This window comes from Glycine soja, chromosome 20 (assembly GCF_004193775.1).
Source record: "Glycine soja cultivar W05 chromosome 20, ASM419377v2, whole genome shotgun sequence".
In the NCBI taxonomy this organism is placed as follows: domain Eukaryota; kingdom Viridiplantae; phylum Streptophyta; class Magnoliopsida; order Fabales; family Fabaceae; genus Glycine; species Glycine soja.
This window is the reverse complement of record NC_041021.1, coordinates 46955321-47020370: the sequence shown is the minus strand read 5'-3', so window position 1 is coordinate 47020370 and position 65050 is coordinate 46955321. Positions and strand designations below refer to the sequence as shown.

The 65050-nt window shown below is 29.7% G+C and overlaps 4 protein-coding genes and 2 long non-coding RNA genes across 7 annotated transcripts; 3 read left to right on the top strand and 3 right to left on the bottom strand.

The window, feature by feature from the left end:
• Nucleotides 1-4372: 4372 nt before the first annotated feature.
• Nucleotides 4373-4993, top strand: LOC114402353 (uncharacterized protein At4g14450, chloroplastic-like). Its single transcript, XM_028364887.1, has one exon. It carries the CDS (start codon nt 4426-4428, stop codon nt 4705-4707), a length of 282 nt encoding a protein of 93 aa, XP_028220688.1. The 5' UTR covers nt 4373-4425; the 3' UTR covers nt 4708-4993.
• Nucleotides 4994-14640: 9647 nt separating this feature from the next.
• On the top strand, nt 14641-17098 carry LOC114402503. The gene has a single exon (XM_028365101.1). The coding sequence runs from the start codon at nt 15102-15104 to the stop codon at nt 16872-16874; it is 1773 nt and encodes a 590-aa protein (XP_028220902.1). The 5' UTR covers nt 14641-15101; the 3' UTR covers nt 16875-17098.
• A 621-nt stretch (nt 17099-17719) lies between these two features.
• Nucleotides 17720-19224, bottom strand: LOC114402535. Its single transcript, XR_003664459.1, has 2 exons — nt 18623-19224; nt 17720-18139 (listed from the first exon to the last, which is right to left on the bottom strand). It is a non-coding gene; the product is annotated as an uncharacterized LOC114402535 (long non-coding RNA).
• A 5515-nt stretch (nt 19225-24739) lies between these two features.
• Nucleotides 24740-26944, top strand: LOC114402176 (AT-hook motif nuclear-localized protein 20-like). The gene is made up of 2 exons (XM_028364683.1): nt 24740-24854; nt 25777-26944. The coding sequence occupies exons 1-2, from the start codon at nt 24740-24742 to the stop codon at nt 26634-26636; spliced, it is 975 nt and encodes a 324-aa protein (XP_028220484.1). The 3' UTR covers nt 26637-26944.
• A 9534-nt stretch (nt 26945-36478) lies between these two features.
• Nucleotides 36479-41154, bottom strand: LOC114402980. Its single transcript, XR_003664561.1, has 2 exons — nt 40428-41154; nt 36479-37451 (listed from the first exon to the last, which is right to left on the bottom strand). It is a non-coding gene; the product is annotated as an uncharacterized LOC114402980 (long non-coding RNA).
• A 3539-nt stretch (nt 41155-44693) lies between these two features.
• Nucleotides 44694-49051, bottom strand: LOC114402346 (ethylene receptor 2-like). 2 transcript variants are annotated; one of them, XM_028364875.1, is made up of 4 exons: nt 48398-49051; nt 48005-48091; nt 46057-47915; nt 44694-45502 (listed from the first exon to the last, which is right to left on the bottom strand). In XM_028364875.1, the coding sequence occupies exons 3-4, from the start codon at nt 47800-47802 to the stop codon at nt 44960-44962; spliced, it is 2289 nt and encodes a 762-aa protein (XP_028220676.1). In that variant the 5' UTR covers nt 47803-47915; nt 48005-48091; nt 48398-49051; the 3' UTR covers nt 44694-44959. The 2 variants fall into 2 exon arrangements, with proteins under 2 accessions (XP_028220676.1, XP_028220674.1); XM_028364873.1 differs by lacking the exon at nt 48005-48091 and having other exon boundaries at nt 48398-49050.
• Nucleotides 49052-65050: the final 15999 nt, after the last annotated feature.

The window sequence follows — 65050 nt, the reverse complement described above, 5'->3', positions numbered from 1 at the left end:
AAAAAATAATTAAAATTTTACATGCATGACATTTATAAAAAAAATTGAAGATGGCCATTTAAATTGAAAAATACATGTTATTCAATTGGAAAATTGACCATAAATATATAAAGTACTTAATACATTTTTTATCTTTATACTTTAAAGGTTTAATAGCTAAAAGAAGACAAAATTTAGGAAAATTGAAAAAAAAAAGTCTTTTCGTGCCAACAGTTTTCAATAAGAAAATTGGTTCAGTTTAATACTAATTGAAATGCATTCAGTGTGAGAATTCACATAAAAAATAACAACCATGCAAATATCATGTATTTTAATTTGATCGATTATATATCCTTTAGTAATGAATTTCTAGAAGCCATATGGTGGAATTGTGTAGTTAGTCTGGAAGCAATGATTACAATTCACAATATATATGATGACCAGAGAAAGGAAAAGAATACAGTTCGAAGAATCATCATCAAGATTTGTTATTGCCAATGCTTAATGCATTGTCTAGAACTCTCTGGAACTATTCTTCTTCCCTTGCTCAAAACCCGGTTACGTACCAAAATCAAGTGCCATATAGTGCAGCCGACCACATAATTCATAATAGTTTAAATATTCTAAATTGACTTGGATTGTTCAAATTCAAAGATTGTCCACGTGGTCTTGGTCTTCTCATCTTTGCCAAACAATGCTGATTCCTTTGTTGGCATAAACAGTATTTCCATTTTTTTTATTGTTTTCCTATCAAACAACATGGGTGACCCCCTTTGATTATTCATGTTGCTTTGGTTAACATTGTTCAATCGACAACTACAGTGCTTTCTTTCTCTTGTATGTAGTCAAACATTGTGTATTAGTTTATCTCTTTACTTCATGGGTTTGATCTCTAACACACTACTTGTGGAAGGTCCCACATCTAGAAAAAGGTCCTCTTATTTTTCGATTAAGTTTTCAAAGGTTATCTTAATTTTTCTTGTTATAACTTCAGAGATTATGGGAGGTTACTCTATTTCAAAGTTTAGTGGTACTAGTTTCCACAAGGCTAAAATTTATGAAAATTTCTTCTTGACTTTTTCATACAATTTTAGTTTATGATTTTTCCAGAAGCCTAATTAGATTATGTTGCACACAAATTCAAATTCAACTACTAGTATTATGTAATTCTAGGTGGAGAAAATTCATTAGTACTTATAAATTAAAATACAAAAATATACAATTTGTTATACATTTTAATTATATAAAAATGAACATTTATCTTATGTAACACACATGATAAATACGAGTTTCAATAAAATTGCAAATTTTTTAACGTTTCAAATTAAACAAATTTTATGTAAAATGTAAGGGTTTCAATCCTGTATTAGCTTGATAATTATACTAATAAATATAGTTGATCAATTGCAAAATATTTTACAGAAAATTCTTGGGATTAGCTTTTATTATTGAAAACGAAAAGTAGTATATTTACACTGAAAAATGTAAAGATGGAAAACTAATAACAAACTTTTTTTAAACCACTGAGATAGAGAAATTTAAAATGAATATTATATCAAGGAATCATAAGGTAATTTAGTGATTGAGGAAAGCACAAGGATCGGAGTGATAAGAAGATTATAGGTTTAAATCTTTTCATAATACATGTGTTGTTAGAAAACTAAAATAATTGAAGTCTTGTTTAAGCCAATTGGAGCTTAGGATTTTTGTCTGAAACTATTCAAGAAAGTTTAGGTGAAATGAGTGAAATACGTTTTATCAGAAAAAAAAAAACAAATTTTTGTCCTTGGTGTAATAACTCAATGGTGAGAGTTAGCAAGATACATTCCTTATGTACTATCAAATCATATGTTCTAAATGCTTCCATCACCCTCTTTTCTTTCCTAAGTTATCAACCTTGTAACAAAAAATAAATAAAGAACAAGAAATTTTTATCATATTTGTGGGGGTGGATGATGTTATCGTTCTCTTTACTCGAAGGATGCTAAATAACTTACCTACAAAATAAGGGTTCCATCGTTTTAAAATATAATAAATTTAATTTTGATTTGTTGAATGTAATTAAGATACATTTTAAAACTAATTTTAGTCATAATTTTTTTCAAACATGTGATTTTATTAAAAATGAAACAATTTATTTTATAACACTAATACCATAGATACTAAGTATATGACTGATTTAATTTCTTTCAAATAAAACAAAATTACCGGAAAAAAATTGCTGATAACTTTTTTTTTTTTACTGCAATTGCTGATACATTTTGAAACCAGTATTTTTTTAATCTGAAAACTGGTCATTTGTTTATTTACTTATTTAACTATGATAACCAAATTCAAACCTGTTCAGTGTTACGCTAATTTTCAGATATATAAAATAATGACAGATTAATTAGTATAAGATTGCTAGATTAGTTAAGTGATCGGTTAAAATAACTATGAAAGGGTGAGTGTTTTGGTTTGTGGTCGTGATGTGATGTGACGTAGACTGCAAGGGACCTAATAAGTGGGATTATTGTGTGATTGATGATAACAGAAAACGTCAAAACATAACAAACAAAAAAGACGCATTATCGTCAAATTTTCTCTATCTATCTTCCCCTCTAGGTCTGTCATGTCTTAGATTATAATAATATCATGATATCATTCAACCTTTGACTGTGATCTACTTTTGGTGCCCTTCCCTTGCAAACTGCACCAATCACTCGACCTGGCTTTGGCTTTCCACATGTGATTTATTGAAATAAAAAAAATAACCGTCATCTTTTCTATAAGGGGGTTATTCTAATATTTTTTATTATCAACTTTTTCCTTATTCAAACATTCTGATATTTTATATGGTGAAACTTCACTTAATGTCTCGTTAATCAGAATTTTTTACTGATCAAAATTCTTATAGGTGATCATTTTTAAGATTTTGACAATTTGTTTGGGTTGTTTTCAGAATTAATAACTCATCTCATAAATTAACATAAGTCTTTTTTGTATATTTTATCCTCACTCACATTTTTTTCGTTAAACTTTTCAAAAGGTCACTCATCTCATAGATATTTTAAGTCAAACATGTTTAACTATCAAATTCTTGAGTGATAGACTACCCATAAGTAGTTATATTTTATTAGTATAGATAGTACTAATTAATTCATCATCAACGATATAATCTCATACCTCCAGCATAGCCTTTAGATTCCTCTTGTTTTTTTTGAGTGATTTGATTGCTATTACAATTAGTATTATAGGTTTTGTTGATTTTTTTTCTTTATTAAGGATACAAAGTCATGTTGTGCTTAGAGCAAAGAGTAAAAAAGTTCAAAAAATATAACAAATTTTAATTTATAATTCCAATTTGATGTTTTTATTATTTTATCATGCTATATGTTATAGGTATGAGTTATTTATTTATTTTACTGATTTTTTTTATTAATTTTGTCAAATGACTTAGTCGATCATCATCTTTAATGAAATCTTTCTTATTTTATTTTTTATTTCACAAAACTCTTATTTAAAATATTTATTTAAGATATTCAAATTCAATTTTACCCAAAGTAATATAATACAAGCATTAGTTTGTGTTCATTTATTATAATTTTGTAGTTTAAAAATTAAATCAACATCATTTTATAATTTTAATAAAAAATACATTTATTAAATCATTTAACATTCATTTATTTTTTCTAAATTTCTTTAATAAACACATGAACTTTAGTTACTTTATATTTTTTTCAAAGCATTTCAATTTTCAAATTATATTTTAAAATCGAAAATCGTAAATTCACAATCACCCCAAACAAAATCTCATTAAAACATGCAAAGTAAGTTTCATTTATACCAATATAATATATATTGGTATTCAATCAACTAGTTGGCGCTCATTTATTATAATTTTGTCCAACACATCTCAAATAAATAATTTTATATAGTAAAAATTAAACACAACATTAACTTTTAAAATTTCAATAAGAAAAATAACTAAATTGTCAAATCATTTAACATTTTTTATTTTAATTTTACTTAATAAATCCATGAAATGATTAGGCTAAAATTAGAAAATTAATCAATAATATCCTAATTTAAAAAAAATTAAAGAAAATCCAGAATTATTTGAAAACAAAAGTATTAAATATTTTTTCTTTTATATTTCCAATGCCTTAAAGTGGAAAAAAGAAAGAAAGATGCCATATTAAGTAAAGAGAATATGCCATCCATAATCCATTCATCCAATCCAATGAGTCAAAGCAGCCAGCGAAGCGAAGCCGAGTCACGTCAAGCCGAGCTGTATTGCAGGTAAGCCGAGCCCGCTTTGATGACCCTTTCTTTCACCTTCCCAACCCGAACGTGTACGTGTGCGTGCACCCTCTCTCTCTCTTCTTTCTTTATATATAAAAATTTTCACCACCACTTCCTTTACATCTTTCTTCAACCCCAATCACTCTTCTCATATTCATTCCAATGTCAAATCCTCAAACAAACAATAACCGCCGCCAGCCCAGCCGCCTGCAGCGGCGAGCCCCCTCCTCCCTGCAAATAAACCGCGCCGTCGAGTGGAACGTCGCCATCCCCCTCCTCTCGCCGTTGGCATCATCTCCGACGCCGATCGAGCTAAAACCGCCGCAAGAGCCGCCGCAGAGGGAGCCGGAGAAGGTCACCTTGTCGTTCAAGAAGTGGCAGCATCCTGCGGCTCCCTTCTGTTACGAGCCCGCTCCAATGGTGCCGCCCTTTGTTCCTGTGTAGATGAACGAACGAGAGAGTTTTAGGATGCTATCTAATGGTTCATATTTAGAGAGAATGAAGAAGAAGATATAACGCTGTATTTTTAATTAATTAATTAATATTGTTCCTTTCTTCTTTTTGTTGGGGAGAGGCTTTGCCTTATTTTGCACACGGGGGTATTTATCAATACCTGTGATTGTGAATATACACCCCCTCTGTGTTTCTTTCTCTTTTTTTAGCTTTTCCCCCGTTTTTTTTTATGCCTTTTTATTATGGGGCTTAAATTAAACTACTTCATTGGAACGTCTCTCTTTTCTTCTTCTTCTTAATTTACAGTTTTTGCACAAATTGTTTCTTTTGATTGGATTGTGTACAAAACTACAAATAAGTCCAACAAGGAAAAGTAATAAAAGAAATTTTTTAACATATTCTTAACGTAATTTTAGTAATTTTTTAATAGATTAATCTTGTATGGATTTCTGTGTGTGTGAGTGCGAGGGGCTCAAGGTTCCAAGTTCCAACACAGGGAATCACTCGTGTGCTGGTTGCGACTTGCGATACTCTGTCTTCTGACACCATTTTTTTTTGGCATGGTTCGTAATTAATTGTGTGTGTAAAGTTTATGTTTTAATTTAGTGGGACGAACTATATGTTTTTTGGCGCAATTTCGACCCTGGGGCGTGTGCTTTGGTTGGATGCCCCAAACCCGAAGTGTGCAACAATTTAAAACACAGCTTTGGACACTCAACAATTTTTGTTCAAGGATCTTTGCCAAGTTCCAAGTTTATCTAGTGTTTGTAAAAATTTAAATAATTTCTCTCTTTTCATTCTTGATTTGAAGTTAAGGCCAACATAATGTAGAGAAGAATAGAAGCAAAACAGTTTTGGCAGGATTTGAAATCAGAAATCTACATCAATCAAATCCCAAAAGAAAATAGCTTGAAGCTTATAGAGAGCACTTGAAAATGTTTTTGGTTAACTGCACTTCGAATTATGTGCAAATATATATATATATATATACTGGTAGCCACTATCTCTAATGTGATATTTGAGTCTTTGTCAATAATTGTTTGTGCAGAGATAGAAAATGACCTTTCACAACAATAGACGTAACTAGATTTGCCAGATGCTCTAGCAATGCCAAGAGAGGGCCACTTTTGGTCCATAACAACTCAGCAGCCAGGCATAGGGACACTTAATGTCATATTCACTGTGCAAACAGCACATGTGGTGTGTGTTCGGAACAACTATCCAACCCACATGTGAAGAGGATCGGTGGACACAAAACATGATCATTCTTGCTTCTATCATCACAACTGACCATGATCTTACAGATTGACCTTTTTATTTATTTATCATATGAATTGTCCAATGTTTTTTCATAGACATTATAAATAAATAGGACCATACTAAAGTTAATGACTGTTTTAAAAAAATTGGAAAGATATTTTTTTTTATGACAATGAGAAGACACCACACACGTGAGATGATTCATTCTAATAGTGCAATAGACTACACAACAACAATCTGTGAGAAGAAATATAATGTTCCCAAAACAATATTTATTCATAAAATTCTGCACGACTATATATATGCATCTGATTTAGGATGGTTCAATTCATTTTTTCTTACTAGGTTTTGAGGGGGGAAACTTCGGCAAATGCACTAAGTTGCGCCAAGTAATAAAGAATGCGTGACTATCATGTCTCCAAGGATCACATTTCAATCATCCACTCAAGAAGAGGCTCATACACGATGATTTAGTCATGTCTTATTTTTTCATCAACTTTTCACGTGCCACATGAATTGCTTCTTGTACCTACTTGAATATGCTAGATTGCGTCTCTAATATTTATCCCATTTATTATGTCCACCCACATAATGATCTCGTGTGCCTAAACCATCATAAACCATTCAAATGGCATTTAGCCCTCAATGCGTCCACAATCATGGGTAAAGATGAAATTAAGAATCACTACAACTTTAATAAGAAACTTTACACAAATTCTCAAATACTAAGGCAACTAAGACAATATTACAAAACTCCACATAATTACTTAAAATGTACTTCTAACACAAATACTTGTTAATGTTAAACAAGTATATTCAACTTAGTCTTTTAAATAACACTAGATCTCTCATCATGTATTAAAGTTGAATATGTTTAAATTATTGAAAAATCATTTTAAAAGTTGAAAGACTAATATGAACCTAATTAGCGTCATTTTGCATCACATCAGTTCCATTTGTTCAAATTACAACAATAAACGTCACACTTTCATGCCGTTAAAAATTATTTTAAACTTTTTAAATAGGATAAATGATTAAAGTTTATTTTTTAAAAGGTGAAACATCAAACTGAACAAAATAAACAAGATAAAGAGAAAAAAAAATGACATTTAACCTTTATCTGATTCTATTTTTTATTGTGTTTTATTGTTTATGCTTTTATATATAATGTTTAATAAATCCATAATATAGGCATCAAATTCAACTTTGTATTTTTGTAAGAATTCATTTTACTCACATCTTGAGAATTGGGAAGTACTAATTTCTATTGTTCTGCACCGAATTAAGGTTGTGTTCGGTTTGACAGAGAGAATTAAAAGACGGATGATGGAATGCAGTGGTTGAGTTTGATATAAAAGACTAAAAGAGTAAAGTTACAAGGTGAGCTCATAGCTTAAAATTTTCATCTTTCCCTTTGTAATAAAATCAATTTGTTTAGGAAAAAAATCGATTTTTTATATAAAAATATTATTTCTCTTTTTTTAAAACCAAACAATAAAACATCATTTTATATATACTATATTTCTCATTTTTTAAGTTATTTCTCTTCTATTTTTATGGATCCTATTTCTGTTGTCTAAACCAAACACATCCCTAGCTAGGATCCCATGACAACAAAAGAAATAGGAGCATTGAGGAGGAAAATGTGGAAGCCATGGATTATAAGCAAATTGTTTCCGTTCAGTGAAAGACAAAGGACTTGGCGCCGACATAAGGCACGGGCATGCGGAAAATAATCCCATTTGATTTGAGTGACCAACGCCAAACTCAAAGATGCAAAAAGGAAACGGAAGAAGCAAGGCAATGGGAAAAAGTTATACGGCAAATATAGAAATGTTGGTTGCTGATACGCAAAGCGATATTCTATTCCATGTCTTTCTTTTTCCTTTTGTCCTTTTATACATGTTTGTGTTGCATCCAAAAAAGAGTGGTTTCCAATTTTTTGTCCATCTATCGCTTCATGTATTATCCTAATTTCGTCATGTAATTAACTTCGGTTTGTAGTATTGAACATATAGAACTTCAACCTTTTCATCAAACTATTAGCAGTGTCTAGTTATGCTTTTAGTTGTACATTAAGCGTGTTTAGATAGAAGGTATAACTTGTAACTTCTACAAACTTTTTCAAGAGTTTCAAACATGTATCCAAAGACACGCTAATATAAAATATTCATTAAACTCCAAAGAAGGACAAGAGTACAATTTATCCAGACTGTAACTTAGACTAAATAACATTAACTCACTCCTCATACGAAAATAGTGTACGTGTGTAACATGATTCATTTCATGAAGATCTTCATCACCCAAAAAAGAAAATCTTGAAGATCTAAATTTTCTAATAGTGTAATTAGATTTAGAGAGAATTAGTAAGATGACAAATATGTTAAAGTTTATTTATTTTTAAGCCTCTTATATATACTTTTATATCGAGCAATGATATTTGAATACTCTTTTTTGTATCATTCGTCCATCATTGAACCAATCCATGACTAATGAACACTAGTGTCACTCTTTGACTAATATCAGCCTCACCTAATAGGCTTAATAATATCTTATTTAAACATACTTTATCTAATCATATCTTATCTAATTTGATCATATCTTAGTCTGAAGTTCAGAAAAATCAGATATAATTAAACCTTATCATATATAATATGCTAAACAACCACTACATAATAAACGTCAAATGTAGAGAAACGCACAAATAAAACACATTCATGTTATGGGTAGACAACATCAAAACTTATATGAGAATATTATTATTTTAAATATCTCTTCAATATTTATCACTTCTGTATGCATTTCTTCTTATCATATCATATTATTTATGATATTTATATTTTTTTTCTCTCTCACACCAGAAGTTAAATAGTATTTGGGATGTTCAGGTATATTATTTTTCCTTTTGCATCCATATCCATCCCAAATTCGATTACACAAACAATAGTCGATCAATTCCAATTAAAATCATGCATTTGGTTTACTTTGGTAAGCAAGTACATATTCTGGGAGGGTTAAATTTTCTTCTTCTGTGGATTCGATCCAAATATTATCCAATGTTGATTATGCTTTTCGGAAGAGGAAAAAAAACTTCTAAACATGAAAGAATATGGAGTGTAAGCTAGAAACACTAGCTAGAAAAAAGGCTTTATAAACAATAATTTCCTTTTGGATGTTACTTTATGTTGTTGATTCCATGGCATACGTTACTTTCATGGCAAACAAGGGATCCATATGTCTACGCTATTCAGAGGGAAAAAAAGGAGTTGGTTTGTGCGGGTGGATGGAACACCTTCAAGCTGGAGATACATAAGAGTTGGGGCCAGATAACAAATTACAATACCATATACTACCAAGGACATTAGAATCCAAATTTAGAAAAATCAACAATCTGTGGGTCAAATATTCGGTGTTGGAAAGTTAAAAGAATATCTATTCTATATACTATATCTTTAATAAAATTAATTGTTATCACATTTAGACTAATAATTAGCCAATCAATTTGGCATTCGAAAAGTTTGTTCAGGTAGGTTCCTTCTGTCACAGTGGATGTGACTGCGTCCTTGCAAACTTTTAACACATGATCTTATAGTGGTAATTAAGTAGGCAGATATGAGAGTTATCTAGCCAACTAAATGCCTACGTAACCATAGTTAGATGAAGCGTATTAAGTTATAGTAGGAAATAACAGGATAACTGTGGTTAATGATATGGCTAGATTTAACTGCGAAATTAACAGTGTTAATGAAAATGCATGTTTAGAAACATGTTTTTTAAGCTATAAATCGAGTCAAAGTATTTCCAAACACAGAAGCCACAACTGGTAGCTTATGCGAAGACATGGAAAACTATGTTCAAATGTGATTCTGAAATTGAAACCAAACATACTAGGAGAGTAGGAATGGGATGCACTGCCATTTTTTAGATAAAAATGGGGTTGGGCGTCTTTTCACAAACTTAAAGGGAGATTAATACCATTTAGTCATATATTAATAATTAAATGCTTTATTCATTTATTTTTATTAGGGTAAAATATGTTTAGATCCATGTAAAATTTAAAAAAATATTAATTTCATTCTCATAAAAAATTTTATATTTATTTAATTTATGTAAAATAATTTTTTTTTATTCTTAGTGGTATTTCAATTACATGATAATCTAACTTGGCGAACTTAATTATTTTCTTTTTCTATCTTTCCAAACACACTCATAAAACATCAAAACCCATTATTGTTTCATCTTTTTTCTTGATTTCATTAAAAAGTGTAAGGAAATCACTTAAGAAGTAACAAAAATATTATTTTTTTTGAGGAGTTTAATCATAAAAAATTATTTAATTTATTTTAAGATTTAACTGCCACAAATTATTGAATACATATTTATAATCAAATTACATGTATAAATCTTCAATCATATCATATTACTTTTTAATAGAGTTATCACTATAAATCGACAAAATTATGTTTTGTTTTTATAGAGACAAATTAGTAAAAAAAAAATATGAAAACAATAAAGATTACATAAGGTCGGTGAAAAAGATTTTGAAAGGAAACCGCAGGAAAAAAAAAACTTTTATATATAATATAGATAAATATAGATAATGATAATGTCAAGCGATAAAAAAAAATAATAACGAGACGTCCAAAACTCATTAAGATAGGACATGCATCTAGGAAAACACTTTATACTTATTATTCATGTTGAAATTATGTAAAAAGATATTGAAGTTAATCATTTCATTTACTTTTTGAGTTATACTGGTTATTTTTCCTACTCCATTGCGATCCAGAAGATGTGGTTATTTGTATGGGCTTAGCCTAGAAAAGACAAACCAAAGCCCAAAGTATTTGCAGATTGAAACCAACCAGCAGCAACAGCAAAATATTGGGCCTAACAGGTTGTACCCAATAGCTAGGTAACAGTGCATGCGACTTGAAATGGAGCAATTCTTAACTCCTCTCGTCGTAGAATTATTAGGTCTTAAGGTAAGAAATTTTTCTTAATTTGATGCATTTCATCTTAATTATAATGTTAAAAATAGAGTAGATTTTTATTTTATTTTATTCTGGAAGGGCCGAAAAGAGAGTTAAATTTAAAATTCACGTCAAGCACATTACTAAATTAGTAGTACTTCATATCGTAAAGCCAAATATTTTTTGTTATCAAAGCATTTAATAATTTCTCCAATATCTAATCACCCATGTCCATCTCTCAAGCACGGTGAAGATGACGAATAGTGTTTAGTGGACTACTGAGGTCCACTTTAGGCACTTAAGATTTACCAATGATTGAATTAAAAGAAAAGGTACAATAGGATTGGAATCCAAAAGACAAGAAATTGAAAGAATTTGGTTAGATATGACCAATGGTCCATACATTTTTTTTCTTCTTGAAAACTTAAAGAAATGGTCCAGACTAGTATGCACTTTTTTCTTTTATTTTTCTTCTTATTCACATGCTATATATCCCACATTCAGACAATTTTTTTAGCAATTTTAAGATGTATTTAACTTCAGAAACTTTCCCAAATTTAAGTTGTATTTAGGGATAACAATGTGTACAGAATTTGAGTATATTTTTATAGTATACATGTATTTAGTTATTATATTCAACACATAATATTATGATTGAATATTGAATAATTATTACAATAAACTTCAAGAACAACAAATTAATTAATAAACTACCAAATCTTGAGCGGATACTTTTCAAATTTTGTTAAAAACTACATATTACACTAATTAGTTGTATTTGTGAAATTAAAATTAATAACACAAATTTTTAAGTTATTTTACTTCATCATTAGAATAAGCATATTAAAAATGTTGCAAACACCTAACTTTTTAGTCCAATAACAACAAAAATAATGGGCCTAACGGTTTATTACTTAGTTTTAACTAAATATTATTTTAAATATAATATTAGAATTATATAAGTGTGCACACGATTAATAAAAAAAAATATATACATAAGTGTGCACACGGCATGCATGGGAAAGGGGGTTTGCTAGGTGGAGTAGGTACTAAAATACTTATGTTGCTTCTTTTCTTATCCAAATCTGTGCCTAATTATTTGACTTCTCTAAAATAAATAAAGATAATGTAATTCGGTCTAAAATATAAAAAATACCTGTATCTTGATTTTAAATGTAAATAAATGAACAACTGTAAAAAATAAAAAAATATTAATTAATTTTATCTTATTTAATGAAATTATTTTAAAAATATTTTTCATTTAATAGGAATTTAATGCCTTATATAAGTTTCATGAAGAATAGTCTAAGAAAAAATTTTATATTTTAATTAAAACTAACCTAGTTTAATGAAATTAATTATTTTTTTAATAAATATAAAATTATTTTTTTCTTATAAATAAGAGCGATCAAGAATTTTTGTCATCAATGAGAAAATTAACTATTAATATTCCAACACATTCATATTTTATTATGCATGTACACATAATATTAGTTAGTCATTGGTTTTTCTATCATTAATAATTGAGATTACTAAATTTATTCTTTAAAATAAATTATTCACTCAAGAAGAAATTAATTATTTCATAACCATTAAACATGTAATTATATTAGGCTTAAATATTTGTTAGGACTCTCAAATTTGAGTTTAATTTTTTCTGTTTTACAAAATTTAAAAGTATTTATTTTTATCTTCCAAACTAGAAAATATTTCACTTTTGGTCCTTATCCAGGAACTAAAATTATTAAAAAAAATCTTAAGGATCAAAAGTAGACTAAATAATCCTTTTTAAATTAAGAAGAAAAAAAATAAATCCAAATTTCAGGAAAAAAAATTTAGATAATTATATTATCTGTTTGGATAATTAATTTGTGTATACTCTTCAACTTCATTCCTCATTATTATTATTAGTACTTATGATTAGCTATCAAAGTACGTTTCCGTAGTTTGAATTCTTATTAGTGATCACCAATAAATATTTGTATTATTGATCTTACTTTGTCCACCCACTTGTTGCAAGTATACTAGGTGGGAGAGTGTAATAGGTCTCTTATTGAGAAAATATTTTATGACCATCAGATTACCTTGTTTAAAAACCAATGGTCGTAAATTTTTCTTCTTTCATTTTTTTTTCTCTTTCCCGTATTACCCTTTTCCTCTTTCTTCCCCACACTAGCCTGCGTCATCATTGAACTAATCACAAGTCATAACCAATCCAACGATAAAAGATTGTCTGCGCAGTCAAATTTAAAGAATCAAACAAATGTGGCATTATTACGACTTTGAGGGAAATCAACGTTTTAATCGGTCACGTACATTTTTTTCTAGCATTCATCGTTAGCTCCCCGGGTATGGTTTGGTGACTTAGAAAAGACTTTTAGAGTCAGTTTGATTGTGTAGAAGAGAAAAAAATATATATTTGAATTAAAATAAAAAATGTAAGATTTATGATGTTTTTTGAAAAAAAAAAATTGAATGGTATTTTTTTTTCTTCAACCAAACCATCGGCTTGAAGGAAGGAGTATGGAAAGAAAGAAAACCATTATTAATTTGAATTTCTTTATAATATTTTAACAAAGACTAACCATTAATATTGATAGATCAAAATAAAGAAGTATATTTTATTTTAAGAGTTACTTTCTAAATAAAATTAGACTTAAATTTAAATTTAAGATAATATTACAATCTATTTTAATAGTTGTTGTTAGATTTATCACAATATTTCATGAGTTCACAAGAAAAAAAAATATAGGAGATAAAAATACTAAATTTTATGTTTGAGAGAAAAAATAAATACAATTTTTTTATTTGAGATCCAGAAAAAAAAATTGTTTCCAAATTGAAATAACATAGGGGGAAGCAAATATCTATTTTTTATTTTTTCTTATTTTATTTTATTTTCTTAAAAATAAATATTATTGTTAATTCGAAATATTAAAAATAATAAATAATTTGATGTTAGGAAAAAATAATGGAATAATATAACTAAAATTTATAATAAATGAATAATTTTGAATATATAAATTATACTAAATTAAAATTCATGATAAATAAATATTTATATATACATCATATTATATTTTAGATTTATAATAAATAATTTATATTGCAATATACAATTATTTTTTACTATTGATAATTAAAAAAAATTGAAATTGAATTTAGAAATAAATATTAAAAGGATAAATTCATAGATATAAGAAGTTTTTTTATAAATAAAAAACGTTATTGTAAAAGAAAAGCCCCTGAAAGCATTCACATTGAAAAATAGTCTCTAAAAACACTTTCATTCAAAGTAATTATTCTAATTTATATATAGATAAAATAACATTTTTTTTCATTTTAAATTTTATTAATCTAAATTGTACATAATTTTTATTCCATTCCTCTTTACTCCTACTATTCCTATTTCTTTTATCTCCATCTGGGCTCTAATTCAAACAAAACATTACTATAGTTTTTTTAAACTGTTATCTAATTAGAAGTTATTGTAAATATAACTTATAATAAAATTATTATAAATATAAACAATTTTATCATGTAAGAACAATAATATAAAATATTTTTAAATTAAACTTTATATTTAATATTCGGAATATATAAAAATATTTTATACTTTTTATCCAATAAATAAGATTAGATAAAAGAAAGAAAGAAGAAGAAGACAAGTTAGAATGATTCAATTCAAAATTATGAGCCCTGACCCCTGACTCCATTTTCAAAATTCTGATTCCTTTTTTGAAAACTAGAGGGGATAGCTCTGAAACAGCAATCAAAGCACTCCTCTTTGGTCCCTCTTTTGTTTTTCAGTTCCTTCCTTCCCTCCACTTTCTGTCTCTTGCCTTTATTTTCAATTACCAACCTCCTCCTTCTTCAGCCCCCAAATTTATTGCTTTCTCTTATCATGCCACCTACATTTCTCTGTGACCATGCTTGATCTTTTTCTTTGGCCACACACAAACCATCTCATTGCACCCTTTGGTTTCTCTGTCTGCCCCACCAACAATTTCATCCCCAAAGCCATTCCTGAGCGTCAAAGTTTGCAGCTTTAACAAGCTACTGGACTCTTCTTCTTGTCTCCCTCAATGGGTCATCTTGTTCTGGTGATGCAGATTTGAATGAAGGGCATTTGGTGAAGGTGGTGAGGTAGCTATGGTCGCTGAAGCTTGGATTGTGAAGATGGGTAACCAGGTAAGCGCCAATCTCAAGCACGCTCTTCTTCTTGAACCTTCCGCAAGGAGAAAACACAACCCCAAAAGGCAAGATAATAGTACCAGCAGTAAAGAAGTAATTGGGATTCTTTCTTTCGAAGTAGCAAATGTAATGTCCAAAACCGTTCACCTCCACAGATCCTTGTCGGAGCCCGAGATCGTGAAGCTCAGGAACGAGATCTCGAACTCACAGGGTGTCCAAAACCTTGTTTCCTCCGAAGAGGGTTATCTCCTCGAGCTGGCTCGAGCAGAGAAGCTCGAGGAGCTGAACCGCGTTGCAAACGTGGTTTCTAGATTGGGGAAGAAGTGTTCCTTGCCTGCTTTGCAAGGCTTTGAGCATGTTTATGGGGACATTGTTAGTGGGGTCATAGATGTGAAGGAATTGGGGTTCTTAGTTAAACACATGGAAGGAATGGTGAGGAAAATGGATAGGTATGTTAGTGCTACCAGGAGTTTGCACAGTGAAATGGGGGTTTTGAATGATTTGGAGCAAGCAGTGAAGAAGTTTCAGCATGAGGAGAGCAGAAGGGCGTTTGAGCAGAAACTCACTTGGCAGAAGCAAGATGTGAAGCATCTAAAGGAGATTTCGCTTTGGAATCAGAACTTTGATAAGGTTGTTGAGTTGTTGGCCAGGACAGTTTGTACCCTTTATGCTAGAATCTGTATTATCTTTGGTGATTCTACATGGAGAAAAAGTAATAGTCTTGGGCTTAGTGGAGTTTCTCCAAGTCCAACATTGCAAAATGAGTGTGGGTTAGTGTCTGGCCAGATTAATGTTCCTATGAGTTCTGAGAAGTTGAAAAACATACATTGCAAGAGAAATAGGAGAACTGCTGTGGAGACAAGGGAAACTATTAGTAAGCCTATGAGGAGAGGTGAATTGGCATATCTTCAACTCGAAGATTTTGGTTTTCCTTGCGGAACAAGTCCGGGGAGACTTTTCATGGAATGTCTGAGTTTAAGCAGCTCGGTTGTGAAATTAGACGATGACGATGATGATTATGTTGTTGATCGCGAGGACCTACACGGTCACATATCAAGCAGTCATAGTATTGATGTTGGGAATAAGGCCAAGAAAAGGGATCACTTGTACAATTCTGGTGGTCCAAATCATGTTCAAAGTGGTGTTCCTTTCACCGAAGATCTAAGTTGCTCAACCTTTGGTCCCCAAAGTAGATTAGCTGTTTATGCTCCTCCTTCTACACTTGGAGGCTGTGCTCTAGCATTGCACTATGCCAATGTCATAATCGTCATGGAGAAACTCCTTAGGTATCCACATTTAGTTGGTGAGGAAGCTAGGAATAATCTATATCAGATGCTACCAACGAGCTTAAGGTTGTCTCTGAAAGGCAAACTTAAGACCTATATCAAGAACTTGGCCATATATGATGCACCTCTTGCCCATGACTGGAAGGTTACTCTTGATGGGATACTCAAGTGGCTTGCTCCACTTGCTCATAACATGATCAGGTGGCAAAGTGAGAGGAATTTTGAGCAGCACCAAATTGTTAACAGGACAAATGTGCTGCTATTTCAGACATTATACTTTGCTGACAAGGACAGGACAGAGGAAGCTATATGCCAGCTTCTTATGGGACTCAATTACATATGCCGTTATGAACAACAACAAAACGTGTTGTTGGGTTGTGCAAGTAGTTTTGATTTTGAAGATTGCATGGAATGGCAACTGCAATGTGGAGCTTTTCCCAGTTGAATAAATTCTGAATATTGAAATCCTCAATGTGATGAACATTTCCTTAGTTTGTATTTAGAATGCCATACATCGACATCATTTTGATGCGGCATGGATTTCTAAACTTTGTACATTTAGGACTCTTGTTGAAGGCTTGAAAAGTATAGTAAAATTTAATTGTAATTCGAGGTATAAAGTATATAAGCTGTCATATTTTTGACACAGGCAAAAGTGTTCATACAGAACCTGCAAATATGTTTATATGCTGTTTACTTTATGCTTACAGTTACATTGTGCTTTTTTATTTATTTATTTTTGGTGCATTGCTTATATTATGCATTGTTAGAACTATTATTATTATGAATAAAACACTAACACAGAAACTAGTACTGATGCTGATATCTTATTCCTTTAGTTGCTGTTGATTTATTCATGTATTCACTTCTAATATTCTATTCAGTAGTTTTGCATTATGAATTTATGATTGTTCATGATCCCATTGACTTGGTTCATGGTGCTAATTCAGAAAGTGCGCGCTTCTTCGTTAGAGGGCGTGAAAAAATTGAATTGTGAAACTTCAAATTTCATACCAAACATCCCTCTCAAGCTTTAAATACTTGGGCCAGTGTCAAAATTGCAGTACAAGATCATTAAACCTTAGAACATCTCCAGCGGTGACAAACTCGTTCTTAGCAGAAAAGTAATTAACAGAAAAAAGAGGGAGGGTAACGGTTGTTTTGGATCCGCCACGAAAAAACCCAAATCGCTGACATGAAGAATACAATCAAAAGTAAAAATCAACAATTAAAAATCCCAAAATTAAAACTCAGAATGAATTAATCCCTACTGTTAAAATTCATGGTAGGGAGATAGAAACGAGAGAAAAGAGAAACTTGATATTAATTTGTGTAATGCTCAAATGAGCAAATTAATTCTTACGTGAGTACATTGAGTCTTATATAGTTAAACTTGTAACTAATTTGTAACCAACTAAACTAATTTGTAATTAACTAAACTAAATTGTAACAAACTAAATTAATAACTAATTTGTAACTAACTAAACTAATTTTTATCTCTAATACCCGCAAGCTGAAAGGTGTTGAAAACACTTCTAGCTTAGAGAAGACAATACATCAACATCAAAGGAAATGAAAAAAAAATTGAAAACTTGGAATATAACTAAACATGCCGGAAATACATCGGCCAAAAAACAGAAACTTCTAGAAATCTTCCATCAACTTTGACTTTTTCAATCTTCTTCCAAAAGTCCAAAGCAAGCATCAAAGCTTAACCATCAAGCAAAATTAGTAACAAGGCCACTTGACAAAAGCTCAAATCATTATTAATCCATGAAACTATCAAAGGTTAATCACCAAGCACAAACTATACTTTAAAGTTTAACCATTTGACAGAAGCAACGAGGCTTAACCATCAAGAGCAGATGCAAAAACAACGATTCAATGCTTAACCATTCATGGCAGAAGCTTAAACAATGCTTAATTACCATGGACAGAAGCATACATTAACAAAATAGAAGAATCACAAATTTGTCTTCTATGAGAATTTTTCACAAACACTTTGTGAACCAACAATAATCAAGGCTTAACCACTCATGACTGAAGCTAACAAATGAACAATGCTTAACCACCACACATGACAAAAGTTAAAATCATCAAAACAAGTCAAACAATAAGTCAAAATCTTTATAAGCATTTAATCAAACACCTTGTAGGCAGAAATTAGACAGTGCTAAACATGGAGAAACTTACACAAACTTCATTTGGTGGAGATCACTTGACATTGAACGCCCCTGTTATCTCTGCTGAGAAAGCATACCATGAGCAGCTTTCCGTTGCTGAGATCACCAACAGTGCCTTTGAGCCATCCTCCATAATGGCCAAGTGTGACCCTCGCCACGGCAAGTACATGGCGTGTTGTTTGATGTATCGCGGCGATGTCGTGCCGAAGGATGTGAATGCTGCAGTGGCAAGGTGGCACGGCGGCGCAGTGGCGTGGTGAAGAGAAACCAATGGCAGCGGCAACGTAGTAGAGAAACGCAACAGCAGCCTGGTAGTGAAAAGCAGCAACAATAACAGATCGCATGGCAATAATTTTCCATCTTCAGAAGCAAACTGGATGCGTTTGATTTGCACAGAGATAGCAAGAGCTTCACGATGCAGAACAACCTTTCACATAAGCGCAGAGTGTGCCCAAGAGGAGCTGGCACCAAGCAGCGAAAAAAAAAAAAAAAAGCAGCGGAAAAAAGATAGGTTTTGACTTTGCTCTGATACATTAAGTCTTTGTTAAATTTGTAATTGATTTGTAACCGATTAAACTAATCTGTACTAAACTAAATTGTAACAAATTAAATTAATAATTAATTTTTATTTCTAATACCAATCAAATCCAAAGTGAAAACTCAAAATCAATGATTAAAAACCCCAAAATAAAAATTCAGAAATTAAACCCAACTAAAGAAGCAAAAGTGAGAATCAATGCTTCCATCTAGTTCATTTGTTCATCTTTGGCGCCATAGGCAGAATCAATGTTATCAAAGTCAACAAATTTATCATGAATGATAAATTGTAATTAAATCAAAATATAAAATTTATACTTTCTGTACACAATCTTTTTTCTGTAAACTGGATTTTCAGTGAATTTATTTGTGCCCCCAGGGGCCCCTCCCCAATTCAGAGCGACCCGGCTCATTGTCCTGTGATAGGTGGAAAAAGCTTTTGCTGCGAAGCAGCTTCAAGCTGAGGAATTCATTTGTAGTACTGAGTGACTATGCATGCCATTCTTGGGTCTTAGCATGTTTGATTGATGGTATAAAACAACCACGTGTTTTAGTCGTGCTTGTTTGAAGCTAGGCCTTTGTATTTGGAATTTTATTCTGTAAAACTTAGTTTTTAGGTTAGAATTTGCCTGACATTTTTGTGGAATCTATAGTAATAATATACCATACAAGTTTTAGTGATATTTGAGTTACATGTTCTCTTAATTAATTAAAAATTGAGTTTAGTTTGTCGAGGCTTACGGAGATAAAGTTATTCTTCACTTCTAACCAATTACAGTATATTTCAAGATATTGGGATGTGGCATAGTCGGCATTAAAGTATGAGATGTCTGAGACTGAAAATGTAGTGAGTTATTAGTGCCACTCTTATTATGTTTTTGGGAGCACTACCTATACACACATCTACTTTTTTTTTTTAGGTAAGAGACTATTTACACACATCTATACATACTACTTCAAGTCATGTATCTTGTCCACGACTTTTACACTTTCAATAATGGTTTGCGTTTGGCTTGTAAATGACGTACGTTATTAGCATTCTCATTTATTTACACTTTTTTTTGTTAATACTAATACTAACTTCTAATAGAAATTTATTTAGTTCTCAATTAAATATTATTTTACTCGTGTCAACCTTATAAACAAATTAATTAATAAATACTATATTTGAATAACAGTTTTATGCATTATTAATCATTTTAGAAGACATTGCCAATTATCGATGACCGTATTAGTAGAGGAAAGTACTAACGAGCTTCCTGGTATGTAGCCTCTTTCGGTCATTTTTGTTTCGATCAAAGGGAGTGGCAAGGTTAAGCGCAAGGCAAAGGAAAAGTAATGTAAGATAGTAGTAATATCTAGTCTCACTTTTTAAAATTTAAAAATTATTTTAAAGCTTGAGTTAAAAATATTAACATTTAAAAGAATAGTTATTTGGCAAGTGATGATTTTTTGGAAAAACTAAAATCAATGGGGCACACAATCTTTTGTGAACAAATAAAAAATATGCGCAACTCAAGTTCCCAATATTATTCCTTAAACAATAAAAAAAATCATTTCAATTTTTCAATGAGAAATAAAAAAACTCAAAATTGAACTCTAAATCAACCTTTTTAGGATTTCATCAAACTTAATCCCTCTCTATGTTTCAAAATCAGGCTTTGGTATTTTGTTGAATTTTTTTGGGGAAGAGAGGGATTGTTGTCATTTTGGTAGTTGATGGTCAAATTCATGAAAGAAAAGAATAGCTTAACAATGACATCACCGGTAAACATCAAAGACATAAAGAAATTTTTTCAATTAATTGAAGTATTAAACAATGTATATTTATGAGTTGTTATAAATTTTTTTATACTTGTATGTTTAATTATTTCTTACAAAGAAAAAAAGACAACATCAACAACATGCAAAAAGAAGTGATTAGCAAAAAAAAGGCGATGTGATTGACTTGGGAGACAGAAACAAGATGATGGCCATGGCAATGAGTCATTGGAAGGACTAGGTCTGACTTGAGTGATATGCAAACAGAAACCTAGATCTTCTCCAGAAGAAGCTCTCTCCAGCGCCTCTATCTTTCTTTACTTTCTCCTCATTTTGCTTTTATTTTTCTTGGTTGGAGATGCAAGAGGAGATATAATTTTATGGTAGGGAATGTAATACATTGTAAGGGCTTGATTGTAGAAGGAGAAGTTTCTCTCTCATTAGCTTCTAACTTATTTTTTTATTTGCATTTTTCTTCATAAAAATAAGTTTTTTATAATTGTAGAACTTTAGTAAAATAGTATTTGATGTCTCATAATTTGAAGACAAACCAGTCTTCAAAAATTGGATCAAACATTAAATATATAATTAGTTTGTATTGGATGCAGAAGATCTTTTTCACTCAAATACCCATCAAGTTAGATCAAACTCATCAGATCAGTGTTATGAAATTCGATTTAACCTGATTGGATTATGCACACACACAAAAATGGACCACCTTTATGAGTTATTTTGATATCTAATTATTATCAATTATTATTTTAAGTTTTGGAGTATGAACGAACTTTTCTTAATCAAATAATGATAATTATATACTTATATATAATAGATATATATATATATATATATAATTTTGAATTTTTAATATATAACAGACCAATTATTGATCCGCAGGTTAAACTACTTACCCACTGACTCACTATCTCGACCAGATTAATGACTAAACTGATTTTTATAACACCGCATCAAAGTACATATTTATATCTAATTAAATCCATTTGATTTTTAATTCTTATATACATCATATATTAATATATAAGCCTAATTAAAAAATATCCTTTTAAGATCACATCCATTTATAAGAAAAAAACAAGAACAAGCAAGTAATACTACATAACAACAAAAAGCATGAGATGCAAATTTAGGATCTTGCTGGTTTTTCTGGTTTTTATATCAATGTTACTAGCTGCTGGTATATGTCAATAAGTTATTGGTTCATGTCCTTTGATGTACTCGGGTAGGGGTCCTTGTATAGATGAACATGATTTTTTTTTATCAGTATATATATATATATATATAAACATAACAGAAGAAAATAATACATAATTAGCAAAATTAATTTATATAGATGAACATGACTTTTTTTTATTAGTGTATATATAGATCAACAGATTTAAACACTATGTTGGATCCCTCCTTAATTGGAGAGGTTCTAGAAAATTTTAGAACTTTCTAGAAAAGTGTAAAAAATTTTAGAACGTTCTAGATAACTCTAGAATGTGTGGAATATTCTGGAGATGTGTGAAATTTTATGGAAGAGTATGAAAGGATACGAAAGGGAGTAGAAGAGTGTAGAGACTCCTAGAATATGTGAAACATTCTAGAGAATTAATTTTCACCCTAGGATATAAGTAATCTTCACCATTCATTGTGGAGGTGGAATAGTATAAATAAGGGTAGGAGCCTTCATTCCTAACCATCCAAGACAAGAGTGAATTCACTTCTTAGAGTGAGAAAGCTAGAAAGTTAGAGAAACTCTTTGAGAAAAAAGATAAATAGCTTGAGAAGTCTCTATTCTCAAGCTTGAGTGAGCCACTCTAGAGTGAGTCAATTTTGTAAACACATCCTTGTAACTCTACTATCATTTTGTACAGTGGAAGAATCTTCATATGAGAGAATTATAATCGTGTGCTCCCATTAATATCTTTAATTACTAAGTATCTATCTTAAACTTCACAAAACGAAAAAGTCTGAATTTTCCAACACACTAATATGAAAATGAATGGTCTTTCTCCTAGCTAGCTTTACCGAAAAACAAATTCCAAGATTAGTTTTTATCTTAATCATCATCAACAAACAAATTAAATCAAACGATTCACATCTTTAAAAAACAAATTCTATTTTGAAGTACCATTAGTGACCAAATTCACCTTATGTAATCACATTGTCCAAGTTTATTTTTCCTTACGACCTTTAACCAAAGCAAAAAATTGATGGTAGTGATCAAACAAATTATGAGACAGGGGCAAAGGGCCATATTAAATCCAAGAGCCTAGCTAATACAATACACGTATATAGTACCTATCCCAGGCATACGTACTGAAAAATTGCTATGGCAAAATAAATGCAATTAGTACATTAATTTCATCAATATAAAAAACCTGAGGTCTTCTAGTTATGGATCACATTTCGACTATGTAAATTGTATTTTGGCAGAGATTTATCAAGTAGAGTATGCTAACTATAGAGCTATAACTTTTATTTTAGCCATACAAATCAATTCCTTAGTTTCTTAAGCACCCCGCGTACTCAGCATCAAATTTATATGGAGACTGCTGAAATTGATTTTTTAACACTTCATATGCTAGCTTGGGAGAGTAAAATTCTGAACTATGGTGCATCCAAATCCACTAATACATCTTTCCCTTCGATAGATTAACCACAGATAATAGATTTAGTAAAAGTGAATGTAGTCCCCACCCTCCACCCCCCGAAAAAAAAAATAGAATATCCATTTCTTATTCTTTTTCTTCAAACTACCCACAAATCAATTAGACTCTGAATATATACCTCTCTATTCACTTATCAAACACTCACCTTTTCATTGAGATGAGAACTTATTAAAGTTATGTTTAATTTGCTATCAGGATTTAAGGGGCTCAAAAATTGATTCACCATACCTTGATTTTAGAGTTTCAAATTAAAGAGCAAATTTAATGATTTTCCCGAACTTTTAAGAGGCAATAAAAGTTAAATAAGAATGTTGTTTAAAACATGATTTAATCATGTAATTCTACCACCGATGACAAATATAAATATTTTCAAGATGATTTTTGTAGCAAATCTAGATAGCAGACGCTTTCGTGATCAAGTAGATATGTTTCTTTGAGTTAGAGCCTATGTGCAGTGTTAAGAGATTTAAAAGAGAGACACCCAATTTTGCAATTCAGTAATTCTATAGTAGAATGAAGGTAAGAATCCTAACATTCAATCTTAATCAGGCTTCTTTTATGGTAATCAACTTCCCAGCCTTGGTACCATCAACTAAAAAACCTCCATATATTTCATAGCCGACAAATTCTCCAAAGTAGCCACTATCCACCAAAACAGCACATTTAGATAAATAATTAAATAAACATTTGTCAAATCAGAGCCTATTTAATTACTTGATTGTGAAACTTAATGATTCAAGTTTTAAAAAATTATAAGAAGCTGATAAATCAAATAACCTTTTCCAACTCTTCTTTCTTTAAGAGGATAAGGCATTACAACGTGTTACAAGGAGACGTATAAATTTTTAAAAAATGCGTTAAATGATTACAATTTACATTGCAGCATATATATATATATTCTTATGACAAAAGCTAGATAAAAAGCTACCCTATCTTACATAAGCATAGAGATGCAAGCAGAAATTAAGAACTAACCAAAATAAAAAGAGAAAAGAACCAACAAGCCAGTAACATTTGTTTGTCATTGACAGTGCCATAAGTTGGAGTAGCTGAAATATATTACCAGGTTCAAGGTTCACCAATATATATGGTTTCTTCTTCTTCTTATACTTACCTTAACTTTTTCTCTCACTCATGACTTGTTCTCTCTTATGGTAATGTTGGTGTATGTATCGGCCCCCGAGAAAACGACGTGCTCCGCACCTGCCTACGCGCACGCGGCCCCACAAAACCCTAATTTCCAAGACCCTCTAAAAGCTGTGCTTATTGTTCGTTCCCATTATATAATACTACAAGCAAACAAGAAAACATTAATTGGAAGAAAAAAAATGTAGAAATAAAAATAAAAAATACAATGAGAGAGAAAATATATTGGCTCCCCTAATAACAGCACAGCTCACGCCAAGAAAGAGAACAAATCAAAAACATTTCTTTTCCTTTGTTCTTGTCAAATACTACTCAGTAGTTTTGTTGTGTTCTTTCTCTTTCTATATCTTATTGTTAGATAGTACTGTCTCCTATTTTGGTTTTGTTTATTATCTCTCTCTCTCCATCTTTTCTCTGTTTCTGCCCTCGTATTTGCTCTCTTTTGTGCTTGATTCTGTGAAAGGTTTCGCATCTGTTCCGTCTCATGTCCACTCAGATCACTTCTTCATAGGTAGCCAAAAAGAATAATCAAACAAATTTAAAAGAAGGAAAAAGGAGTGAGAACACTTCTTGATCGTCTGATCTTGAATCCTTTTTTTTTTCATCTCATGAAACAGCTATTTTGATCAAACTCTTCAGTTAGTACCCTTTACTTGATTCCTCTTGAGTATTTGAATCCAATTCTCTCTTCTAATCACCTCACCTCTCATTTTTCTTTACCCTCTCATCCATGGGACCAAGCAAACATCATATGTTAGGTCTTCAGAGAGAAAATATCTAGCTAAGCCCTTTGTTTCTTATAAGCTATGTGGGTTTGACTTCTTTTTTTTTTTTTTTTGCTCTCTTGCAATTTCAACAAGTGAAAGAAAACTCGGAAGACAAAAACCAAAAATCCAAAACTAAACCACTATCAGCTACATAGTCTTCGAAGAAGGTAGCATACACCTCACAGGTCAATTTTTTGCATTTTCTGGGTCTGAAGTAACTGCTATTGCTATAGACATGTGTATTTTTTTTACCTTAACCTGAACTGAATTAATCTCTGCAGCAACTGTGGCAAATCCTTGGTGGACGGGTCAGGGAGGGTTATCTGGGGTTGACCACCCAGGAACCCATTCACCTGGCCTAGGCAAACGCCCCTCAGACCTTGGAATCAGCGAAAACAGTGGTGGGCACAATAGAGAAGAAGATGAAGACAATAGAGATGAACCAAAAGAGGGTGCAGTTGAGGTTGGAACCCGCAGACCAAGAGGAAGACCTCCTGGATCCAAAAACAAGCCAAAACCACCCATTTTCGTGACAAGGGACAGCCCAAATACCCTGAGGAGCCACGTGATGGAGGTAACTGGAGGAGCTGATGTTGCAGAAAGTGTAGCCCAATTCGCAAGGAGGCGTCAGCGTGGGGTTTGTGTGCTCAGCGGGAGTGGCTCAGTGGCCAATGTTACTCTTAGACAGCCTTCTGCTCCTGGTGCTGTGGTGGCACTTCATGGAAGGTTCGAGATTCTGTCCCTAACCGGGACTTTCCTACCTGGTCCTGCTCCTCCAGGATCCACAGGACTCACCGTGTATCTGACGGGAGGACAGGGCCAGATAGTGGGAGGGAGTGTGGTTGGATCTCTAGTTGCAGCAGGACCAGTGATGGTCATTGCTGCAACTTTTGCTAATGCAACATATGAGAGACTTCCACTTGATGAGGATGATGAGGGGCCCAGTTCAGCGGCGGGGGCGCAAGGTGGAGGATCGTCGCCACCCCCACCGCTTGGAATTGGAAGCAGTGGGGGTGGACAGTTGCAGGGTGGGATGCCAGATCCATCATCTATGCCTTTGTATAATCTTCCACCAAATGGAGGAGTGGGGCAGGTAGGGCATGAAGCTCTTGCTTGGGCTCATGGACGAGCACCTTTCTGAATCATGGTGGGAGGGATCTAATAATCAAATTCAACCTGCTTTGTATTGATCTTGTGCTGTATTTTGAAGGATGTAGGACATTGGAAAAAGAGTTGCAAGGTTAGAGTACTAATTATATAGTTGTGAATCGAAGAACTATATGAGAGAGGAAGCTAGCAAGCTTCCAAGCAAGCAAAGCATGCTTATTTTATCGATGTACATGGATTATGAACCTTCTTTTTCTCTCTTTTGCTTCTGTGTTTCGAATAAAAAGATGATCATGGGCGTCTTTTTAATATATTTATGAATAATTTAGTAGTTTTTATCCACCGTCGGGTATTTTTTTGTCCCTTTATTAATCTCTTGGTTGCATTTTTATTTGATTTCTTTATTATTTTATTTTATTATTGATGCACTTCATGTCTTTGGTGGTTTAAATATATGATGGGATCGAAATTATTAGACTTTCAAAATATATATGATGAAGTTGGGGTTTTGAAGGGAGGGGAGAATCATCTTAATCATGATATCAGATAGAATTGTGTTTCCAAGTCCTATCAAGGATTGATGGTTCTCAAACTTCTTCTCTTTCACCCTAATTACCCTTTATTTCGATCTGGGAAGAAAATGAAAACACTGTTAGGGTTTGTGAACTTGAGACTTCTGCATCTAGAATTCGGCTTGTGTAATTGCACAGTGGATAGGGCTATACTGCCCAGATCTTCTTAGTAATTATTGTTTAATCCGAGAGATGCTGTCTTCTTGATCTTGTTATGTCTTAATCCTTTTTTAATCAAATGAATTTAAGCATGGATTAGTGATTTTGTATATAAATAGATGAAAATTATAATCATTAATTGGATTCAACACAAGATATAAAATGTAAAAGAATTCTTCGTATTGGATATTCTGAAGCGTGTAACATTCTCTTTTGTCGCTTGTGCACCTCAGTGTTGCATGCGCACAATTAAAGTGCTAGCTAAAAGCTTTAACTATGTGGGGGTATATCTTGCCATAATTTGCTGTTTGTTCAAGACCAAAACTGTCTGAGTTTGGGTATGGCTCTCTTCTTCGTACATTGATTTGATCAAGTTCCAGACACTTCTGTTTTTCCAAACCCACGTGTTAATGTTTATAGAATTTAAGATGAATCCCACGAAGACACTCATAAAGTTCATTTTGGCAGAATGGGGAATTTTCTGTCCATACCCTATACATGGATCGATTAAGATGCTAGCTGCAGAAAGAGTGTGACTCTTTCTCCAAGAAATGTACTAATAATATATTACTACATAATTAAAAACACTGTTTTCTTCTTCTAATTAAACACATATAGAGAGCTGTCTTTATATGCCTAGCTAGTGCAAAGTCTCTTGTTTTCAAATTAAAATATGGTTTAAACTATTTTGGTAGCTAATATGATAATATTATTGTAACTGTACTCCCTTAATCCATGCCTCCTTAAGTACTTTAAGGGTCACTACTTAGTTGATAAGAAAATCCGGTAAAAACATGGGAAGATAGATATTTTAGGGGTGACATACAAACATGATGGATATTGACCCTTGTTTTTGTTTGCCGTATTATTAGTGATCTTACAAAGAAGTGTTTCATATGAAGTAACGAATAGTTAAGCAATTTTTTTTTAGAGACAGTGTACTATTGGCCTTAAGTTAAATCCAATGGGGTAAAGGGTAGTTAGTTCATGACTATAGCATAAATGTGATTCATTCGTTAGAAACATTGTGTTTGATGTCTGATTTCACATCTTTTAACTTTAAAATGGTCTGGAAGATGGTGTGGGGGATTCAATTAATGCATTGTGAAAATGGCGTGGAAGAGCTGAGAGAATGAGTATATGATTGTTAAACTTCTAATTTTCAGTAAAACTGGTGAAGGAGAAAGGATAACCTTTTAAGTTAATTAACTCATAATTTATTTATTTATTTATTGTCTTCAATTACAAATCATAAGTATTTTTTAACTCATTGAATTATAGATTAATCTTACTCACTGTGTATAACTGTTCTTACCTCAAAAAATTTTACACATAAAAAAAATCAAATACAAATTATTTCATTAAATAAATCTATGAAAAAAAATATATTACATAATTATGTCCATCCTTTTTATTCAACTTATAATATTAACATGGTGAATTTGTTCGATGAGTTTATTTTATTAAGTTATAACTTATAAGCTATAAGCTTCTTCAACTAGCTTATAGTTAGTAGCTTTTTTTTTTACCATATTTATATTTTAACATTTTAGTTCAATTTCATTTTTTTTTCTTTTTTTTTTTTACATTACGGTTAAAGTTTTTTTTCACTTCTCGGATTAAAAAAAACAACCTCTATGCGTTGTCAGCTTTTGTTTTCCGTTGAAATCTTCTCTATTTACGAACAATATATATTCACATTTAGATTGTGATTCCTACTTTCTATCAACATTGTTTCACGGACGTACCTTCCATTTCATATTTCAAAATCTTTGAATTCGTCCAGTAGTCTAAGAAAAATTAAGCAATTTCTAGAAATTGTGTTTTTCTTTATATATTCAACCTTTCACTTTGCACTGATGTTCAATATTTTCTTATGGTGTTTGTGATAACTATTTTCTTTTTATAGCATCCTAAAATATTGGTTGATTGAACATCTAAATACTATAAGATTAATATTTGTTTTTCCATGGACAATATCTGTATTCTTTTTTATGAATTCCCCGGAAAGAATGTGAATGAGCTAGATTAATTGTGTCTCTATATGTTTGCATAAATTAGTCTACAAAAAATAATGGACTTTATTGTGTGTCATTTTATTTAATATTTGAATAAAATATATGATCTTATGTTTTTTTTTTTATTATCATAACATTGTTACAAAATATATATCATTTTTATCGATAACGATTAATACTCGTAAAACAAAATCTAAAGAATTTTTTTCTTAATTAATTTTTTTTTATGATAAGATCCTTATACTCAAGATCTTACAATTCACACAATTTATTTACATATATATTCGTTTTAATTAAGTCCTCGATATTAATGCTTCATGCATGAAACATTCAAAACCTAAGATGTGATTTTATCACCACGAGTTATTACTCAAAACAAAAATATTACCTCTAATCGTGTGTATAAGTAATAGATTAACTTTTTTTCCTAGTAAACAATAACTAGTTTTTAATTCAAAATAAAATTTATTTTAGGGTCATCCTAACCAATGTTCATAAGTTATTGGTTAAGGAACTAAAATAAGAAAGTATTTATTATAAAAATCTTGAGTGTGTAAAAATTTTTATGAATAAGTAATGTTGTATCTCCTAATAAAAAAATCTTTTTTTAGTTCCTTAGTTAATGTCTTAAGAACACGAGTGAACATTTATTTTTCTTTTATACCTTAATTTATTATTAATTGTATGTGTTAGACACTCACTTAGTTGATTATGGGTATTGACATTAAATGTGATTATCACTTTTAATGTTTAAACTTAAGGCTATTTTTGGATTAAAAGTTGAATTTATGATAGTATTAAAAATGTGATCACACTTCCTTTTTTATCTTGATGATTTGTGTTATGTTTCTTATATAAAAGTATACACATGAGTAAAGGAATAAAGATAAATTATTGTAATTATTATTCTTTATTAGTTTTTTTGCTTATTTTTATTTATACTATACTACTTATTGTAGTTATTATATTATTTATTTCAATTTTTAGAAGTTATTTGTCATAGGATATATTGATAAAATTTTAAAATTGATGAAAAAATTAAATTATAATTAACTAAAAAGATATTTTATTTTAACAAATAATTATGTCGTTTATGTCATTTTATATATATTTTTAGTTAATTTTAAAATTAACTTTACTAGATGCATCTAATTAAACAAGATAGTTTTTCAGTTTTCTACAAGTTCTTCAACCCTATCAATTAAGTATTTGATAAAATTATTTATTAATTTTGTTAACAAATATAAAATTACTTCAATAAACATGTTTATATAGCATTTTTATATGAATTTTAATTTTATTTTATGGATAAAAAATATTTTGAATAATTATATTTTTAATTTTTCTAATTAGTTTTGAACTCTTATATTTTTTATCTAAAGATCAAATATTTTAATTACATTTTGTTTAGTTTTGATTACTATATTTGGTCCATAATAATCTTATATTATATCTTAAAATGTTCTCATTTAAATAAAAATAAAAAACTCACACTTATGGTATTTATGATTGAGAGAAAAGAAAGAGAAAGAAAAATAAATAAAATATTGTAATGATTAAAATAAATAGTGTATCATAAAATATACCCTAGTATCCTACCTTATGCAATTCAGCAAAAAGTGAATTTAAAAAATACTATAAGGATAAAAAGAATATTTTATTATCTAATTTTGCCAAAATGTTGGTTAAATTTAATTATTATTTTTTATCTATGGAAGATGAACACAGATACCAAAGGCTTATAACAACTTACCTTGTTGAATATAATCACTTAAGTTAGATTTCTCGATAATTTAAGTTATTTTTATTTATTACATAAGGTGTAAAACATTTTAATATATATTAAAAAAAGTCAAAACGTGAGAAACTGCAATGTGGAGAGTCAAACTTTTAACATTAACATCACTCTTAGATTAATCTTTCCCTAACGTAAATTGAATTAGATCAGTGTAATTCATCCTTTTTATAGTACAAAAAATGACAAACATGCAATATGGAGAGTCAAACACCCTTAAATTAATCTTTCTTTATTGCGTACACGATGAATTAGGAAGATCAGTGTAATTATTCTTTTTGTATTGATGGATTAACATGTCCTATATTTATTTCAAAAACTAAGAAGTATAATTTAAGAAATTTTATGAGATAATGTTTTTTTACATCAATTTATTTATTTATTTTTCTTTTGTCTCATACAATTAATTGGTATATCTTGTTTTATTTTTTCTCATTTCATTATTTCATACATACAATTTATTTATTTATCATCTTTGTATATTCAAAATTTAAGTTATTAACAAATTCTCTTCCCACTTTCCCTTCCCTCAATTTATTGATTTATAGGATATTTTATAAAATTATTTAAAATTTATTAAAGTGGTTTAGGATTTTTGCATAATTTCTTTTTAGGTTATTAATTTTAATAGTTTTAAATACTTTCTTAAAAAAATTTATTTTACCAAACACCAGTTAAGCTTTTAAGTAAACTTTTATTTAGCAAAAAAATTATAAATAAAAATTTAATTAAAATAATCATTCAAACATGCCAATACTCCATATCTTTTATTTCGTTTTACCATAAATTCATTGTACATGTATCACTTCAATTTTTTGATCCCTTTATCTTTCAAAATGCTCCATTTTTTGCCGTTTTTAAGCTGGACTTTCTGCTCCAATTTATCATGCATGTTCCACCATATTTATTATTTAATGAAGAATATGGAATCACGATCATAACTGGAAAAAGTCAGATGACCTTGGTTTTTTTTTAATGATGGTCACTCATACAATAGTTAAGAGATTTACGCCTCTTAATTAGTACGCAAGTTATAGGACTCCATTTCATCACCAATAATAAAAACAAATATATTGTCGTATTATAGAGCCCAATCTAAGACGTCGTCAGACAATATAGTCTGAATCCTAGTCTATCATTTAGGAAAATTGATTTTACTAAATGCGCAAGATTAAGATTAAAGAGTCGATCAAGTAGTGAAATCAAAAGCTTAGTTTTCTTTAAAAGGAGTCTCCAATTCAAATGAGTTTTTTTATGAATTTTTTTCTTCTTAAATGAGTTTAATTAATCTAGCTTAAATTTATTAGGAACCATCAATATAATATTTGAATACTAAGACAAAAAAAATACACGTGTACATATTTAATGTCGTCCAGCTTTAGCAAGCATATAATCATATAAAAGTTTAGGATAAATTATAATTTAAGTCACTATAATTTTTATAAATATTTAACTTTGTTCTTTTTATTTTTAAATCAAAATATTTAATTTCTTTATTTTTCAGAATAAGAAACTTTGATGTTTCTCTCAATCAATCATCCAAAATTAAATACTAATATATTAATGTTGATGTAATGCTAATGTGAGCGGTTAACATGACACTTATACTACAAAAGATTAAATAAAGTAAGAAAAGAAAAAATATTTAAACAAAAATTGAATTCATGATTTTTTTTATTCAAAAATAAGATAATGAACAACTAAAATATTTATTTTATTTATTTAACTTTATAAATATTATTTAATATGTATCATTAGTTAAGAGATATTAGTTTTTTTAAATTATAAAATTGAAATTAAAAATATTTAATATATAAAGCTTTTTAATTTTATTTTATATCATTTTATATATTTGTAAATTATTTTTATTCTAATTATATAAATTGATAAAATTTTAATATTTATTTTTTTAGCAAACTTACGTGTTAATCTTTTTGTTTTAACTATAAAAAATTATTTAGTAAATATTTTTTTTAATACCAAATATATAAATCAAGAAAATTACATAATTAATATGTAAATTATTAATAAAAATTATGTAAATTTATTTTTATATATAAATAATATAAATTTTTATCTTAATTATAAAAGTGATACATTTTTAATTTTACATTATTTAAATATTATTTTTAGTTTACGTATAAATTACATACAATATTTTTTAAAATAATCTATATATAGTTTTTATGATTTTTAAAAAATTATAAGAAAATAAGAACCAATTTTTATATATAATAGTTTATTAATTTATATTAAAATAAAATTATCTAATAAAAATAAATACATATAAAATTAAATATTAAATATTTTATTTTAATTTATAAATTTTTATAATTAAATATAAGAATAACTCTTAATTAAGGATGCAAGTAAAATAGTGTTTATAACATTAATTAAACAAAGTAACATTTGATTTTGGATGATTAACCAACAAAATAATCAAAATTATTTATTCTGAAAAATATGGAAATTAAATGTCTTGATTTAAAGATAGGAGGACTAAAATTAAGGATTTGAAATTATAGGAGACCAAAATTTTAATTTGACCAAAAGTTTAATTACTTAGTTAGTATTTTTAGTTTAAATTGTATTTTGATTCTTCTATTTTCAATTCAATTAAGTTTGCAAATTTTTTCTATATTTATAACTTAAATTTTTTAAAAAAACTATTTCATATCCTAAATCAAGCACCAATTTACATATTTATACTATTTATTTTAAAATTTTATTACTAAAAATGTAATTATTACAAAAAAAATATAGCTAAAAATGTATAGTAATTTTTTTATGATTTTATAATTATTAAATATGAAATATTAATTATTTTATTTATGGAATGTGATTTATATTTATCAAAAACTTGAATGTTATAATTAAATGCTATATTCATTAAACAGAGAACATGATTATTAGATTTTTGTTAAATGTAATATATAGTTATTATATTATGATGTTTATAATTGTAAAATTTACTAAATAAATTCAATACTAAAAGTAACTATTATTAAATTCAATGACTAAAAATGTATACTGAAAATATTATTACTATTATTATTAAAATAGTTCGTTAAAAAATATTTTAAAATAATAATTTTTAAATTCCTTATAATATGATACATGATACATATAAATAAATGAATGAACAATGACTTTGTCAAATGCATTTTTTCATATTTAAACAAATGACAAGTGTTATACCTAATGATTCTGTAAAGGAGAGGTATAGAGTACGTTTAATTCACTAGGAATCTGTAAGGAATTGAGATAATGTGTACAATATCCTATAGGTTTTAACTTTATTGTTAGCATTGTATTTATTTATTTTTAAATCATTATAGAGTTTATAACTTCTGTTATCTCTCTTTATCTATAGTAGCATTTGAATATTTTTAATTTTTAAAGAAAGAAAACCATTATTTTTACTAACTGCGCATCCTCGATCTCCCATGCCCAGCATTGTAGTTGATGGGCTGTGACGGTAATTTTTTCCCTACACCATATTAAGTCAATAAAGCGATTTTCACAAGCTAGAACACATTAGTTAATAAATATTTATCCACAAGTTCATGTGAGAAGCACTATATATCTTTTCTTCAAACTAGAAAACAAATATGTCAGTCAATTCATTGTCTCCGTTAATATTTTCTAAAGTTGATAATTGAACTAAAAACTTTACTTAATTCAAATTACTTGATAAATGAAGAGGGTTAGTAACACAATTTTTTAATATATATTGCTATTTGTTAAAACTAATAAAAAATGAGTCTTATGAGTAGAAGAATAAAAATTAAATTTATATAAATCTCAATCAAAGTTAATTAATAATATATGGTGTATGTCAAATTTATTAAAAGGTGTATGGCAAGTGTGTCTCTTTAATCAAAGCCTTTAAAAAGACGTTTAACTATGAAACTCTAGGTATCCTAGAGGCATAATAGCTGCTTGGAGGACCCATCTTCACATGGATTCACGTGTCATAGTTCTCAATCCTTGCTTATTTAATTCTAATGTTGTTAATCTTGAATACAACATTCCAAAGTAAAGTCACAATTTTGATGGGCTCCTTTTAGTCCAATAATTACGAGTCTCGCGTTAAGATAATCCTCCCTACTAGTGTAACACCTTTTAAAAACAAGTATATATTCTCCCCTTGTCCTATTTGCCTTTAGTAGTTTAAGCGTACCACCACTTTCAACTATATTTACCTATCTTTGAGATTGTAAGAAGAATTAGGAAATCAGTCATGATTACATTTAAAGAAATCCACTAAGGTTGCATTAATGAAATGTCGACCACCCATTAAAACCTTTTTATATAAAAGTGAGGGTGAGAATTGAATTAGACTTGTTATGGTGGGGTAGAATCAGATGTCACCCAAGAAAAATGCTGGAAAATATTGGCTTTTCTTGGAAGATCTAGTTCTATTTGGTTTTGTCATGGAGTACACATCATCTTCTTTGACCCGATGAATTAATGCTGTTCAACTTAATTTTCAGACAACCAGCTTGAATAATGGTAGTACTATATATTTCAGAGACAAAAATATTGTTGTACTAGAGGATTATTGGTCGCAACTGTGACCTTTATTAGACCTCAATTGTTGTAAATAAAAGAGGCCCTTGAATGTGGCTCCGTGTTTATCAAATTACCAACTTCCCTATCGCTGTTGTTTCGTTGTGTTGATGACTTTGTATACCACAATAATGGATTGTTGGCTGTCAACAAAGGGATTAGTTGGTAAAGATCGAAATCCTATACTTTCTCTGGAATGATATATAATAAAAAATATAATCTTATATTTTAGATTTAAATATAAATAAATTTAACTAATTTTATCATATTTAACATTATCATTCTTAAAATATAATTTATTTAATTTTATTTTTATTCATGATAACAAATTCCAATAAAGATTATTTTAGAAATAATTTTATTTTTTACTTGAGATTAAAAAAATTAAATAATATAACTAAATTTCTTAGTTAATATGAAATTAATTATTTTTGTTTATATGAGTTCAGATAGAATATTTTCATAAATATACTTAGAATCTAATTACTACTTCTAAAAAAATCCAATTACCAAAGTAAAGATATTGTTTAAATACAATTTATAAGTATCTTTTGAAATTTATTTTTAAGAGTTGAGCACATATTTACACAATAAAAAAATGTGTTATATAGTTGAAAGATACTACTCCATTAACTAGTCACGACATCAATATATATTATTAGTCTCACTTAAGTTAATGTTATCTTGATGTAATGCTTCAAATTTTATTATAAAATAACCTTAAAATCATATATTAGTCATTAACAAAATCGATAAATACTTCATAAATAAAATAAAATGTTTTAAAAAAACTTGCATCGGTCAAGTACACACTATATATAATTTGATCTTAGCATTGACTTAAGCTAACGCTATTTCTGACATTTAAGTTAGCGTTAGCCTTTAGGGTAGGTTGCTTTTATGGAAGTTGTTGCATGGTTGCTTGTTGATCAATCAGGAATGGAAGCATCGCCATATGTCGAATAGATGCGATGACGCTCCGAAGTCTATTATGCATTTCTTACGTGATTGAGGTAGCCAAAGCTTTCTTGACTTCAATAATTCATCTGAACCATTGGCATAGGCCTATCTAGTTGGATCACTCTGAACCTTCAGAAATCCTTGAAGAGACATAAACAATTTGATTTTCCTCTCAACTTGCTGCACAAGATTAAAGCCCGTATTGCTTTCGTTGACTTTGGATCACCTTATATTTCTGCCATAATGTTGCTTCCCAAGGTACTATCTCGGTGTCATGGAAACCACCTCTTGATGGGACGTTCAAAATCAATATAGATAGATCTTACTATTCTAGCTCGAATCAGGATGCTTCTGGGGGGCTAATTTGTGATTCCTTAGGCAATCCTAGAGCCACGTTCCATCTTAATCTCAGTCTTTGCTATCGATTGAAGATGCGTATTCATGTTTCCTGGGAGCTCAACCTTCATCATGTGATCTTTGAGATGGACTCGCTTGCGGTGGTTCACATTGTTCACCGTGGTTCTTTCATATCAGCCTTGTTAAAGCCATTGTTCAAGGGTATTTTGAATCAGCTTTTGATGAGAGTTTGACAACCCTTTATTTCTCATATCTATAGGGAGGCCAATAAAAGTGCTGATTTTTTGGCAAACATTAGCCACCAAGGTTGTTTTGCTTTGACTAGGATTCTTTCTCCTCCCCTATGCTTAGGATGATTCTATCCGAAGAAGCTAGGGGTCCCATGAGTTGTTCCGCTATAGTCTCTTTTTTAGTTTCTCCAATAATTAAAAAAAAAAGTTAGTGTTAACATACACTCAATAGTATACTTAATGTTGAAGCCAATGTCGCTCTTAGAATTCGCTTCACCAATGCTAAATTTGAATCATATGCAATGTGTTAGCATGTTTTTCTTTCTTTTTTTCACTTATGGTCCATTTGGAAGATGTGAAAGTAGAACAAAAGAAAACAAAGAGAGAAAAAAATATGATGATGATATATTTTTCCTTGTTTGGTTGGAGAGAAAGTAAAAGTAAAAAGAAAATAATTGACTTCTCTAGAAATAAAAATTTAAACTTTTATTTTCTTTCACTTCCCCTTCAATTTACATTTCTAACTTTTCTTTTCTTTCTCATTTTCTTTAAAATATAAAGCAATCCAATAATTCAAACTAACCCAAAAAATATTATTTATTGACATTTAACGTACATCAATCACTACCCAAATCCACAATGAAAGTAAGGAAGCAACTTTTGTAAAATGCCCTTTTGTGAAAATTGTCATTTCACTCAATTAAACTTTTGCTTTTTCTTTCTTGAATTAATCTCAACAACTTTTTGTAAACACATAAACAAAAAAAGAGTGAGAGTACAACAAAAAAAATAAGGGTTTTACTTTGAGAACCAGTAGATTTGTTGGTATACCCAACAAAATTTTGAAAATGTCCATTATACTCATGTCTTATAAGTAGTGTTTTCCTTCATTTTTTTTTCGAACTTGTTTTCATTTTTCCTTCATCGTCATTCGTTTTGTTAGAAGTTATCCGTGAGAGTTTGTCATTCGTTCTTGTGTCCTCTTTGGTGGATGGTCGACAAGTTGTCGTGGCGGTGGCTGGTTTGGTTGTTAATGGCAGAGGTAAGGTGTTCATTTTTGTTTTACGTAATACATATGAATTGGTAATTCGTAAGTAAAATTAATTTTACGGATTGATAATCCATAAATTTAATTTAACTTACGGATTGAGAATCTGTATGTTTCATACGGATTAGTAATTTGTAAGAAGCATACGGATTGACAATCCATAAGCTTCATACAGATTAACAATTCGTAAGAAGTATACGGATTAGCTAATCTGTATAAAACATATGGATTGACAATCTGTATGCCTTATACGGATCCCCAATCCCCACCACCATGAATGTGCAAATAAATGAGGAGAAAAGCACTTACGACGACGACAAACAACGACAAGACAACTAAGGCGACGGCGCAACAGCAACACGAACAACAGAGGCAGAGGCGCAATGGAGAACGAACGCAAAGGGAGAAGATGAAGACAAGTACTATAGCGGTAGGGAAAAAAATTGGAAAGTATTTTTTTTAAAAAAAAGGTGAAGGACATTTTTGCCACTTCACCTAAGTTGTTAGGTGTATCAGCAGGTGGGCTGGTGCCCAAAGTAATTCCTAAAAAATAAATCTAGCAGTTTCTTTTAATTTTGGTTTGGGCCATAATCACACTACTATCGGGTTTGGGTGCATCAAGGCCTAATGAGCTATCCCACTCAAGGATGATAATTTTAGGCTCTTGCTATATTCACTCCCTCTTTTTTCTAAGTACACCTATTTCCTTTTTCTATCTCTAGTCTTCCTCTTATATCCTTTTCCTTAAAGAACTACCCTTTTTTTTTTAGAAATGTATTCCTAGGATTACATATATCTATTATGGAAATGTATCTCCAAAATTATGATTCATAGTTTCAAAGATATACTTCCAAAATAAATATATATTTTCAATCAAATATCACTTAAGGATTAAGATAGTTCATGAAAAATATAAAAAAAAAATTATAAACGCTTATCTTGTATCGATGTATACTAGTCTTATTTTCATTTTATTATTAGAGTTCTTTAAATCCTATATAAAATATTTTTTTATCTTTTTTTATTATTCTTTAAACCCTAATTTTAAACTATTTTCACTATATATTCATTATATAATATTTCATTTTCATCATTATTATAGAATATTTTTGCATTTTTCTTAATGTGGCAATTCGTTTCAAGTTACATTCATCACTAACTTCATGTGACACTGAATTGTTGATGTAGACTTAGATTAGAAAATGAACAAGCACACTTAAAGGAAAGAAACCATTGTCAATAGCTTTGTTTTGTAATTAAGGTGTATAATATATGAAGCTAGTGATGAATGTATCTTGAAACATAATGTCACATAAAAGAAAACACAAAATATTATATAATAATGATGAAAATATAGTATTATATAATATGTATATGGTGAAGATAGTTTAAAATTAGATTTAAAGAATAATAAAGATATGATAAAAATAAGATTTTAGATAAGATTTAAAAAACACTAATGCTAGGATGAAAATAAAATTAACAAATATAAATATAAGATAAGTGTTTGTCTTTTTTTTATTTCTCGTCAACCATTTTATTCTTAAGTGATATTTTATTGAAAAATATATACCTATTTTGAAAGCATATCTCCAAAAATTTGAATTATAGTTTCAATGATATATTTTCATAATAGGTATATATAATTCTAGAAAGCAAAAGAAATGTACTTCTTTAAGGGGAAAAAAAGTATAATGGGTAATTGAGAGGTAGAAAGGGGTGTACTTAGGTAAAATGGGAATCTAAATAGCAAGTTCTAACTTTTGGACCTAATCATCCCTTGGTTCCATTTTCAGGTTGTCTTCCGTTGGCCATGTTGAAATTTAGGGTTTTGTTTATCAGTTTTTCTTGGGGGGGAATGTTTTAGATAGCTCCTATTAGTCCTAAAAATAATAAAGGAAGAAAAGTTGCAATTGAGAGATCAAATCCTCGCCACAAGCAAATTCACTCTTAATTATCTCTTTTATAAATGCAGCTAAAGTTTAATATCATTAAAAAATCACATGAATTGACAAAATTATTAAACGTTAAATTTATCTTCATTGATATATAATTTTTTTATAGGTTCAGATGATATATATCTACTATATTTTTAGAAAAATGCAAATTAGTACCTTATTTCTTACACCACCTCTTCTTCCTCTTCATTTCCGTTGGAGATCATGGATGTGTGGCATGCATATCTCTCAAGCTACCTGACATCAATCTTACGAGTGAAGAAGATAAAAAAGAGAAAAGTGCATAGATATATAATTAAGGTAATACGATATATAAAAAAAGAGAGAGGAAAAAGATATAAGAGATCTCAAATGAGAGTTTGTAATAATGGGGTCCCCGTATATCATTGTTACTATCCTTAATCGTTAATACTCTATTACTCTATAAATCAGAAGTGTTCCCACCATCATGCGTTGGATGAGAATCCATGCATCTGTTAATACTTACCGTTGCACAAGTTTTATTAATTCCAATTCCTTGTACTATGATTCAACTATATAGCATCTGCATCTAATTATATTTATAGGCATAACCCAACATGGATATTGATAACCAAGAACTCCTCAAACTATTGATATTCTGCAGCAATAACGTGAATTTTCAAATGTGTGTCTATGACTTACAGTACTCACTTAGTCGAGGTTGATAATGGTATATACTTTTTTCTTGGGGAGATCTAACAGAACCACTTTTGCAATTTTATTTAATATAGAGATATTTTTGGAATTGTTTTTAGCTGATGCATGTGACCCACCTGAAGGTGTACATGATGCAGTAAATCACCGTAGACTTCTTCACTCATATAGTAAGGTACACAGACACAGACACGCGCATATGCACGTGTGATCTTTATAATTTTTCACTTTTGATTATGTCCATGCACGATGAACATTAAGCAACCGTGAATTAAACAAATACATATATTCTTTCGGCCTATGTTTAATTCTTTTGCTTACATTAATTAATATATATGAGGTCAACTAGTGGATGAGAGAGACCAGAATGAACTGGATTAATAAGATAATATATAATTCAACTAGGGTGGCGATGCAGAGCCCCTCGCACAACATTCACCACCTAGCAAATAAAATCATAGTTTTCGGGAAGTTGAACTTGCATATAATAAGATATAGGTCTATTTCCTAATGACGAGAAAATGTATATTTTATCAACTGTTTGCAGAAATAAATTCACCCCTTTCAGGTTGTCGTATAAATGAATCAAAGTCCGGCTGCAAACTGCAAGTGATCGCTAATATAATATGTAAGGGAAATGGTGAAACACCTGTACTCCTTCAGCCTTCATTGCTTCAACTAGTTCACATACACACCTTATAATGCAAAGTAATACCAATTTTTATATCATTGATGATAAATGTTTATTAAATGTGTTTTATGTTAATTAAATCCTTTGAATTATAATTTTTTATTATCTTAATAATTTGTGTTAAATTTTAAAAAAATGATAATCAAACAATTTTTAGTTTCATATATTTTCCAAAATATATATTTTTTCTATTTTTGAAATATTGAATAATTTTATTTTTTATAAATTTGATTCAATTTTAATTAAGTTAAAAAGTTATTCAATAAAGTAATTAGAAAGGAACATGATTCAATTTGAATCATGAGAAACGTAATAAATGTTCAAAATAATCGTCTAAATTTACCTCAAGATATATTAAATTAGTATTTCAAATATTTTTTAATTTTAATTAGTCATACTAAATAAAATAAATATTGACATGCAAATAATATTAATAATTAATTAATAATTTTGTATTAACTAAATTAGATTAGTTAATCCGAGTTAAATTGGACTCATATCCTTTACATAAGATCTTAAATTCAGGTCTTATAAATAAATAAAAAATCTGTAGATTAGTAAATAAGATTCTTAAGAGGCACAGAATTTTTAATAGAGAATTTCTTTACAAGTTTCTAAGTTTGTGATCAATTTTTTTAACAAAAATTAATTATTGATAAAGTTAATGAATAATTCACACTTATAATATGATTAAAAAATAATATTGTATTACCCTAACTTAATATATAAATTTTATTATAATTTATTCTTCATCATCTAATTTTATTAATATTTTTTTAAAAAACATAATATATATATATATATATATATATATACACTTTGACTCGAACTAAATTTGTCAAACTAAATATTTTTAAGAAAAATACTAGATACTCTCTCATACACTTTGTGATTAGTTAAAAAAATTTAAAATTATCAATTTTAATGGATTTTATATATAAATCAGGAAAAAGAATCATTAAATGAGAATTTTTAACAAATTTTAATTAATCACAAGCAAAAATATTGAAAAGAGGATGTGAGTGTCAGTGTCATTTCTCTATTTTTAATCGACTAATTGAATATTTTTTATTTCATCTAACCCAACTTACTTGGAATGGCATGATTACAAACGTTTTTTTTTTTAAATAGGCATGATTACAAACTTTAAAAACCTTGAATAAACTTTATTATGGATACGAGCATGATTATCATTCTAAGCTCAAAGGGAATTGAAACCTTTAATAGAGTCATGCACATCTATGACAAAGGGTCGAGTATAGTTGTTAACGTGGGCTCCATCCCATCAGCTAACCATTATCAATGGATTGAGTTGTTAAAAGCATGGTTTATTTTTTTATTTTTTGGACTATTGTGTTTCAACTCGCTTAATCTTTGGGTTAGAGTCATTGATCCGATTCAACTCTTTATATATTTATCTATTCACTTTAACTTACAAATATTAAACCTATTTTTTACTTTTTGGCTATTTTTTATTTTCATATTTTTTTTCTCTGAAAAAAAAAGTCAATCCACCCAACCTACAAATGCAGAGTGGAACAAATCGAATTGCAATTTCTCTAACTCTATCAGAAAAAGGGAACTAAGCGTACTAGCTTACTTTGAAAGCTATAAGTCTATGACTTTCCCATTCCCTTTTAAGACTATTTTTAATGTGTATTTGAAATGAATGTATGTAAAATTGATTTTGGTCAAAATTATTTTTTTTATAAAATAATTTATGTTTGGATATTTTTAAAAACAATTTTGCTACAAAATCTAGAATAAATTTTTTAACTCAACTCAAAATTTCTTTTTTGTCACTTATAGTGAAATTGAAGTTGAGGCAAAATCAATTTTACCTAACAATAACTAAAATATCCATACTTTTATAAAATCAAATTTAACTATAGTCAAATAAATGTTTGGATTAGCTTCAAGGTGAGAAATAATTAATTATTTTTTTATGGTACTACCATGATTTTGTTGGATAAAATCAATTCCTGTGTAATTATCAAAACACCCTAAAAATTAATTCCCATTATGTTTACCATCAAAGCAATCACACCCTAATAAAACAAAATTCTTGTTTGTTTTTAATACAAAATAAAGTAGGTTTACATCACACCAATTTGAGATTACCAAATATGTGAATGTGGTTTTTCTCTATTATAATATTTTCACTTTGTTTGGGTCTTATAGAGGGTAAAGTTGACAGTGAAAAAAAAGGATAAACAAAGGAATGTGCCAAATAGACAAGCATAAGATACAATAATGATATCAAAAGGCAAGTTGGGCTAACCCTGTAAGGGACACGGGGAAATTAAAATAAGTGAAGGGTCCACGTGAAAATGACAAGTGTTCTAGGTACGTGCCCAGGTTCATGCATGGTTTCAACTTCTAAAACAACCGGCCCATACATTCAATGAAGTTTATTATTCTCTCTGATAGAGAAACCGATCACGATTTCTGAACCCAATAAAACTTTCCATCTTTTGCAAATGCACCTGCAGCAATATTATAACCCTCCAAAATTCTTACGTTTTCTTTTTTTATTTTCCTATAACCATTTTTAGCTTATTGATTTCGATAATCTCTCAGCTAATTTATCCAAGTCTGTTAGTTATTAAAGGCTGTCTCTCTCGATGCGTGCCAAAAGTTGACAGGACAACCTTATGATATTTATACATTTTTATGATCCAACTGTAAGACATTTATTGTTGTTATTTAATAGTATTACACATCTTTGAAATCCACGTTTCGAGAAATCTTAAGCATACAATAGTGACTCCCAAACCATAATAGATCATTTGAAACTCTATTTATTTCCTAGAAAACTCCAAATAAAAAACTGAATAATTGAGAACAAACAAATATACAACTTATTATAAAAAAAAATAAATGAATACAGAATACGTACTTGGTTTAACTTATTGAAAGACTTTGTTTTTTCCAAGGCTCTCGTAGAAGAAATTAAAAAAACAAAGATAATCTCCAAAAAAAAATGAAGCCAAAAACACCCTAGAGTTATATCTTCTTAGATAATTTATTTTTTCATTCTTCTTATTGTATGGATATATGTGGGAAGACGCATGTATTAGATTTTGAAGCTACATACATGGCAATAACACCGTCAAGACACTACTGAAAAGGAACTAATCTGTATACCATCTTTTTCTTCCTTAAGAAAATCGTTTGTATAATAACATCTCTAAGCTAAAAATTGCTAGCAGGTGGGAGCCAAAGAGTGCTGTGTTCTAATTCTACCAAGAATGTGACTTAAAATAATAACTTAAATACTTGAGATGCTTAAGTGTTACAACTTGCACCCTCCATTCCATTCTCAAAGGACATTATTTCCCTGCATGAGGATTCTTCTGAGTTCACTAGCAATTCCATGCAACAAAACTGGCTTGCGGATAACTCCATTAATACCAACTTGCATGCATCTTTCCCACAAATCTTCTTCTGCACTTGCAGTCAAGGCAACAATCATAGGTTGATTACCACTTCTAAACTTCCGAATCCTCGTGGCAACCTCAAAGCCATCTAAATCAGGCATGTGAAGATCTAAAAGAATGACTTGAATAGAACATCCTGCAGGTCCAATGACAGTAAGGCATTCAAATCCTGAAGCAACAGGAGTTACAACACAACCTAGTTTCTGAAGCAATCTTTGGGTCACTGCTCTATTTACATCATCATTTTCGACTAAAAGAACTTGCAGATTTCTCAGCATTGAATTGGAATCAGTGCGCTCTGAACCTTCTCCAGGGTCAGAGATGGCTATGGAAATGGACGGTCGTAATTGAAACCGAAGAAGAAGAGTCATGCTTTGAGGAAAACCATGATTACAAGGTACTAACCATATGTTCCCCTGCATCAACTGCAGATAACAAAACATAATAGATAGAAATTTAGAACCAAATTAAGGCAAGAAAAAAAAACACAGAATACAGTCATTGCTAATTAAAACAACAGTATAATTTAAATCTAAGGTACTGAAGAAAATAGAAAACTACACCCTAATTCATGTAATGAATTTTAACTAATCAAGGATGTCTAGAAGAAAAGTAAAGATAAACTATTGTATGCACTAGTTAATAATCTCAACATGCATTACCTCCAACCTCCCAGAGCTACGCCTAAAACATTTCAAGGAAGAGAAAATGAACAATGAAAACTCCAAACAAAATAACCAAATTCAGTTATTTTTGTCATACCAAGCTATGAAAAATATGGATAAACAACCACCCTGGTGAATCATCTAAAGGCTGGCAAAAAGAAAATTTAGCGGAATACTGAAGGACTGCATAATAGCCTCCTTCCACCAAAGTCTGCAAAGATACTACTTATATAGCACATGACTAAAATGTAAATCAGCATCTTAATGCATTTACTATATCCACGCATACATATGATAAACATTATAAAACTCACCTGGACTACCCTCTTGCAAATGCTGAAGCTCAATCTGCCCCCAACCCTATCACTGCTATATTTTCTACCCCCAAATCCTGAAGAAATTGAGCTCCCAACTTCAGAATCACTACTGTTGATCCCTATCTCAAATCTAATATTTACATCACCACTAGAAGAGCTTGGTCTCCAGGTTGTCCACCCTTTGTCACTCCTTCCCTGACTTCCAGTTTCTGCAAAAACTCGATATACAAGGATCCCTCCCCCATGGTTGTGTTCCAGTAGGTTCCCAACCATATGCAAAATTACCTGAAAAACCCTCCTCTCATCACCCATAACATTGTCAGGCAAACACTTCTCAACCTCAACCATAAAACCAAAGCCCTTATAAACACACATGCACTTGGAAAGACAAGCTGCTTCCTTCAGCATGGAATGTAACCCAAAAGACCTTATCTCCAAAGGAAATCTTCCTTCATCCTTAGTTGAGTTATCCATGGCATCGTTTATCAAGTTTGATAGGACATTACTGGTCCTTAGCATCGCGTCCACAATAAGTTTCTGTTCACTCTTTAATTTATCGTCTTGTATCATTGAAAGCAGTCCCAAAATTGAGTGCATTGGCCTCCTCATTCCATCACTCATGACTTTCTGAAATGCATTTCTTGCCTGGCTTGCCATCAAAGCATTCCTTTTTGCCTGTTGCAAAGCTCGATTTTGCTCCTCCAACTTCTCTCTCATAAGTTGGGACTCTTCAAGAATTGCAGCATGAGATAGAGCCACTGCGACCTGATCAGCAACCACCTTAATTATCTCCAGCTCCTGATTGCTCCACGATCTAGGCTCCTGATTATCTCCAGAAGGAAGAATTAAGACCAATATAGCATAACAAGCCTGTCTTAGCTCAGGTGTTCCTCCTTTGAAATTACAAACCCGTAGCATTGGCATTCGAATTGCTGCAACCGGTCCTGCCTCTCCAGAAACTCCTCTACTCCCAACAGCAAGTGCTGAGTCGGAGCTGAGTATATTTACACCGTCACTTCCCTTAATTCTCACAACATCTGGATCAGTAATGCGTATAGTCAAATTAAAATTCCTCCCATTCAATTCATGAGTGAGGTTCATCTCAGTCTTATCAACATTAGGCATCCACACAGCACAATTTTGCAAGCCAAGTGTTTTAGACAGCTCCACCAAAGTGGTATACAGAATCGTATGTCTATCGAGTGACTTACGTATCTCCTGAGTAAGCATTCTTACATGCATTGCAGCCTCCTTTTGTCTCATAATATGATCAACCTCACGTCCAAGATCCCACGTCTTTTTCTTCAGCATGAACTCTCTGACCTTCACTTTGAGAAGCAATGGGATCAGAGTGATGAGGGTTATGGCAGTGGCACATGACACCAATGCAGTGAGTATTTTGGAGACAGTAAGTGCCACCATAAGTTGGAAAGTGTGAGGGCCATAGGTCCACCCATTCAGCAAATGTGTCAATCCACATAGTACAATGAAGGCAATGAACTGAATCAGGACCCATTTGAATGGGACGTTTGAGCAACTGATAAAATAAAGCAGCTCAATAGGGATAGAGAAGTAGGCCACAGCAATCAAGAAATCACCAACTCTCTGACACTCCAGAATGCTTTCAATAGTCCACAAGCTGGCCTCATCATCACAGTTACATCTAGGAAATCCATTATCATTTGCAGATACACATATGAGGATAGAAGTAATCACAAGCCCAGATGCCACTGCTTTTAACATTGATCCAAATTAATGTTGCTACTTCCTCAATCCATCTAAGGATATAATTTAATGGGCCATAGTCATACCCCAGTGAACACCCCCCCAACCTCCTCCCTTTCAATTGCCTTGCCCTATCAACAGTTGAACAAAAAAATTGAAAACTCAGTAAGATCCAAGCCAAAGAAAAAGCAAAGCATGAGATCCAAATAAAAATACATACAAGTATTTAATTCTTGTCCCAAATTAAACGATCTACAACATTTCAATCTTGGAATTTCAGTTTTAACCTTCTTTCTTTCATGCCACCCTATTAATAGAACGTAATGAATCAGTGAATAATACAGTGCCAACAGGTGAAGAGGTCATTTCCATCAACCCAAATATATAAAATAAAAGGATTTTATAAAAAAAAAAAGGAATAAAAGAATCAGGAAAACCCAAGCTATGCTATAAACCCGGGGGAAGGCAAAGCCAAAATAAATATTATTAAAAAAAACCAAAGTCCAACAGGTTTAATACTCCTTCACCCCCCCCCCCCCCCCCTACACACACAAAAAAAAAAAGAAACAAAAAACCCAGTAATGCAGTCCAAAAAGAAAAAAAGTAACAGTACCTGAGGAATTACAACAAGCCATTAATGCAATCAGATATTCCACCTTCATCAGATCTTTAACCTTACCCTGGAAAGACCAAAGCCTTGTTTGTTGAAGATACCTCAATAGCAACAACACATTAACCAAATCTCCTGTAGTAGTTTGTTGAGCATCAAATCAAAAGGCTCCACCAGCAAAGTCCATTACTTTATTATACACAACAACAACAAATGCACCCACCTCCACCACCATTGGGAAGATCAAAGAAAGAAACCCACTAGAAGGAGTCACCAAATCCCAACAACATATCAATTAGAAAAATAAAAAAGAAACCATCTTCACTGTTCCACAGGGAAACCGGGTGCGACCCTTTTGCGGAAAAGGCCAGTGCTCAGCGTAGCAAACAAAAGAACAGAGAGAGGAAAACGCAGTCCCTACACCACAGCCAACCCAAGCGAGGTGAAGAAGAAAAAAAAAAAAAGAATGAAGTGTTGAATTGTATGCAGGGAATCTTAAAGTCTTAAGCTTTTGAGGTATTTTGCAATGCGAAACCAAAGCACAAAACCATGGAGAGAGAAAGCGCCGTTGTTTCGTGGGAGAAGAGAAAGGGGTGAGTTGGATTTAGAAAGAAGAGGAGAGAGAAAAAGGGGACCCCACATTCTTACATGAAGAGAACTTGGACGCTCTTACGAACCAAAACGTCCCCGTCACACCAAAAACGATTTGTTTTATTTTTCACCCCATCTTCCTTTTCGGTTTCTCTCTCTGTATATGTCTCCGCTTATAATTTATTTTATTAAAAATAAAAAAGTGTGTTTTATTTTCCTATGAATTCCCCGTTCAATGTTCGATCTTCTTGTGTCAGAAGCACCACTTGTTTCCCTTTCTCTCTCTAGAGCTCTATAGTAGAAGGCAAACGATAAACGGTTTTCTCAGCAGTGCATTCTTTAACAACCTAGAAAGAAATTTTCTTTTATTAGGATCCATAAATTTAGGCTATTTTTTATTTTTTTATATTTTATTATGATTTTTATAATAAATACTTATTTTTTTATTTAAGGGTATTAATTATCATGACCCACGGTAGAAAGAAGAATGGTGAGTAATGTTTTAAGACAAATATTAATTAGTGTAGTTGAGATATTGATTAAAAACTTAAAAAAAAAATGTTTATTAAGATGTGTAAAATTATACTATTATAATTATTTTATGTTTTTTTATGATTTATAAACTAAATATTTTTTTAAACAGCTTAATCAATGTTCTAATGATAATTATCATAAGAACCATTTTGTAATGGTGTTTGGAATTAGGTGCGACGTGCCTATAGCATAGTGCAAAGTTGGGTCATCTTGTTAGTTCAGAAGCGCACACAGAATTATCCGCATGCCTGGATAAAATAAGACCAAGGTATATAGCGTTATCCCAAATTATAAAAACACTTGAGAAAATTATGTGTACAGAACAAGACATCCCCACTACTGTTAAATTCAAGTTGTAGTCTTTTTTGTATTGAAAACTTGTACTTATGCGAAATGACAATCATAAAAAAAATTAGAATTAAATAATTTTTTTAATCCTTTAACTTTTTTAAATTTCAACTTTTAGTTCATTAAATTTTTTTATATTACTTTCAGTCATTTCTTTTTTTTTAATAATTTTAGTTATTCTAAAAAAATTATTTATTTTAGTCTCTTGTTTTTTTATTGCTCAAAATTAGTGCTTATTTTACTAATTTTAGTACATTGTTTATTGTATATTTGGGACTATTGTATATTTGGGACTACTTTTGAGAAATAAAAAATTGTATTCTAAGTTTATCCAATTTTTTTATTGCTCAAAATTTAACTACAAAATTATATACAATGTAATTAAAAAATTGTACTCTAAGTTTATCCAATTTTTTTAATTTTTCTTTATCTGTATATTTTTCTTTAAAAAATAAAAAACAAAATTATAAAATTTAATTTAATAAACAAGTAATTTTAAAACCAATTAAAAAATTATATAATATAATTTTTATATTTTATAATATTTTAAATTAAAAAAAAAAACAAAAAGGAGAAAGAGAATGTATTCACGTTCATTTGAGTTTGCAGCTGTCGGATCTCTTTGGCCACATTCATTTGCAAATTAGTGTAAATCAAAGCACAAAGTCCAAAGTAGTGTAGATTGAGAATTAAATTACAAAGGGGTGTACATTGAGAAAAAATCGGAGAGAGAGTGTATTCACATAGAAAAAATCCCAAAGTAGTGTAGATTGAGAATTAAATTGTAAAGTGGTGTACATTGGAAAAAAAACATGAGAGAGAGTGTATTCATGGGAAAAAAAAACTAAAAAGTTCTTATAAAATGTGAATGTATGAATACATGAATTTTGATGATGCCAAAAAAAGAATCAAACAAAGTTGCTTCAAAGGATAAACATGACTTCAAGATTAATACAAAATTGTTTCATCAAACAAAACCTTGCTTCAAGATTAACTCAAGATCAAGTCTTGCCTTAAAACAAAGTATTTTCAAGACATGCAAGACTCTGGTAATCGATTACCAAGCAGTGTAATCGATTAGCAGAAGATAGGGTTGAGAAATAACTGTTGAAAAGGGTTTTGAATTTGAATTTTCAACATGTAATCGATTATCATATGTCTGTAATCGATTACCAGCAACGAAACTCCTGAAATTCAAATTCAAAAGTCATGACCCTTCAAATTATAACTGTGTAATTGATTACACCAACATTGTAATCGATTACCAATGGAGAGTTTTCAAAAAATCTGTCAACAGTCACATCTTTTCATTGGATTTGTAAATGACCATCAAAGGCCTATAAATAGGTGGCTTGGGCACGAATTTTAATGAGAGAATTTTGCTGGTCCAAAATGTCTTATCCTCTCAAAAGAAAATGAGAGAGATTCTAAGAGAACTTCATTGTCAAATGCTCTCTCAAACGAAACTCTTGGGCAAACACTTGTAAATCCATTAAGAGTTCATCCATAGACTTCAATTATAATATCCTTCTCTTCAAGAGAGAATTCTTCTTTCTTTCTTCTTAATCAATGAGATTGATTAAGGGACCGAGGGTCTCTTAAGTTGTAAGGAATGCTGAACACAAGAGATGGGTTGTCCCTATGTGGTTCAGACTTTGTAAACGGATTTTTTCAAAGGGAGTGAAAAATCTCAAGTGGGTTGTTTAAGTACTGGACGTAGGCACGCAATTTGCCAAACCAGTATAAAATTGTGTTTGCATTCTCTCTTCCCTTATCTCATTTATTTTGTTGCAATCAATTTTGTCTTTCATGTTTAAAGAACATTATTAAATTGATTGTTGCTTCTTCTACATTTTGAGTCTGTCTCTTTTAAAAGGGGGTTGAAAGTTTGTTAGTGGGAGATTAATTCACTCCTTCTTAAGATTTCTGAGGCCTCGTGTCCAACATAAAATACATCAAATTCACAAATTTTGTATAATTTAAAAACAAATTAATATCTCATTATATTCATTTATTTTAATGAATAAACTAGAAAGTTTTTTCGTGAAATGTAGGGTTATTTTAAACTAAAGTAAAATTTAAAATGCATATGTAAATATCATTATCATTAAATAATACTGAATTAAGTATTTCAAAATAATTAAAGTATGATAAAATATGTTTTATTGTTAATAATAAATATTATATTGATAAATGTGAAATTTGAGTTAAATTGATAATCAATTTTGGATAATAATGATTATAATTTTTTTGTTTTACTATTGTTTTTAATAAAATAATGAAGAAATTAATATCTTTGCAATTTTTTTATAAGCAGAAGTCAAAAGAATAAGATTTCAAGTGCTTTTGAGGAAAATTAATGTAAAAACTAAAAGAAAAAATCTTGAAGAAAAGTTGGAAGAATTGGACAGTTCGCTTAGCGCGTAATCCAAGCTTAGCGCAAAGAAGGCCAACGAAGAAGCCCAAAGGCGCGCTAAGCGCAAAGAAGGCCAACGAAGAAGCCCAAAGACGCGCTAAGCGCAAAGTGAGCATGAAAAGTAAGTTACCTTAAACTTATAAAATAAGTAAGAAGTAGAAAAGAAAGAGACCGAGTCTCAAAACTCTCTAGTGAAGAAATTCAAAGCTTGAGCTCCCCTAATAGGGGAAACCCCATTGTTTAATAATTTTTCCCTTTCTTTCCTCTAGTCATCTAGTCCCTTCTTCCATCCATAAGAACCCATGAAGTGTAAAACCTTTCATGGTTATGAGAGGTTAAACTTCCTTTGTAGGGAGTTTGACCAAACTCTTATAATATACTCTTTTTCATTATCTATTTAATCCATTATTGTTTTTGTTATTCTTCTTTGTGTTTTTCTGTTTATCATGACATGATCATCCATATAATGTTTAGAGGGTAATGCATTGAAAAATAGTTATTTTCTAAAGAACTAGGAAATGATATCTAAATAAATTCATTACTATAAATAGATTGATATTTATTTTACCCATTTTTTGCATCTCTAATTTTAATGTGGTTTATTATTTTTATCTTTGTAAAGAAATTTGGAGGAAAAAATAAATAAATTAGGCTCTTCGTGCTAGAAACTAAAGATAGAGTATCAGACGTGGATGGAATCATGGATTTCATTAGATAGAAAAAATCATTAACATCGCATTATAAGTAATTTTGGCATGTTCAATCTCAACATTATTAAATTCATCTTTCTGCATTTAAATTATTGTTGTTTATTTTCCTGTTATATTTTTCTTCTAAATGCTCAATAATTGGGTTTGTATAACTTAAGTACAGCCAAATCCTCTATGAATTCAACACTCAGACTTTCAAGTTTTTTACTATTTAAAACGAATTGATACACTTGTCAACGAGTTAACATATATTTAACAAATAAAAATAAACAAAAGATGTAATTAATAGAAAAATATATAAATAAATCATTTGATTAAAGCCACATTTCATTTTTATATCTATTAATTGATTTGGTAAAATGTTTGAACTTTAAAATTTAATTTAACTAAAATTGGGATTAAGTAATAGTAGCATTTTGAGAGGAATAAAAATAAAATGATATTCTGTATACGAGGGAGATGCACCAAATAAGATTGATTATATAAGATTTCTTATTATAAATGATAACAGTTAAAATAGAAAAAAAAATATTAACCTGTAAAAATTACGTGAGTTTAAGTAACATTTAATCATAACATACGTAAAGTTGTATTGTAAAAATTTCTCTTGTATATTAATAAAACTGTGAGAAGATTATGCATCATCTTCGTTCCCACAAGCACACATATTATTTAACGTTACCAATGTAAAATAAAATAGTCACCTCACGCGTAAAATCATATTGCATGTATTTGAATTTTATTAGCTTGATTTACAGAACTCGTGTAAAATGCTATATAGACTACACCAAAAATCAATAGAATAAGAATCTGTTCGGTATGGAAATTTTGGTTTGAAAAGAAAAGGCGCTCATATACTGTTTGCCATGGAGAAAAGTAGACAAATTGCATGGGTATGTGTTCATTGATGAGCACACATACTTTGCATTCCTTGATTGTGAGACGGAATAAAAGGGAAAATACAGGGGATTAAATGGCATTTTTATAAATTTCACTAAACATTTACATATATTTTAAAAAATCAAGCTTCTCCTTTCTTTAATAAATTTTAATAAAAAAAATGGAAGCATTTTTACTTTTTTGTTTTTAAGAATCAAGAAGCTACTTGTTATCAATCTCAAAACATTTTCCACGTGTCTAAATAGAATTATTTGACTATTTATAAATTGGATTGAATCCTCATATTTTTCTTTTTTAGTTATTGAAATAATTACACAAAACAATCTATATAGAGTGATTTTTTATGGTGCCTCTAATAATTTGGGAAATTTTGATTTTGTTAATTTTTAACCAATCAAATTACACGTTATCTTCTCATTATTTTTTTTTTCAAATTAGTCCTTGATTATTATTTTTTAAAATTTTAAAATTATAACTTTTTTAAATTAAAAAATATAATTAAAGATAACTTTGGAAGTTTAAATCCTATTTTTTTTAGTTATTTTCAACACTGTCTATGAAACATATGCTTAAGAAACACTAATAAAAAAATTTTAAACCCTATAACCTAAAACTCAAAAGATTTCTTTTATAAAAAATGTTGAAAGTAACTAAAAAAAATTAAGGTTGAAATTTCTAAAGTTATCTTTAATCATATTTTTTAATTAAAAAAATTTATAATTTTAAAATTTTAAAAATAATAATCAAGGGTTAATTTGAAAAACAAAAAATAATAAATGAAAAAATAACATATAATTTGATTGGTTAAAAATTAACAGTACCAAAATTACTAAAATTATTGGAAACACCATACAAACTCTCATATATTTCTCATACTTCACACATGAATGACTATCAAATTGATGATGAGTGGATTGTATATCTTTCCAACTATTTATTTCAATGAAGCCTTTATTTTTTAAGTCTTTTCATTATCATATTCTTGCTTTTTTTTAATCAGCGAAAACAGGATATATATATATATATATATATATATATATTATTGCTTTGGTACATATAAAAGAAAATTATTGACGACGATTTTAACATTTTTTTTACGATCTTACCATTTTTTTCCACCTCAAAAATCTTATCCGTATCCATTGCTGATGTTGAATGTTTCAAAAATTAAAACATTGTCGTCTTACTTTAGTGCAAATCCGATCTACAGCATTATAATCATCACTGACCAGTCGCAAACTTGGGAAATCTTAGGTTAAGTTTGGCGCATTATCTAATGAGCATCTAATTGATAGTAGTAGTATACTATATATCAGATTAATTAACAGTACAAGCAATAAATTATATGATATATTTTTTACTTAAATACGATTTTGGTGTTTTATTTTTATGATTTTGTGATTTTGATTCCTTTATTTTTAAGTTAAAATATTTAATTTTTTAACTTTAAAAATTTATAATTTTAATCGTTATGATTATTTGTCAAATTTCAATTAGCCTTGGGAAGAAACAAAACAATTGAAAAGTAAGAATTTTTTTAATCAAAGAATTACTTTCTAGAGTTTTTTTGAGCTTCAATTCATTCCCTTTTCTCATTAAAGCTCAGATGATTCTCTTCTCCGTTCTTAAAAAACATTCTTATAAAATATCAATAATCATCAAAAACACATCACATTAAATTATTAAAAAAAAATTTAAAACAATCGAATACATAATAATATAATTCTTTTTCGATCGAAACTTCTTTATTCTTGAATATAAACTTTCACAATTTTTTGGATTAAGAAAAAAGAAACTATCTATAATGATATATTGAGGATTATCACCTTCTTATAACGTATTAATCTAATAGAATTTTTATTATCCTCTAAATAAAAATTCATTATTTGATTTAGTTGTTTAATAGACTCACTTAATTTTATCAAATAAAATAAAACATACTAATAATAACGATCTTATAATATTAACCCATCTTAGTTATTGAAATATAAAATTCCAACATATTAAACATAGGATCATACCACTCGAAAAATTCACAACCCATGCCGCACCACTCGGCCATCATACATTCGTAGATGGGTTCCACGTTGTTCACATTCTCCTTGTTTGCAGAGATCTAGATTGAGGGCCCAATTGGTGGTTAGAGGAGCGATGGTGTCGGCGGAGTTCAACGTCGTCACCCGCTGCATCCTCGAAAAGGCTTCCGGGGGAGACCAACTTTAGGCTCACAGCTCGCAGAGCGAATTCATAACTTGCGCAAGTCACCACCAGTTTTGAATTTGCATTGTCTAAAAAACAAACGAAAGCAAATGAAGTGATAAAGAAAGGGGACGAGAAGTGGAATGAAAATTCTAACATTGAATAATTTGCGGGTTAGGGTTCCATGATTTCACATGATGGTTCACGATACAATTTTTCTAACTCTTGTTAGAAGTTGTTTAGATTAGTAGCGTTGATAGATATATCCATCATTATTGTGATGGTTAGTGATTCCCAACACCTGGTGACATATTTCCTATACATATTCCAGGTTGGGGATTACTTGTGTATCAATTGTTAAACACTTCAAGAAAAATGATTGATTCATTTTTGGTACCAACTTCTTCGCATTGCTTCAATTGCCGTATCACTTTTTGTCTCGCATTGAATCCATTTCTTACAACGTGATTGTGTGCTTGCACAAATTAGAAGCTAAATTTGGTTTAAAATGGATTAGTTCAATTTTAGGAATGAAACATGCACAATTAGAGTTAGAGTATTCAACAATGGATTAAAGGGGAACTAATAATAATGTAGTTCTTTTGTTAACCGTGATCCACACAATTTTTTAACAATCTTCCTTTAGTAGCTACAAATAAAGGTTTACGTGGCAACCAATTCACTTGCCACCTAAATGAAGTTGATGCAGAAAGAGTGCAACTGTAGAAGTGTTTTGTTTCTGTTTTTAGAACTTCAAATTTAATCTTTTCTGAACTGTATTAGTATTAGTCAATGGTTTTAAATGACACTCAGGATTAAAATTACAAATTTTTAAAATTAAAAGAATTAAATATTTTAATTTAAAAATAAAGAAATTAAAATTATAAAATTATGAAAATAAAAAACTAAAATTACATTAAGCCTATGTTTTTCTAATATAGTACCATATAGGCAAAACAATGAACATTTTACATCTCACTGTAAACATGTACGATCCTGAATTTCACTACCAAATATCAAAACTCCCATCTCTCTCTCTCTCTCTGGAGTGTGTAATTTCCAGCAACAGTCTCGCCACTTTTTTACTAACCTGTGGGCCATAGCATTATATATATATATATATATAGCTTTCCGACCACCGCAACAAAGCCATGATCATCACCATATATTGCTGCCACAGCTTGTGGGTCGGTGGGCTGCACCGTCCACTCTCCTCTTCAACCATTAAATTTCCAAAAAAAAATTGAGAATTACTGCAAGAGAAGTTTACAACAAGAAATTGAGACTGAAGAAATGTAGTTATATATATATATATATATTGTATTAAGATCGGCGTTTATACATCCTTCTCAAAAAACAAAACAGCTAGTATCAACTCAAAAGTAACGTACGTACGGCATAACCGCATATATTTAAATGGAACTTATTACAGTAATAGAAAGCCCCAGCTTCCATTTCTTCCGTCTAGAGTAGCCCAAAACTCTAATGTACGTAATAATGCTAATTAAAGTCTCCTTACTTAAATTAAAGCCAGGTTATGGTTTCCAAATCAGCATCAATGTTGCCTTTCTAAATAAACATTAAAACCCTTGTTGCATATAACTCTTTTTCTTTTTTCTTTTCTATTCTATTCTTTTTTATGAGTATATATTTCAATGTTAATAAAACACATGTTTTGTTGGAGTACACACGTGAGATAAAGTTTTACATCGATTAGAAATTGAGGAGAAGATTAATAAACTTGAATTTAAGATTTTGAATTAAAGTATGATGTCAAATTCCCTTGCTCGTTCATTGGTGTAAATCTTTCTCCCTCAATCTCTCAATGTGAAGAAAAGATTCATAAACTTAAGTTTTGAAATATACACCGTCAATTCTTGACACGTTTGGCTCAATAATTAACTAATATATAGGATTCAACCGATTGACTGAACTAACTCAAGTTCTAGGGTTGTATTGTATTTTGTTGATTTTAAATTTGTATTTCATGTATAAGCATTACTGTAAATTATATTGCTGAACTTTTTATGACATTTTGATTTTGAAATGGACATCTTCTTTTTTGTCTACCGAAAAAAGAAATATTTTTATAATTGCTTGGAGTGTTTCAAACTGAAATCATCTATTTATCAAATGGTTTAAATATGTGACCACACGTTTCTTTCATAATTAGGTTACTAAACATGGAAATTTAAATTTTTTAACAACATTAGTGAATTTCTCCAAATATGTAAATAATAATAATAATAATAATAATAATAATAATAATTTATTATTATTATTATTATTATTATTATGTCCCAAATGGGTCGCTGACCAAAAATTTGACTCAAGATAATGTTGAGCTGGACCTTTGAGTGGGCAGAGACTCAAGATCTTTAGGTGGTGACAAGTTCTCCAACAAAATCGAGACGTTGTATAAACTGAGTGACTACCTACACAAAGCATTATCACACTCAAATAAGTAAATATTTTATCAGGGTGGACAATGTGTAATAAATACTTTATCTCGTATATTTATGTAAGTTGTATTTGAAAAGTATGAGATAAAGTGAATTTTTTGGCATAAGGCCCAAGATTGCTAGTGGACAATACTAATACTTTTTTCTTGATGTAACAACAAAATAACGTTGCTTTAGGTTGATGTTTTATATTATTGTCCATGAGTGCATATTAATTAGGACTCTTGTTCCCGGGATTGGCTTCAATCAACCCTTACAACTTGAGTTAATCCAATGTTTGAGTTTAAGGTGAATCATTAGCCTCCCTCTCGTAAACTTCAAAGTTTTTTAACTTAAAAAAGATCAAGCTTTTGTCATGCATGGGTGAAGACATATTTCTAGCTAATTAAGTATGGGATATGTAATTGTGAGGAAGACAACGAGTAGAATCCATAAATTCCCATAAGCAATATTAATAACATTTGTAAATAATTTTCTTTCTTTCTAATAATAGATTTAGGTGATGGAGCTGTATGTATGACATTCTTCAATATTTGAATTCCTAAAGTCTAAAGATTCGTCTACGGTTATAGTTGACTTCTATCACAATGAGTCATTGAATCGTTATATCGCCAATTAATTAATAAGAACAAAGAAAAAACATTTTATTCACGTGCCCAAATGTGTGTGGATGTAGATGATAGACGGACCTTGTAATTTGCATAGAATGAGCACATGGTTTTGAATCAATCACGAAACGAAATGAAGAGCTAGTTAAAAAAGTTGAACACCGTAACATAAAATAAATCTCGATCTAAATAAACTTTTTAAAACTTTATATGAATTTTGATGTGTGTGTGTGTGTTTTCTCTCTCTTAAAATATTTTTATTTTGTGTGTATAATTTATATAATCTTTCGGATAGTGCGCGATAATCTAAAGACAATAATACTTCATGTCAGAATTCTCAATTTATCTTTAGATTTTGAAATATAAATTTTTGAATATTTCAAAAATAAAAATTGGTGGAAATCAAGATGTGTTACAAAGCCTTAAAGATGTTTTGAAAAAATATTTTAACTCTTTATTTTGGATGCAAGAAAAAAAAATCTCTCTCTCAATATATATATAAATGGCTCCAAATATTTTCAATTTAGGGTGCATTTAATACACAAAGGTATAAGACAAAGACAACAATATGATAATTGGTTAAGTTACAGGACAATTTTTTGTCTTATGCTTTGTTTGATGAACAATTTACAACACAAGCAAATAACAAAAAAGTTCCTATAATATTCTCTTTAATATTAATTATTTTAATTTTAACACAATTGATATTATTATTCTTAAATATTATATATATATATATATATATATATATATATATATATATTTCTCACCACATTAATAAATCTTTGATCCGAGTGATATTAAACTTGATCTCCTTAAGTAAGATCTTAAATTTGAGTTTTATAGATGAAAAAATGTTATTGGAAAAAAAGACATTAATAAAGATGATCAGTCAGATTTCTCGATGAAGATAATCATAAGTAAAACTAATAGATATTTCATATCAATATTATGATAATAAAAAATTTCTTGCCATAATATTTGAAAGATCCAAACAAGATTATTGAAATGGCATAGTCTTCCTCGAGAGAGCAATTCACAATGAGGATGATGAGGAGAAATATAACAACTTTAGGTGGTGAAAGAGTAAGTTTGTTTACCAAAACACTTTAACTGATCTTAAACGAGATAGTGGGAGAGAAAAAAATAGATAATAAGGAGGGTGAGGTGAGGGATTGAGAGAGTGGAAAAGAAAAGGTGGGTATATTTGTTTTTAACTATTTAGAACTTGGACAAAAAGTTGTCTTATGATTTTACTAGTAACAAAAAAAAAGAGTTTTTGTGTTATTCATTCCTAGTTTAATTGTGAAGTATCTAGTATCATATATTTTTTTTTATAAATCAAACAGACACTTAGTGTCTACTAACATAAATGCAACACGGATGACCACCTAGAAGACACACAATTGTCTAGTATGACACTTAATATGAGTGTTATTCATTTGTTGGCAAAGTTTCTGAAGGAGGTTAATGGGAAGATTGACTTGCCTGACGGAATGTAATTTTAGTGAGTTTTTTTTAGTAATTTTCTATCTTTTATGCTTTGTTTGGCTTATGAAAGAAAAGAAAGTAAGAAAAAGAAGGAAAAAAAGTTGAAAGTATGTTGATTTTTAAATTGTCTAGTAAAAAAGAAAGTGAAAGAAAAAAATATAAACACATATATAAAATATATGAATATCCTACATTAAAAATAAAAATATACATAAGCAAGAATATTTTAGTCATTTATTTATGTTTAGAAATCATGTTTCTCCCTTTTTTTCTTTAAATTGAAAGAGGAATAGTTGATATGTGAATCCACTTATTCTCTTTTTTTTCCATCGCGTTCTCCTTCAATGACAAAAAAAAAATATATATATATTTTTAAAATCTTTCTCCACTCCTCTTGGTTCCTTCTTCTTTCGATAGAGTCAAACTAAGTGTGAGAGACTAAGTATGTGTTTAAATTGTCATTTTGGCTACTCTAACTCCGGTTTGCAGAAAAGTGTTCTCTATTACTTGTGAGATAGGGGTGGATCAAACTTTGTATTGTCACATTAGACAAAGCAAATACATTTTAATTTATCATAATTTCATACTTTCAAGAATTAATTTGATGGTTGACTTAAAATATACTTTTCAAGAATTAATTTGATGGTTGACTTAAAATATACTTTACCTATTAAGCTAAAGGAAAGGAAAAATTCATGCTTTAATAAGACGAGATTTATTTTGGTAGTACAACATAGGATGACATTAAGTCAAAGCAAATATTATAATACAATGCACCTTGCTCTACAAACCATTAATTGATTCATGTATCGGGATAGCTGGTTATGGACCTTTAAAAGCACCTAGGTAAAGTCTATGAGAAATCAGGGATTGTCATTCATATATGGACCCAAGCTTGTTTATGACAGCGTTAATTGTGTTAGTAGTGCATTGGTCAAAGCATGTAAATTCCAAGACTCGAATCATTTAGTTCCACTGGCATCCTGCATTTGAAAATATTGTAATGCTAAGTGACTCTTTCAAATTTCAACTGGATTCGGCACAGTTTTCATCTATATTTAAATTATGAATTTTAAAATGCGACATGCTATAAAATTATTATTATAATTTCAAATTTTTATTTGTAAAACAAGCGTCTCCTTAATCATCTTTTTTTTTTCCTCTCGGGAGAGATAATGAATTCATATTATAAACTTTAACCTTTATTGTAAAATAATTAAGGATATTTTAGTAAAAAATAATAATCAAATTTAAGAAACAATTCAAAAAGAATATTATAAAAAGGAACACAATTTTTTTTTAAAATATATTTAAAGACAGAGGCAGTACTATCTCTTTTTTTCTTTAAACAAGTTTGAGAATAGATAAAGAAAATTATAACAATGTTTGACTGATATTCTTGCAAAAAAGAAAATCAGATCAAGAAAAAGATAAACTTGTTAATTTGGACATGATTGGCCATTTTTTCAAATTTCTTGTTTCTATTAGCATATATATATATATAAAAGATGTCAAAGGCAATTTTAATTCCAACAATCTATTACTTTTCTTAATGTTAGTTAAACAAACAAGACGTACACAAGCTTTTTAGTGAATGTAAGAAAAGACAAAATAAAATGTAAAATCGGATAATGACATAATTGTCGCACTCTTGGATTAATTGTTGCCTTTTAACATTAATTTTCATGTAAGAATCTTTATTCTCTGTTATTTTTTCACAAAAGAAAAACCTTTCTGCTTAATTATTGAATATATCAATCGTTGTTTGGAGGAAATTATTCAAATCCTTTCTTACGCCTCGATTTTTTTATTTTTTTTCCTGCTAGTAACAACTACTAGAAAATTCAAAAGCAACAGAAGTACATAAAATAAAATAAACTTAACAATATATGATTGTCAAACATGTGACAGTAAAATGTCAAACTTGTGACAAATCACAATAAGCGTTAATGATTTATTTTCTTCTTTTGGTAAACATCGGAAGTTTCAAATAAATAATCATTGTCACTTTCTTAGCCTCATAATTACAGAGAGGAGAAAGGGAAAGGAAAAGAGTGTGTTTTACTTTTACGGGGAACATGCTTTCATTCTATGTTTTTCTCTGCCTTTTAGTCCCCTCATTCCTTGTATATCATTTTTAAAACGTTGGTTCGTGAATCCTTGTTCGTATAACTAATGTTTAATTATCGTATTTTACACGGAATGAAACACATAGGGTGAGACATAAAAAGTATATACATGTTCTCGTTCCATTTTAATTATCGTACTGCCCTGATAAGGTTTTGCTCATTGCTTGGACTTTTTCTTGATTGTTGGCCACCTTAGGTTTGTCTATGTTGGATCCTAATCAGTCATTTGAACTGTGACAATGTTTATCATCCTCAAAACTCATAATAGTCACTTAAAAGGAATAAATAGTATCTGGTGTAATTTAAAATATTTAAGCCTTGAAAAATAAATAGTCCTAGTTAAAACTCACAATATTAAATTTTCAATGCAAATAGTTCTCGTGTCAAATCCAAAATCAGATATGTAATCAAAGTAACTAGCTGGAGCAAGTTTTTCTTTTATCGTGATATAGTGGAATAGATATTCAAGCACAATCTGTGTAATATCTCTTCATCAACTTTCACTAAGGAATATTTATGATCTATACTAAAAAAAATCTCTTCGTCAAATAAAAAAAATTGGTCTTAACTAAAGAAGTGCCAAGAAACATAATATACATTGATAACATAAAGTGTATTTTTCATACTGCCAAACAATTAAAAATTATTATATATGTATGATAATTTTGTTAATTTTTCATGACTGTTTAAACTCATTCCTAACATAACTTGTAATTGGTTGATAATATAAAGTTTTTTTAAATATGGGTTTTAAACTCAAAAGTCAAACGTATACGTGTAGGGTGAATAATAAATTCAATGTTAATTCAATTAAAAATTACTATCAGTTAAAAAATTACTATGTATTATAATTTTTATCCCTAAGATATTTTGGGTCAACAATAGATTCAATGTTAATTTCATATAATAACTATGAAGGTGTCCATCATAAATCCTAACACATTTTTTTTTGAAATTTCCTAATCTAAATGGATGTTTATTTTGAAATTTAGCTGATTTGGTGGTGGGAAGCGCCAAGCACCAAGTCATGCTCACACAGAAGCCTCCTCCATCTGGGTCTCAGAATTATTTTATAATATAGGTCAAAGATGGAGGGCCCTTTTGCTTTTATGTTTTCTACTAGTCATTACGCAATACATTGTATTTTGGTTTCATTTCCATGTATGCTTTGAACCCTTTCAACTCACTCTTTCAAATGCCTTGTCATTCATTTGATTCCTTCTTTCAAACCACATATCTTCCTAAAACCCAATATTCTAATCTTTGACTTATTGTGTAAAGAGAACATTGTTTCAAGCATGGGCAGTGATCATTTTTTGACCCATCATAGAACATTTTTTTTTAGAAAAAGTAAAATTGAACTTGATGCCCCATCATAGCTAAAAACTATTTGTTTGTTTTCAGAAAAGTAAATTTGAACTTGATGCCCCGTCATGGGTAAGATCAAATGAAAATTAGTGGATCCTCTTAATTTTCATATTCTTTATGACCTAGTAACCTGATCACAATCAATAGCTTGTCGATGTCTCCATGGCTGCTAATTACATTTAAGCCGAATTATGAGAATGAGAATAAGACAGGATTCTTCTAAGAGTTGGGTTTAACTAAGTTTATTAATTAATCTAATTAAAATTGTACTAGTTGAATTAGGTTGAGTTTGGGAGATATTTTGTCAAACTAAAATCAATCCGTTCATAATAAGATGATGTGATAAAATAATCAAATTTTATGAGATGCATGTGTAAAAATGTTTTGCAATAACATTGTATGTAAATCAATTTTAAAAATAATTCATACTCTACTAAAAATATTAAATAATATGAAAAGATTATGTTCTTTTTTAGATTCATGTATTGCTTCTAAAATATTGTTAATAATCCTTGTAATTGTTGATATTGTTAAACATAGTTTTTTAAAATTAAAATTATTCAATTTTTTATACTAACTATATTAAGGCATATATTAAATGAATTTGTCTCTTTATTTATTGATGGTAAAGTGTTAAAATTCACTAATAATATCATAATTAATAAAAATAAAATAAGCTCCAATAAATTATATGAAATTAAAAATTAAATGTAAATTTTGCCCAAAACCTTCGAATTTTTTGCCACAGCTTTGTAATTAAGAAAGGTAAGGGTAACGCGAATATGAGTATCTAATATACAACGAGTATGGTTGTAAGGATAAAAAGTTATTACCCACAAAGGTGTAAGGTTGAGTACGGGTGTGAGATGAGTATTATACTATCATACCCATTATTATTCT

Coding starts and splice junctions, on each gene's coding strand:
- LOC114402346 (XM_028364875.1), bottom strand. CDS start 47,802: ATGTTAAAAGCAGTGGCATCTGGGCTTGTGATTACTTCTATCCTCATA. Junction 45,503..46,056: donor TTTGCAAGAGGGTAGTCCAG/GTGAGTTTTATA, acceptor TGTTATCTGCAG/TTGATGCAGGGGAACATATG.
- LOC114402353 (XM_028364887.1), top strand. CDS start 4,426: ATGTCAAATCCTCAAACAAACAATAACCGCCGCCAGCCCAGCCGCCTG.
- LOC114402176 (XM_028364683.1), top strand. CDS start 24,740: ATGTTGGTGTATGTATCGGCCCCCGAGAAAACGACGTGCTCCGCACCT. Junction 24,855..25,776: donor AAAAGCTGTGCTTATTGTTC/GTTCCCATTATA, acceptor TAATCTCTGCAG/CAACTGTGGCAAATCCTTGG.
- LOC114402503 (XM_028365101.1), top strand. CDS start 15,102: ATGGTCGCTGAAGCTTGGATTGTGAAGATGGGTAACCAGGTAAGCGCC.